Source organism: Cyanistes caeruleus, chromosome 16 (genome assembly GCF_971803275.1).
Source record: "Cyanistes caeruleus chromosome 16, bCyaCae1.hap1.1, whole genome shotgun sequence".
In the NCBI taxonomy this organism is placed as follows: Eukaryota; Metazoa; Chordata; class Aves; order Passeriformes; family Paridae; genus Cyanistes; species Cyanistes caeruleus.
The window spans coordinates 11164185-11235801 of NC_141716.1; the positions used below are offsets into that span (position 1 = coordinate 11164185).

Below are 71617 nucleotides of genomic sequence, written 5' to 3' on the forward strand. Positions count from 1 at the left end.
ATAAAAGTTTAAAAGGAGGGGGAGGCAAGGGGAGATATATCCATTGGTGCTAAATGGAATAAAGAATTACACACAAAGAGCGCAAGCCTGCAGCAGCTGCAGTCAAGAAAACAAATCAACCATTTATTACTTCTCCTTCAGTGTTTTTAAATATTTATGGAATGCCATCCATAACCAAGTTAATTGTGAATGGCTGATGGTGTATTTGCAGAGCCTTCTTTCACCTGCGAGCAGCAGAGCTGCCGTGAAAGGGACTTTTCATCAACCACAATAATTATATGGCCCCTTAACAGCTCTCATAATCCAGTGCAGCTACTCCCACTGGGTTCTGCAGGGCATTGTTGGTGAGTGGAGCCAAGGAATACCAAGGGAATGGGAAGAGCACAGTTCTGTGTGTCTGTGCATGCAGGCTGAGTGTCCTCTAGGAGAAAGAAACCAGCCCCATTTTGCCAGGCAGAGGCTCGTGAGCATCCACAGCTGAGAAAATAAAACAGCTCTGTGGTCCCTGCTGTTTACAAGGTGGGAATTAATCCAGAGTGACCTCATTACTGCTGGTAGCACCTTGCTTAACTCAGTATTTAAATAAAAATAAACAAAGAACAAAACCCAACCTGCTGCATGTGCGGTGACCTGGTGTCAGAAATGAAGAATTCGTCTCCACATGGATTTAATCATATCAGAAAGATGGATGCCAGGATTCATTACTGTGACAAAATGTTTATTGTTTAATCACATTATCTGCCAGCCTCAGGGAGGCTGAGGCAGGTTTATGTGACACAGACCTGCCACGGGGATCACAGGAGCTGCCTCCTGGCTCTGGGATGCTCCTGCTGGCCTCAGGTGAGGCTCAGCACCTGAAAGTGGCACCACACCTCCCTTTACTGCTAATCTGGCTGCTGTGTTTTACCTGTTCCCTTCCTTTCACCGTGTCTGCCCACCCAGGTGCATGGAAACAGGGCAGCAGCAAACAGGTACCACATTCAAAGAGGGATTCTGATTCCTTTCCACGTTTTTATGTGAAATCTTGTTGCTTCCTGGAGATGAAATCCAAAGTTTTTATTTTTGCCAATTCACAACTTTTCCAGGCTAGCCCCCATCAAGGTTTGCCAGACTTCCTTCAGTCAAAATAAGCATTAAAAAAATCAATCAATCAATCAATCTGCTTAAGGTATTTCTGAAGCATTTTCCATTTTGGTGACATTCAACAGATTTTTGTGTTTTGCTCAGCTCAGCTGAGAAATAAAGTGAGCAAAGCAAGCTCATGCTTTGGTCAGCTGGTTTCACTGTGGGTAACACAGAAGGGTTTGGTTGGAAGGGACCTTAAAGCTCATCCAGTGCCACCCCTGCCATGGCAGGGACACCTTCCACTGTCCCAGGCTGCTCCAAGCCCTGTCCAGCCTGGCCTTGGATACTTCCAGGGATCCAGGGGCAGCCACAGCTGCTCTGGGCACCCTGTGCCACGGCCTCACACCCTCACAGGGAACAATTCCATCCTGAGAATCTTCCAGAGGACAGGTAAAAGGTTGTGTCCTGCTCCCAGCTGGCAGGAGAGCTGTGTCCCAGCAGGAATTCCTGCAGCTGGGCTGCAGAACGGGGATAACTCCCCTACAAACCCTGCTCAACAAACTGTAAATACACAAACATGTTCCCACAGCCCCAAGCTTCCAGCTCCTGTTGGCACCACACATCTTTCACAAAGGCATTCAGCCTCCAGCCAAGGGCTTCAAGTGATGGAGAATCCACCTTGCTGCTGGCTAATTTATTTCAGTGGTTAATTACTCTCTGCTAAAAACGTGCACCATATTTCTAGTCTGCATTTCTGCAGTAACTGCTTTAAAGCAAGTTTTTAAATGAGTTCAAATACATGCTGGAACAGGACTTAGGGAGTTAATTAATACTGTTTGGATAGCCAGACAGTGGAGACATGTTCAATAAAGCTGACATTTATGTATCACTATCAATTCACAAAGATGAAACACTGAATTCACTTGCAAAGCAACAGGCTTCTGAATTTTTAGACATCTTAGTCGAATTTCAATAAAGCCATACAGAATAATCTACTTAATTTCCACCAAACCCTCTCTCTCTATCGTGTAAGGGTAGAACAATTTTATTTCTCATAATTTAGGGAAAAATATTCACTCTGCAGTCCCTTGCAAGCCTGAGCTGAAAAATACTTATCTTACTATAATTTTTTTTCCCATGATTTATACATGCTGCTGTCTTTCCCCAGAGATGGGCATTGAGGCTCAGATTCCTGACATTTATTGATTCAAGGGGGAAAAGTTTGTACATTTGATCTGACAAGATGAGCACATGCAATCCTTGGACAGATGTACCAGGGTGAAAAGTCATATTTTTATCTTGAACAGGGCTCTGGTCAGACGTTATCTGAGTCCAGATCCTGTAAGGAATTATTGTGAATATATGAAGAGAAAAAACCTGCTGGGAGAAAAAGTCTTCCCAAGTCCTGCACAAACTGAATAGCTCTGGACAACTCATTTATGACAACTCTCCTTGAGATTCACACCTTGCCTAAAGTGAATGGACAGAACTTTTCCACGGTTTCCAAATCGGTCAGACCAACAAATCTGGGCCATTTCCTGCAAAATGTCAAGACATGCAAACATTTCTGCTATCCCTGCAAAGACAAATCTCTTCTTCCTCCCCACCCCCAACCTGCAGCCAGGAGAAAAAGCAAGATTTAAAAAGAGTTCCCACTTCCATAAAAAATAATCCACAAATGAGTCCTGTGAGCTGCCAAGTTGAGTTGACCACTAAGAAAGGCCAAGAACTGATTTTTTTCTGTCCCACAAAGAATGATGTGAGATATCAGCATTAAAATCTATATAAAACTTCTAATTCACATCAGTTTTGAAAGCTCAAGATTTTTGCCTTTTGTGGGTTGGGTATCTTTAAATATTTCAGTTCAATTTAATTTGAATCAGCTCAGTTCACTCCATTCCTCTGGTTTGTTTGGCTTTTTTTACCATATTATTATTAAGTTTAAGGATAAATGAATAAAAACAAGATATTTTATCATGGAAAATGAAGAAATGAAAAAGCCTAGAAATTTACACTTGGATTGTTAAAAAAAAAAAGAAATCAGTAACAATTTTTCCTGTGAATATCTTTGTTCACTTTTCATGAACTCAGACATTCCAAATGAAATGGAATTTTGTTAAAAAAAAATTTAAAGCACCAGCAAATGCATCTTTTTTTGTGTTTCTAAATCTTTCCTGCCTCCCTCTACAAGTAACTGTAGTGCTTCAATGAAGATCTCCTATCTCAGCCAATAAATTCAATATTCGTGTCTCCAGATGTGGGAAAACTGCAGCATACCAAGATGTATCCAAGTAAAAATTACTTCAGGAAGCTTTTCTCCTTTATTTTACTGAGAACAGCCTGACAAGCCTTCCAGGGAGCTGACCCTGAAGAAAAACAGATGCACAGAGCCTTGCAACACCTACATCTTCATTTTGTATGTTTTGCTTTTTAGAAGAAGTGTAGGTGTCTAATGGAGCTTGGGAAAGCCACATTTTCCTTCAACTACACACTCAAAGTAAATCAAGAGTGTCGAGTAAAGAGAAACTAATTCTATTTTTCTTGCTTACAGTAGGAAGGAGAATTGTCTCTCCTCCCCTTCTTGCCCCAAGCAAGTCTTGGCAGCAAAGAATATTTTTTCATACAGCATAATGCAGAAGCAGCTCTCATTCAGTCCAGCAAATCCTGTTTAATCCTTGGATTTGTATCGTTTGCTGACTAGACTGAGAAATTTGGCTGCAGCTAATCCTTTGGCTTCTGAAGAAAAATGGCTTATTTAAATATTTAGCTGCACTTTGTCAATAGCAGCGGGACGGGGGTGATGGATGACAGCAATTATGCTGGGTGCATCTCCATTAACGTGCCACTTTTCCCAGGTATGGAGTCTGCCTCTTGTATGGTTTGTTTAATGATCACCACTGAGGAGGAATTTTAATGACCCCTCAGCAGCCTGTGCTCACTTGAGGTTGGATATTATTCAGTGGTGTGGGAGTAGCTGGTGAGCTGGGCTGATCAGAGCAGTGGATTAGAGACATCCTCTGCAAACAAGTTGTCTCAGGCTTGGTGACACCCTGAGCTGCAGGTGGGCACAGAGGAGAGCACCACAGCTCCAGACAGGACAGGAGCAGCTCCCAAAGCTCTGCCACGTAATTTTCAGCCCCTCACGTCTTCAGAGTGTTCTACACCGCTCACCACATTTCTGTCAGCTGTATAGATCTCCATTTTTTATGGATCTGTAGGGGGGCAGAAAGAGCAGACATCCCTCCCTCACCTGTATCAGGAGATGCCTTCAGCAGGCCAGGGCTGGGCTCAGCAGTGGTGTGCTGGTGCCCCTGGTGTCAGGAGGGGCTTGCTGGGTTGCAGAAGGACTTTCCAGCAGGTCCCCAAGCACGCCCCTCTCTCCTGGATTCCCAGGGGGAATTCCTGGATTCCCAGAGGGAGAAGGAAGGGCCCTTCTGCTCCAGAGTGGAGCTGCACACGTGGCCCACGGCTCACACCTGAGCTGGGCACTGAGGATGAGTGCAAACACTCTCAGCTCCTCTGGCTGCCAGAAAAAGTGAGTCAGGAATAAACCTGAGGCCATTCCACTGCTGCTCAGCCTTGGCATCACCATCTGAAAGGGAGTGGATCCAGCTGTACCCCACAGGCCATTGTGAGGGCAGAGACAAAGAGCCTGTAAATCAATGGGAACAGGGGCCAGAGCTACCACAGAAATCTGAGTTTAACCTCCAGTTCTTTTCCTCTCTTTTCTCCTTCTGTCTGGGCCAGGGGTGCAGTTCCTCCTGTATTATTCATATGGTTGATTCGTGAAAAATGAATTTATTAGACTGCTGTTTTTAATTCTCTTCTTTTTCTTTTCCTATGTACCTGTGCACACACAGGCCTCACATGAACCATTTCCTCCTTGTCAGAGCAGTACATGTGAAAGAAATGTTCTGGATGGACTCTTGCATGTTAATATTGCTGTAAAAGACCTGAGGTAAAATGTGACAATCTAGAAAATCCCAGATATTTTGTGCTTCACGTGTCTGTGGTGCAAATCTTGGAAAGTCAACTGGATGCCCACAGGACAGATAAAAACAATGCAATCTTTGAATGTAATTTCATTCTCAGATAACAGACACTCTTTAAAAATATAACATGCACTATAAACTATATTATTAAACTGAAGAATTGAGGGCAATCCTGACCACTAACAGGCAGTAACAAACAATATCAGCATTTTCTGTCCATCTTTGGTGCACATAGGATTTGGAGTCACAAAAGGCAGCTCAGTGTTCCTGATACATTTGGAAGTAGAAAAAAAAAATCCCTTTGAAATCTGCCTCCTCACAAATACAGTCTGGACATAATTTTCCTATCTGTTTCTCCTGCTACAAGGTATTATTTGCATTGGAAAGACCCCTGTACAGAAGATGTGATGGGCAGGTTTAATCAGTCAGTCCACAGGCCTGACCACCATCCTCCACCCCAGCTTTCACTGCAAAGAAATATGCAGAGGCCATCTTAAAACATAATTAAAGGCAGACCACACAAGGGATCCAAACAGCTCTGCCATCTATTAATGGAAATGATGGATGCCCTGTATTAACCTTGCTGCTGTTGCAGCCCTCCATACAGAGGGAAGCAGCCGTGTGAGCGATTCAGTGAGGTTACCTCCTGCAAATTGTATTAATAATTCACTTGTCTGTGTGAGCAAATCCCTCCTTCCCAGGCCAAAGGGTTGGACTAATTTAATGGTGCAAGGTTCAGATATCCATATGCTTCTAAAGGCAGAGATGAAGCAGAAAACCTGGAGGTTGACAGCCAGGCTTTCCTGGGCTTTGTGCAACAGCCAGAGGCTGCCCAACCTTTCCTGTGGGATGTAGTGCCAGGACAAGGGGGAATGCTTTCAAACTGCCAGAGGGCAGGGCTAGATGGGATATTGGGAAGAAATTCTTCCTTGTGAGGTGGTGAGGCCCTGGCACAGGGTTCCAGAGCAGCTGTGGCTGCCCCTGGATCCCTGGAAGTGTCCAAGGGATCACTGGATCAGGCTGGACATGGCTTGGAGCAGCTGGGACAGTGGAAGGTGTCCCTGCCATGGCAGGGGGTGGAACTGGATGAGCTTCAAGGTTCCTCCCCACCCAACCATTCTGTGGTTCTATGATGGCAGAAAACAAAGCTGGGGATCTGCAGTCTGGCCTTACTGCTGCAATAGGATCCCATACCCATCCCTGGGAAAGACCCGGCAGTCCCATGGCTATGGGCATTTTCTGATGGAAGTGACAGGTCTTCTGCAATTCAGCAGAGATCCCATGTGCTGCAAACATACCTAAAGTTTGTCCAAAATGATTTACAAGAAAATCAAAGTACCATCTATATTCTTAAAAAATTACTTTATGTTAGCTTGCACCCCATTTCTTAACTGGCAATGCTGACTGCTTCATGTGAGAGAGGGGAAAGGAAAGCAGAGGGGACAGAAGATGAGGAAGCAATCATAGATTATCCTGAGCTGGGAGGGACCCCCAGGATCCCCCAGCCCAGCCCTGGCCCTGCCCAGACCCCCCAACAACCCCACCCTGGGCATCCCTGGCAGCGCTGTCCAAACGCTCCTGGAGCTCTGGCAGCCTCGGGGCCGTGCCCATTCCCTGGGGAGCCTGGGCAGTGCCAGCACCTCTGGGGAAGAACCTTGCCATGACATCCAGCCTAAACAACCAACAACCTTTGAGAAATGCCCCAAATCTGGACGGGAGGAAGAGCAATGGTTTTCAAGATTGCCATACTTTTTAAGTGCTTGTACTCCCTTGTTGAACGCCACCAATCTTTCATCATGGCAATCGGTGAAGTGTTTCATTTCCTTGCCTTTTGCCTACCTACACAGTCTAATTTGGAGTTACCTGCTAACAGTCATTTAATCCACTACAGAGATTTTGTGCTATTTTCACTTCTGGAGCAGTCGTTTGACGACATGTCAAGTGGGAGCAGTGCACAGCCGAGGCTGAGAAATCCGGCTGTCCACGGAAAATGTGGGTGGCAGAAGCAGAGAACCTGGAAAGACCCAAAAGAAGATTGTAATTGCCCAGGAGCAGAGATAATTGAAGCAGACAAGCCTGACATGAACCCATGCAATTCCATTTTCTTGCCATCCACAGTGCAGCTGCCCCACTCTGTGAGAGAGACTCAGGGGCATGTGGTGACTTTAAAGCCCAGATCTGGGGGTTTAACTCTGAAGATAAAAACATTGTGGCTTTTACTGGGAAGGGTTTAACATGGCTGGAAACTGTAAATGTTATGTCTTCCCAGCAGTACTGCAACCATCACTGTGAACACATGGCTGTGATGCCAGCTGTGAGTGCCTGTGCTGGATGTAATTGCTTTTTTTCCTCCTAGTGTTCTTCATCAACCACCCAACCAACATATGAAGCAGAGGAATTCGCCATATGAGAGAGGAAATCTTGCACAAGATTTGCTCCAGTTTCTCTCAGTGTTGAGCTGATACAAACAGAAATAGCAACAAGAGATTACAGGATGTAGAAGCAAGAAAGGATTGTTTGCCTAAAATCCTGGTTGAATCCAAAGTCACTGGGAAAAAACTGTGTGAGCCATTTGCCATTTTTCCTAAGGAGCCCTGAGTCTGAGCTCTCTGAGGAGTGCTACCACAAGTTTGGAAATACAGAGCCAGTGTCTGGATGTGACTCCAAAGCCGTGGTGACAGCTGGGTTTTCAGCTGCTGGCTGCCCGTGCCTGGTGCTGCCTCTTATATCTCTGGCCCTTCATTTCCTGCTTGAGCTGCGTTGTAGCTTCCCAAAGACCCCCCAGATCTGCTGTCTTCCACTTCCACCCTCCCTGATTTGTACATTCTTGTCCATGGTACATCTTTGGTACATCTTTGTGCTCTTCCCTCTACCCAATCTCCACCAGGATTCAGCTCCATCTCTGCTCACAAAGCTGTGACATGGAGTTCACACTCCCCACATGACACAAGTAGGAACCAAACCCAGTAAAATCCATCCCCCTTCTGCAGTACATAGAGCAGGCAGTGGCAGACCACAGAATCACAGAATGTCCTGAGCTGGGAGGGACCCACAAGGATGACTGAGTCCAATCCCAGCCCTGCCCAGACCCCCCAACAACCCCACCCTGGGCATCCCTGGCAGCGCTGTCCAAACGCTCCTGGAGCTCTGGCAGCCTCGGGGCCGTGCCCATTCCCTGGGGAGCCTGGGCAGTGCCAGCACCTCTGGGGAAGAACCTTGCCCTGAAATCCAGCCTGAGCCTCCCCAGCAGATGACTTTTTCCAGCTGTTCCTGAGTTACCCAGCATGAGGCAGAGGTTTTCCCTTCCCTCCGTGGGTTTGAATGGCACAGGGAGTGAAGACAGAAACCTGAATGTTTCTGTTTATATAGTGAGGCAAATGTCAAAGCAATGGAGGAATTTTTCAGAGCCTATAGACCCTAAGGACAGAAATGCAGAAAGAGGCTGCCAAGTGATGTGTTTCTCGTTTCCAGACACCAGCTTTTCCAGGCACTCTCTGGACCTGCCTGAGGAGTTGCTCTTCCCAGCTCCTGGATGAATCTGTGACAATTGCAGAAGAATTCTGGGATTCTTTACTTTGTTTTGCCTAATTTTTGTTTACAGATCTAATTTGTATCAAAATACAAATATTACAGGCTTGGGGAACTACTTTCTACAGCTGATTATTTGATGGAAATGATACTTTCTTTCACTTCAGTTCAAATGAAAGGTTTTTTTTTTCAAGGGGGGAAAGTGCATTGACATCCATTCCAGATTTATTCAGCAAACAAACCAGTTCAGGGTGGCAGCTTCCCAGTTGATTTGCAATATAGACAGTGAGATGCTGTTATCCTGCTACCATTTACTGTGCACAGTTTCATTGTGGAGAGCTCCTGACCTTACTGGTTACCATTCCTCAATTGGCTCAAGAGTTACCATAGGAAAGAAAAGATAAGGCAGTGCCTTAAAAGGGAACTTGAAAATGGCCAGTTTGTTATTAATTTGTTTAAATGAAAAGACTAATGATTGTTTTTCCCAGAAACCCTGATGGTTACTTATACATTTAAGAGAGAGAGGTGTTAAAACCAGAAGAACTTATTACCTCGTTGGCACTCGTAGGGAAATAACAACAAGTAAAAATGCCTGAAGCTCCTCAGCCCAAGCACTTTGAGAAACAAGCATTGACATTGCAAACACTGCATGGGGACAGAAGGATCTCACAGATATGATATTCATAATTTCAATTGTGGTATGAGCACTGTTTATGAAGACTTCAACAGAAACATGCCAGAGATCTTATTTGGACCTTTCATTTTCATGTGGAAATAATAATAAAAAAAATTTGTTTGTTCTCTCTCTGGCTGTTCCCAGGTATCTTTCAAGTCAGTCAGCTATTTTTAACAAGCAAACAGCACTTTTTGTAACAAGAACTTCTGAATGAAGCCCTGTTCAGAATGACAAATCAATGTGAGCATCATCTTCTGAGATAATTAGCAGGAAACTTCAGCAACAACTCTGATTCCTAGAATTTTAATGGCAAGAGTAACCTTTGCAGCACAGGGTTGAATTCCTGGAGGCGGCATAGGGTTGAATTCCTCTTCAATTTAGAGCTACTCATAAATAGGAACAAACACCAGAGTCAGAAATGATGAGCCTCCATCCCCCTGATTTTGCAATGAAACCCTCGTCCACCATCGCTGCTTTAACCCTCCCCAAGTACTGGTGAAGGTGAAGCTCTGTCCTGCACTGCCAGCTCCATTTCCCTCTGCCCTCTGGGATATGATGGTGCCTTTCCCAACTCCAGGAGAACATCAGAGCATGGAGCTGTAAGGAGAACAAGCCTTGGAACTGCCCCAAAAGGCCAAGGCTGGATGGAGTTCTGAGCAACCTGGTCTAGTGGAAGGTGTCCCTTCCAGGAAGGGACTGAGGAAGGCATGGAGGGCTGGAACAAGAGGGTCTTTAAAGTCCTTTCTAACTCAAACCAGCCTTTGATTCTATGAAAAGCAGAGGAAGAACCAAGAAAGAAAAAGGCTACTAGTGACATTCATCATGGGGAACAGCCCTGAGGGACTGGGGACACAGCCCTTGGGGAGGAACTGTTTAGGGCCTGATTGCTACAGAAAGACACTCTTGAGAAAAAATAATAATTTGGGTTTATATCACACCTTTCAGACCTGGGTCATGGCAAAATAACTTGAGAGGTGAGCTGCAGTGTAATTTATGGCTGGAGCAGCGAGGCAGGCTTGACATGCACAGCAGTACCTTGCAGCCTGCCTTTGCCAGCAGAAGTGTTCTGCTGGGCTGGAGGACTCTGGATCTAAAGGCAGGAGAGAGGCAATTTGTTCTGCTGCCTCTGCCAAGGATGCTCCTGACAGTCTGTCCTGCTCTCCCACATCACTGAAGCAGGAGCAGCAGTGACAAGGACATGTGCCAGTCCCAGCCCAGGGCCAGCACAGCCAAAGGGCAGCAATAATCCATGTGCCCATCCTTGTGTCCTGTCCAAGGCCCAGGTGTCCCCCTGGGCAAACATTTAACCCCTGAGGGTGCCCAGCAGAGCCCAGGGGAGCTCTGGGAGCTGCTGTTGTGTTTGGGTGTCCCTTCCTGGAGGGCCAGTGCCACTGGAATCCTTTCCAGCACTGCTCCTGCCGGCGGGGACGGCTGCAGGCAGAACCACTTGTCTGCAGTTGTAAGGACAAGCTGCACATTCCCACTGGGAATGTTTTCCTGGGTTGCCTTCCCCAGCAGCAGACCTGCCCGACCTCCAGCTAACCTGCAATCCAAACAATCCTGCTGGAAGGGAATCTGTCCACAAACTCAGCCCGAGCTGCAGGAAGCAGAGATACACATGAATAAAACAAAGCCAATTTATTATCTTGGATTAAAGCCTTGGTCACTTCAGCAGAGCTTGACTTGATAAGGGGGTTTCATCAGCCCCAAAGTTCAGGGCAAACAAGGCAGAAATGTGTGAAGGGAAGCCTGCAAGTCAGGATGATTGGCTCTGTCTTGGATGAGGAGAAATACACAGCCTGTGCTCTGCAGAGGAATGGATGTAAATTACTGTAAGCAAAACCTAGCAGCTTGTTTACAGTGTGTGTTACCTAAATTATATCAATATTTCTCTCATTTTTTTTTTGTCAAGCCCTCCTTCACATGCAAACAAATCCCTCTCCCACCCCTCAGCTTTCAAAAAAAATCAAGCCACCACATATCCTCTTCAAGTGCCAGTCAATCATAGGTTTCAAGTGTAAGGAGAAGAAGAAAATATCTCTTTTTTTTTTTTTTTGCTTTGGAAATGAACACAAAAAGAAAAAAACAACCCTGTAACATCAGACCATCATTAGTGAATGTTTAATCAGAAACAACAGATTGGCCTTCAATCATCACTAATGACAACTTCTCTGCTGTGAAGTCTGACTCTGCAGGCAAGCACAGGGGAGCTCTCAGAGCCTAACACACAGGGGTTTAATAATATTGTTTGTGACCTGTGATTCCATTTGTCCTGTAGAATCACTGTACCTGGCATGGCCAGGGCCATTTCTTATGTCCCCTCCTGAAAGGGAGCAAAATTACAATGGATATCCTCTCATGCTTCACTGAGGTAAAGGCAGTAATGAAGGGAGCTGGATTTTGCTACACAATCAGGAGGAGCAGCAATAATTCTTCCCAGCAGCCAGAAAGTTCTGGAGGTATATTGTTTTCTCCAGCTATCTGGAATAAATCCCAGGGGGTAATTACAGAACGGAGAAATAACACATAAATCTTGTTTAATTGACAACACCGAGAAAAAAAGAAACACAACAGAGTTTCATCCTTCCTCCTGTACTCCCCATGTTGCTCCTAATGTCTCTGGGACATCTGGAAACCAGGGAGGGTCAGAGCCAGAAGTCTCAACATGGATGGGGAATGTGCCTTAATGTAAAGCTCTTATGGGAAAGCATCCATCTCAATCCCAGGTAATGGGTTACAAGGAAACCCAACAGAGCAGAAAACTGGTATCAGCCTAGATTACCTCACTCCAGGACTTGTGACCCCGCAGGAAAGGATTCACACATGAGTGCAGAGCTGCAGCTTCCACAGCACAGGCACTGAGCAGGGTGTGCTGGTGCCTCACGCTGTCAGGCAGAGAAGGGAGAGCTGGAATTCTCATTCCTGCACTCACCTGCTGTGCTTCCCTGACCGCAGCACCACGGCCCAGGCTCACGGGTTTTCCAGCTGTGTCCTCCAGGCAGCAAAGGGCCTGAAAGGAAATGCAAGGATCTGTGTGGTTCTGCTGTCCTGGAATCAGCATTGGAAGGCAAACTCCTTGGCAAAAGCTGTGTGCAGTTTCTCTTCACCCAGCAGTTTGTAGGCAATCCAGGGCTGGAAGGGGCAGCACATCCTGGGAGCTGATGCACAATTTACTCTTGCTTTTGTCACTGACCTCTACGTCATCACCTTTAGGGAAAACAAAAAAGGAGAATGAAAGGGACTGGAAATGCTCCCTGAGCTGTCTGAGGTGTGGTGGTGGGCTCAGTGTCCTAGAGCAGCCACAGTACCTGTTCCTGGCACTGACACCTGCAGGGCAGCTCCTGCTGCTCACTGGCTGCTCCTGGGACAGACCCCGAGCAGAGGGAGGCACCTGGCAGAGGGCAGAACACCAGTCCAGAGCCCCACTGCCACAGGACAGCCCCTGCAGCAGGGCTGGGGTGATGGAGAGCGACTTCTTACAGGAGCAAGTAGTGGCAGGACAAGGGGGAATGGCTTCAGACTGAGAGCAGGTTGGGAGGAGACATCAGGAAAAGAGTTCTGTGCTGTGCCACAGGTGAGGCCCTGGCAGAGGTTACCCATGGAAGCTGTGGCTGCCCCTGGATCCCTGGAAGTGTCCAAGGCCTGTCCATGTATCCATCATGATCTAAGGCTGATCCTTTTGCTTCCTGCTCCAGCTCAGGGATATCTCTGCAAGCTGCTGTGATAGCAAACTGTCCTGCCTCGTCCTGCTGCCTGTGGACAGAGCAAGGCCAGGGTGAGGAGCAAACAAGTGTTCCCCACCCCCAGCTCTGCCTCTTCCTTCCTTATCCTAAGAAGATGAGTAAGACACCAGACAGGAACACACATTTCCAATATTCTCATGCAGATGGCTTTTACAGACATACAAAGCCAAAAATGTCCTTAAAATACATCACCATGGAAGCTGAGAGACAGCACAAAAATCTGCTGATCCCAATATTGAACTTTAACCACAGGGACCCTGTAGAGTTCTCTGCTCAGCTTGCAGAGCCCCATGGAAATCACCCAGGTCCAGATGACAGTGTCATTGTCCCCAGCCTCCCACCAAAGAGTTTCATACCAGCCTGGTCCCACAGACAGTTTATTACAGAAGAAACTTGACAATGTCATTTACATTCCCCGAATGCCAGGGATCCAGCAGCATGTGCTGCAATCCAACCTTTTTTGTGGCTTTGGAGGAGAATGTCACCCCCACCACGATGCCACACAGCTTGTGATTGTCTCTCCATGTCCCAGCTGGCAGAGACAGCCCTTTCCCTCACTGAGATGTAACCCGAGTATCAGTAAATCAGGATGTCACCACTGATACCCTCCAGACCTGTGAGCAGACTGCTCCCTCCAGGGCTGTGCAGAGAGGTGTTGGCAGCAGCTGTCACTCGGCTTTGTTACTTCACTGTAGAAGATTAACTCGTGGTGCTTAGAAAGAGCAGAAACCAAATGGCAGGGTGAAGGAAACATCTGGAGCAGGAGTCACTGTGCCTCCCTCCTTTCTCTTTCACACACTTCTTCTTCTTCACACTTTTTTTTTTTTTTTTTTTTTTTTTAATTTGATCACTGGATTTGAAACTACAAAGTAAAAGTGAAATTTTGCATCATTTTCACCAAAGTCAGTGGGATGATGCACAGGTTTTAGAGCTTCATGGAACAGGAAAAGAACTTCAGCAAGGCCTTAGGGTGAGCAGGGCTCCTCTCTCAGTTTCTCCTGTACACAGGGGTACTGTGAGACACGGATATTGCTGATTTCCAGGGAGGATGCCAGGGCTCTCCTGCCATCCCTATGAAAATCCCAGTGCACTTACTGTTTAGTGGATTCATTCTGGATTTCTGGTAGGCAGAGATGGAGGGGGTCATGATTATATTTTTTCCCATTTTACATTCCAGACTTGGCATTAAAGATTAAAAAGGAAGTCAGGTTGCCAGTGCAGCTACAGTTCATTGTGCAGCAGGCCAGGGACAGACCTTTCTGCCAGGGAACACTGGGGATTCCTGTCCATCTCACTCAGGTTCAGATTTGGAACAGGAGGGGCCTCAGGATTTTGATTCCAAACCACTATCAGCTTAAATCCATTCCCTGATATACTAATTTTTCTTTGAATATATAAATATTGCTGCATCTAGGCTGCACCAGTGTAGTTCTTCTTTTGTGACCAAACACAAGGTCAGTCTTCGGCTGATTTTTGTAGCACCCTCTTCCCCTCTTGCTTTGCTCTCTCCTCCTCTTCCTCTTCCTCTTCATCTCTTCTTTATTCCCATTTTTATTCCTTTTTCACTGTTCTTACCTCTAGTTTATGCACTGAATGCACCTTCCTTGGTGAGTGTCTGGGTCTGAAAGTTCTGAAAGCCAACTCCTGGATTCTGGGAAGTTGCATTACCCTGGATTCTCTTGGTAATGCCAATGCTCTCAAAGAGGCAGCTTCCCTTTCATTAAAGCCACTTGCATTGTATTATTGTATTATCCACATTTGCATTCAAACACACTCAGATCGATCCTAAAGCACAGGTGTACTTGTTGTACTTGTACAACAGTGAGTTTGTAAGTAGTTTAAAATACAGCAGTCATAAAAATCCCAGCAGTTTTGGGAAATAGTCCTGCTGGGTTTCTCTGCTCTACTCAGTTGTGTGCACAGGGAGTCCCAGATTGTTTGGGATAATGGCCCCAGCCTTGTAAAAGAGCTGTCACAGTGGTGGATCATATGGTTTCCAGTGAATTAAGCAGAGTCACTTAAATTTGATTATCCCTCTTTCGATTAGTGCATCTAAAAGAGTTGGGGAAAAAATTATCCAGCATCCAAATCCTTCCATGAAACTATTCTGTGAATCCAGCTTTCAAACGTGGTGGACAAACTGAAAGCTTTTATTGCTGTTCCTATGCACCCTTCCCTCATCCCTGGGGAAGCATCCAGACTGGAGCTTACAATGCCCATCACCTCTTTTAGGTGTTCATGTGTCACAACCCAAAGAGTTTGAAAAGAACAGCAGCAGCAATGAAGTATAGCAAGGCAAATTTTCTTGATATTATCATTCCCCTGATTTTGTGCAAGCAAAAAGAGACAATTACATCTCAATTTTAACCTAAACTCAGCACCCCAGTCCAACTGCAATTCTTTTTGAGCATCCTCTGAAAGTGCATCTCGAAGTCCTGGACACGTAAATTTGTCTAACAACCTCCCTTTCCACACTGATGTGAGACATGTCTGCTGTGAACAGACACAAATCCACCCTGGAAAGTGCTACAGGACCAGAGAAGCCTAAAAGAGAAAAAGCAAAAGCAGAAAGTTGGAGAACAACCAATTTCAAAGCGAGATGGATGGTGCTCTCTGCTCGCTCAAGACGCAAGGAAAAAATCTGAGAGATTAATTTGTGAAGGCCCAGCAGGAACTGTGCATGCTGGGGATTGTGGAGGAAATAAAATATATAAAAATACAGCTTTACTGTGCAGTGAGAAAGCCAATAAATCAAAGCACATTAGCAAATATCAGCTGTATGAATAAATTGGCAGAGCCATTATGTTGTATCAGTTTCGTGTATCTGAATGCAGATGGAGCCAGCTCCATTTCTGCAAGGGAAATGCTGGTCACAAAGTTTAACTCACACAGGTTTTCCTGAGGGGGAAAAAGCCCCAAAACAGCCTTCATGACTTATCCAGCTGTTTGACTAAAATATGATTATTTATATGAAACTATACAAACCAAAAGAATAAATCCTTGTCCAGGGCCACTTTTGCTTTTGAGTTCAGTGCATGAAAATAGCCCCAGTATTTTGGTTTGGCCTTTTCCCCATTGCCTTCAGGAGAGCACAGAGCCACCCAAGTGTTTTTGTGAGCTTTGGGGATACAGCAAGAGGTGAGCATGAGAAGCTGATGGCAGGCAGAGAGGAAAGGTCAGGATCCAGGGAGCTTCTTCTTCTTCTGGTCCTTCTTCCCCAGAACAAGAGGGGAAAGAGAAATCCTTTCCCAGACTGCCCAGGGAAGTGCAGGAATTGCCATCCCTGGAAGTGTCCAAAAAACATGGATCTGTGGCCCTTAGGGACATGGTTTGACGTGGGTCTGGCAGTGTCAGGTCAAAGGTTGGACTCCAGGATCTTAGAGGTCTTTTTTAGCCCTCAATATTTTACAATTCCTTAGGACAGTGCAGATGTGATGCTCTTATCCATTGCTGAATGAGACAAAACTATGTTTTGTCCCATTTTCTGTTGAATGCTCAACTATTGAAGCATAGTTTTGTGGCATTTAGGTGGAGAAGGGTGACTTTACAGAATCTGTTCTTTGTGAATCCTACAGAAATACTACAGAGTCAACACAAATGAAAGCACTCAGAAGCCTCTCTCCTGCCCTTTCGTATTATTGCTTGCATGAGGTTGATAATTTTTTCCCAAGACTGCTGACTTTCTCCTGGGAATTCTTTTAATTATGCTCATAATATTATTTCAGTAGGAGCATTATCATTCCTATACTACAAAATTACTTGATCAAAAATATTTGTTTTATATCTCCATAGACTGCAGCAAACACAAGGAGATGTTCCAAGCACACCCTCTCCAGCCCAGGCACCAGAGAGAGGGAGTGAAAAAACATGTGAACTCCCCAGCTGGGCTTTTGATAATGATTTTAACTAGGATAATGAACAGGAACCTGTGGAAAATGGAATATTTTGTCCTTTGGGGGGAGGAGAAAGATTTAGGTTTGCTACTTCTCAGATTTGTTCTGTGAACTCCAAGGATCAAAAAGTGGTAGTCACTTGTGAAAATCCTCACTCTGAGTTCCAGCTAAAGCACTTCCAAGGGGAGCACTCTGCAAGCAGAAGGAGAAGAATTGTGAAGTGTCACAAGTTTATTAGGAGCCCTGCAGTGATGTCCCAAAATGCTGCAGGAGGGAGGCTCAGTGCTTGGGGAACTCAGGCTCACCGTGCCTCAGTTTCCCTTTGCAGAGGATCCCAAGGATAACTAAATTAATGAGCTGTTAAGTGAAATATGGATAAAGACCAGCTAAGAAGTGAATCAGAAGCATCCCCACAGCTCTGTGCTGGTGTAATTGCAGAACACCAACGTATCTCTAAATTAGAAAAAGGAAAAAACACAAGTTTTGTTCTTCTTAGAGCATCACTTGTGGGTATTTCTGGACTTTCTCCTACAACATTAACTAGCACCTAGAGACAGACTGAGTGGGTAAGTTCAGCTCTGGAGGCAATGTTCCATAACATCCCATTTGCTAAAGCAACACCAGGATTTCAACCCACGGTTGTAGGGATAATGAGGAACTGGGTTTTCAGCAATGCAGATTGCTGTCAGCAAAAAGCAGCTGTGAACACATCATTCTGGATGTTGTCTTTATTGTCTGAGGGTCTGGCCAAAAGCCTGCCAAGGTCATCCAGAGCTCCCCAGGGCACAAAGTCACCTCACATAACATTTGCCACTTAAACAGTGTGCTTTAGTCTGCCAGGCTCCTTCAGGAACTCGTGGAGGACCAGACCTCCCTGGACATGCCCACACCCTGTGAGCAGCAGAGAACTGGCCTGAAGCAGGTGCCACACCTGGGGTTTGAATGCTTTGCTCATTGCAGGCTCTGGACACCGAGTCCTCATTCCATTATGGCTCATTCCTGCAACCAAAAACACCCACAAAAAAGTAAGAGCTCAGAGCAAGAATATACCAAATTTACCTTTCCCCCCTCTGTGAAATACATGAGAGCCTGAATTGCCTGAAGCAAACCAGTTTGGTTTGATACCACAGGCACATTCAGGAAAAGCAACAATTCCATATATTTATGTCTGACATTTTTTTTTAAATGTTGGCATTCAGCACAGCAAGAGATCAAACTCTTTATTGTGCCTTTTTTGAAAAAAAAAAAAAAAGGCAGAATTTACATGTAAATTCCCTCTGAGAGAACGTATTGTATTAACCACTACCTCAAAACTGAATCTGTTTCCAAGGTGCTGCTGCAGTCCCTTGTAAGAGCCCACCTGGGAGCACTGCAGAGACATCTGACACAAAGCAGTGCACAGGTTCAGGAGTTACTCAGCCTCTAATTTGTGAAGAACCATCACATCTCAGGTGTGAACTACTCATTAAAACCTCTTTCTTCTGCTCATGTTTGCTGTTTGCCCTGTGCCATTAATGAGCTGGCAGTGAGAAATGACCCTTCCTCCCCTCCATGGAGCCTTCTCCCCGGGGATCAATAAATAGCAAGGGAGGAGACACAGACTTGGACACAGACCCTGCCAGATCCAAGGCAAATCCTCTCCCCAGAGGGCTGAATGCAGTCAGACCTCATCCAGAAGCTTGAATCCAACCATCCCAAGGCCACTTTTATTCCAAAAGCTGGTAGCACCGAGCCATAAGGAGTCTGTCACACGTCAGTAGGGCCTGTAAATGCTCCTTTGGGAAGGCAGCTTGCACACAGCCCTGCTTTATTACTCCTTCCTCATCCTGCTTTTATTTCTCTCCAAAGCACCACTTCATCCTTTAGAACAAACAAGTATATTTTTTAAATAGCCAGAGCCCTTTGCCCTCTCCCAGTGGCTCTCAGGTGTTTTGCTGTGAACTTTGAGATCGTTCCTCATTTCCTCAGGGAAGATGCAACCTCCCCTCTCAAACCTTTTCTGTTTCTCCATGGACTTGTGGCTTCCTGGACAAAACTGCTTCAGAATCTGGGGCCTCACAGTAGAAGGGGATGTGCAGAGTCAGGGAAGCTGTGCAGGTACAAACCCAGCAGGATCCCTGCGTTTCCCTGGGTGGAGCAGGTGACCTTGCCATGGGATCCAGCCCGTGCTTGGCTCCCTGCAGTTGGAGGAGATGTGTCAGATGCTCACGGTTCCTCCTCCTGTCACCACCACAGGCACCTGTGGCCTATTCCACGCTTTGTGTCTGCAGTTTGAACTTTAGTTTCTGCCAGCCCACCTTGACCTGAGTGAACCCCCACACCTGGGCACCAGGGGCTTGGTCTGGGGTCATCTCCTGGTGCTTGGGAGGGCACCAGCACTGCCAAAGCTGCTGGAGCTTCTGGCTGGAGTCACTGCTCTCCCCATGGGATGCACAAGGGGAGCTCATCACAGCCCAGCTCAGGAGCTGTTCTTCATACAGTGACTGGAAAACAGCCCTGGTGGCCCTGGAAGCATTAATATCCTTAATCTAACTGCAAAAAAATGGATTTATTCAGTCGTGCTCATGTGCTAACCTGAGCTTACAGCTGAATGCAACTCAAATATTGCTCCAAACAAAGACTGCACAGGAGAGGGAATGCGGGATTTTCCCATGGGAATGTTGTTACCCCCATTTCCCTGAGCAGCTCTGTCCATTACCAACGATTTTTGTCGTCCATCAGCCATCTTTGCCACACTGTCTACATTTCCATCTTTAGGGAACCAAACCACCACGTGGCAGAGCTGAGATAATAAGGAGACCAGCTGGAATCCTTGGAAATAAAAAGTGTTTCTAATCAAAATAAAAATATTCCATTTTTAGGAAGCCTGAAAATTCAAACAATATGAAGGAGCAATTAGATTTCCTCCCATGTCCTGGTTTTGGTTGAATTCTATTTGTACTACACCACTTCAAATATCAAGTGGGTCAAAAAAAGTCACTTTAAGGGAAAGTTCAAAATAGTAAAACATTTTTAAACATCATAGTAGTCTGATTTCTCTTCTAATGAATAATTCTTTGTGGATTGAATGGTTTGGCAAAGATTTTTAAAGCATCAGCTTTTGCAAAAATGGAAATCTGCTCTTTTAAAGCATCCTGATAATAAAACTTTCCTTTGCCAGCCAAGGACACTGCTCTCAGAAATTCAATTTGTACTGTCCTCCTTATAGGACATTGATCTCTGCTACTCCTATTAGAACATTCACACTTCACAGGTTAATGAAAACAATGTAATATTGGTTTCAAATCCTGTTTCCCAGGGAATTGCCTTTTGATGGGAAGGCATTTGATACATTCCCAGCCCCACAGGGAGGGACCATTGCAGGAAACCCCATGAACAGGAGGTGGCTGAGCAGCCATAGGCACCAAACTGATATTCCAGGGCTGTCCCAAAAGTGCCCTCTCTCCATCAGATATTAACTCAAGGATGGCCACTGATGATAAAAGGTGCTTTGGACAAAATCATTCTGAGCCTCACCTCCCAACCAAATTCCAGGCATGGCTTAGAACATTTTGCTTTTCTACAGCATTTTCTTTCCTGTTAAATCAAAATCCCTATTTTTTTTCCTCTGTCTTAAATGGCTTTTCATGTTTCTAAGTGATCTTAGGTTGCTGTGGCTCCTCTTAGCTCTGGTCCAGAGGGAAGATACCCAATGCTTGTGTATTTTTAGTGTAAATCAAGAGCAATCCCCCTAAAGTCAAGAGTGCATAAAAGCAAAGTGAGAAGACAATTAAGTCCTGCTGTTTACAAAGTGCTTTGGAATCTCCGGGAATAGAAAGGTGTTATATAAATCTAAGATATTTTTTATTAGTTTATAATAAATCCACGTGGTGTAGTAATGCACACACAAACTCTAAATACAGACAGAGGTCAGTAGGTCATGTGTCTCTTTTCCCTCTCTCTGGAGAGCAGTGCCCTGTAAAACAAGAAATGAGTAGCAAAATTAAAAAAAAAAAAGTGTAAGGGCCAATAAAAACAAGCTGCTTTTTAGCCCTTATAACTGCACATTGTGTTTCAATGGCATCTTCACTTAATACTTCAATTTTTTTCTCACTTTGCAAGTCCACAGAATAATGACAGCCTATAACAGAGAGCTTCAGTGCTAATTTCAGAATGCCTGAGTCAGCCACTTATCTTCATTTATCCTCTTCTGCTGTAATCTTGTTTAAAAAAAATCCCCAAACCAAGTGCAATTTCATAATCCTAAAATAAATGGACACACACTCTCCCTCTCCTTATGCTTTGCTGAAAATTAACTTTCCTGTGCTGTTCTCCTGCAATTTCTTGTTACTGCCTTTATTCCCAGCTACATTTAGTGCCAGCAGTCAGATTGATCTTAATGTTAAAGCTGTAAGGTTCCTATTCATTGACTAGACCACGCTTTATTTAAAGATTACGGAATGTCAGGCCCAGCAGACCTTTCCCTTCGCAGCAGTTTGCAGCTTGTTGCCTGTCCCTGTGCTGTCAAGTCTTGTTTCCAGTGGGGAGATCTTCATATCAATTGTGTTTTCATGCAGAATATCACTAATCCAGCCCGGGATTCCCTAAATGGCTCTTTAATTAGCAGAAACCCTGGGTGTGTCTGTGTCTGCAACCCTGTCATGGTGGTGATTAGAAGGACAGCACAAGTTTGAGGATGGTCTTCCAATAAATTGCATAAATTGCAGAATCAGAGACTCTTCTAGGTTGGAAAAGGCCCCCAAATCCTTGAGAGCACCCACTGATGGACCCCTGCCCAGCCCAGCACTCACCCCTGCCCCAGCGCTGCATCCACGCGCGGCCTGAGCGCTTCCAGGGATGGAGCACGCCAGGGTGGGTGGAGCAGCCACCAAGCCTAAGAGAAGGAGCTTTTAAAACAGGAGCCAGACCTGGCCTGGCCTCAGTCACTGCCTGGGGATGGTGAGTCCAGCTGGAACCACGGTTTGAGGAATTTGTAGCTGCGGCACGAGATGGGTGCTGAGGGTTCTGCGTGCAGTGGTGGCTGTCACCTCCTCCTGGGAGCACGGCTGGCACTGTCAGGGCACTGCTGGCTCCTCTGCCACCTGGGGACCGAGGGGTCACTTGGCACAGAGCCTCCAATCTCCCCTCTACAGATGCTTTACACATCTGCCAGGTGATGTGGGAAAAGCAGTGCTGGAAACGGATATTTTAAGGTGGTTCTGTGCTTGGCTGACAGGAGTGTGTTGGGTTAGGATGAGAAAATAATCCTTCCTTGTATGAAACAGGTTGCCAGCAGAAGCCAGCAGCTTTTCTTGTCTGGGTGCATTTTGTTCAGGACAGTGGGGTGGCAAAAATTCAGCCCCTGCCATACGCTGCTTTTCCACCAACAGCTGGGCTGGAAGGGACCCAGCTCAAAGCAGGTCAAATCAGAACATGCTGCTCACTGAATTGTTGGGATGTGATGATCTCCAGAGATGAGGACTTCAAAACTTCCTGACTACCCTGGAGCCCTTTGCAGGACCCACATAACTGCATCAGTGCTGTTCCCACACTGGAGAAAACAGAGGATGATTTACACAAATGATCTCTGTCATTCAGACAGCCACAAATGGCCTCGGGAGAGCCAGAGACTGATGCACGGACACAGCAGTGCAGGTTGCCCAGCTTTGCAGGAGATGTGGGCACTAAACCAGGCAAATGTAGAAGGAACACTGACAAATGAAGGCTGCAAGACAGACAAACTACTCACTTGGTACAACTGAAGGTTCAGAATTTGCCTCTGTGTTGGGAGCAGTGTGAACTTGATGAATATTTGAGCTGCCACACTATATTCAGGAGAGTCAAATAACTGCTGGGATATGTTTTATTCCGTGCCCTGCACTTCTGCATGTGTTAATATTTGCTGTGCTTTCTGGAAATTGCTTCCATCCTGCATTCTGTTCAGATAACAGCAGAGCAGAGGAGACATATGCTGTGCTGACAGCAAAGAGATTGTTGGAGGTTTCTTAAAGCTGGCAAAGAACATAACAGCAGCAGGAGACAAATATCTTCCCCTACGAGGAGCTGGTCCCCTCAGAGCACCACCAGCTATGTACCAGCCTGGGCTGTGATTTGATCCTCATTTTAACCCAAGCACGGGGCTCACAGCCCTGCCCATCACAGTATTTGCACATTCCCTGTCCCCCTGTGCAGGAGCAGCTTTCCCAGCAGTGTCTCCAGTTCCTCTTTCCCACTGGGATCTGTGCAGGCTGAGGCAGAGCTGGATGCTTTGTGGGTGAATTAAAAGCCTCTCCATGTCTACCTCATTTCTGACCTCTCCTGTGAGATGAAAGTAATTTTCTGAAGAATGATTTTATTCCTTCTGTGCTCCCAAAAACATGTTATCTATTACTGCTTCGAGTTCTGCTCAAAAACAGCAGCTGAAATCTCTGTCACTTTGGCCTAAATGATGGTCAAGTTTTAGTTTAAACCAAGGCTTAAATACAACACTGGCAAATGGCTGTTGTAGCCTTTCTAGCAGGAGCTGTGTGCACCAGATGTTGTGTAAGAGGAACCTGGAAACAGGACAAAGTATTGATCACACAAGTCTCCATAGTTTGAGATGATGGATATTGAATGGAAGAGAATCACACTGTCATTAACAGAAATTAGTTCAGAGGGGCTTGAATCAGGCTGAAGTATTTTCAGCTTTGAAGGTGACCTCTCAAAGTTCCTTCTTGTTTTGTGTTTGTTTTTATCAGAGCACAAATGTTCCTGGATTTCAAAAAGCCTCTGCACCAAATCTGGCTGGCAAGGAGGAAAAAGGGAGTTGGAAATTTGAACTGTTTTAAGCATCACCTTTTATGATATATGGTCTCCAACAACATGCATTTCTGTAGACTCTTCTGTGTGTGGTCCTTAAATCCCTTTTCATAAATAAAACCATCTGTCTCCTTTGAACTATAGCAGCTCTAATTTAAAAAGTCAGTATTTGCCAATGCCTACAACTCATTAGCTCTGAAGCTGTGAAAAACTTCCCTATCTGGCTCTTCATTCAGCAGGCTTTGGCAATCACTGTGTTTTAAAAATATGCCTGTTAGTTGTAAACATCCATTTTTATGAAAGATGTGTTTTGCTTTGGATATCAGGTGAACTGAAAGGTAAAAGTGAGATTAGGAGCAAAAACTGAGCTCTCAGCCTCCAATCTGAAAGGAAAATCTCGCTTGGGGATCCACCTGGACATCAGTGCTGGGACAGATAAACTCTTCTTTTCCAGCTGTGGTGAAAGTGCAGCTGAGCACAGCCCTGTCCACACCAGAGCCCTGCAGGCTCCTGCTGGAGCTGGGGAATGTCACCTGGAGAATTTCCTTGCTGCTGCAGCATGGTTATGGATGTTGACTGCTGGGATTGCAGCTTGCAGGAGCGCTTAAAAGCAAAGTGCAGGAAAGGAAAGCAAGCAAACATCCAAGAGAGCCACAGAAACACTGTCAGAGTGAGACCTCAAAGAAGCCAAGAGCATTAGCTGCTGCAGCATTAGCTCTGTTACCTGTCAGGTGCAATTGTGATCAGTGTGATCATTACAAATAAAAGAACAAGGCTCAGCTTGTTACACACTAACAGTCTCCAAGTTAAAAAAGAGGGAACCTAGTTTGTACAAAATGAATTTTTATTTCCCTAGATTTGGTAAAGTCTTTCACCTGGCACTGCTTTTAGCAAGGGGAAAGATGAGGTGTGGGTGAGCCCACAAGAGGACACATCAGTGAAGTACAGCTCGTTCATCAATAAAGCTCAGCAAGGAGTGGCAGGAACACAGCCGTGCTGTACCTCTTCCCTCTGAGCAGGGATTTTTATCTCTAGGGCTGCTAATACAGCACCTTTTAAAGACAGTGAATTCTCTTTAGAAATAGGGAGGTAATGAGGCCATTTCCACTCAACACCGCATTTAGATAGAAAAACAAAACAAATAATGCTGTCAAGATTTATAGCAAATACATTATAAAGGGCAACAGAACATTTGTATAAAGAACTGCAATGGACCTGCAGTAGAAAACACACTTTACTTTTATGACTTTAACTTCAGGGCATGGGAGGCACCTCATTAATGATTAGAGGGATACAGATGAGCCATAACAGTCTATATATCCTTATAAATGATATACAGGGAGAGCTAAAAGACATCAAAATGCAGGCTCCACTGCTGTGCTTTTTCCTCTTCACCTCTTCATTTCTCAGTCTTCCAGCTGAAAGAAGGAATTCAAATTTATATTGACCAACTGTGTATTAACGTAATCAAATAACTAATCACTTCTGGTGGGTGGCACAGATAGCTGGTCTGGACTGGAACATCTGGAAATGCAGTAGCCTCTTGTAGACAGCATAAACTCTGTTTTTAAACCACTGAGCTGTGTTTCCTGGCAGGAGCCAGCTCAGAGCTCACCTCTATCAGGTCTTGCTGACAGGCAGGTGACGTAATTAACTCATTAAGTCACAGCAGCTCGGTCTCTTTGGATCACTTGACCTTATGCTAAAAGACAACCCATTCATCAAAGGCTTGTCCTCAGCGTGCACAGGCGAGGAAGGGAAGGAAGGAAAGAAGGAAGAGGGAAGGAACAATGAGCAAAAGGAAAATTAAGTGACTTACTGAAGGGCACGAGGAGTCTGCAGGACCAGCACGGCTGAGCTCGGCGTTGAACGCCAGCACCGGGACCTTGTGCCAAGAAAATGCCTTCTCTAATAAACAGGAAAATGTATGTTTGACATCAGGAGGTGGAACACTGTTTCCCCTTCAAGACAGAGAATAGGGCAGTGGTGGCTACTGGCCTTGGCTGCACTGAGAGCTCAGAGTTTGACCAACCTCCCCAGAACAGGGCTAGCAGAAAAGTCCTTTTCTTTGTGGTGAAAACACTGAAAGAGAAAGGTTTGGCAGTACAGGGGCCCTCTCTGTGGTGGAGACACAAGCAATTCCTGCTGCAGAGTTGACAAATCACGGCAAGAAAGGGTGGATAAGTCTAGGAGTATTATCCAGAAAGAAAGAGGAGAGTGACTCTCCAACTGTGGCATCACTGCACAGCTGAGAGGGAAAACACAGAGCTGTTCCATCCCTCCACTGTGCATCAGTCTCCAGCTGTGGGGTTTGGGTGGTCCAGATGTGACTGTTAAGGAGGTTAATGGAGTCCTGAGGCTGCTCTAAGGTAGACAGAGACATTCTGGGCAGCCTGAGCCTTGCAGTTCCCCCTGCTGTTCCCTTGGCCTCCAGCAGACAGACAGACACACAGACACACAGACTGAGGTCGGTGCATCCCCAGGGCTTCTTGAAAGCTGCTCTTGTGGAGGCACCTTGTGATTCCAGAGCTGACTTCTCCACTCCCTTGCCATGTAATTCTCTCTTTATGGAGCTCTTACCTTGGGGGAAATGGGTTTATTGCAAAGTCAAAAGGTAATTTTTTACATAGACTCTATTACCTGTTTATAATTAAAACCATAAAATCCCTTTGTAACAGGCTTAATAACTTCCCCCACACCAGAAGAGGTTTTCATAAAAAGAGTCATTAAAAGTACTCACAGCTAATGCTGGAAAATCAAGAGAAACATAGAAAATTATTGAGACTTATTTCAGCATTTAACAATGGGCACTTTCCCCCATTTATTTTAATAGTTCAAAATGACAAGAAATGGCAGATCAATCTCAGCCTTTCATCTCCTCTACTTTTTCCTTCTTCCAGGAGCCCTCCTGCCCAGCAGATCCTGGGATTTCCCAAGGCTGGGAGCGTGAGTGGTGATTAGCAGCTGGGATTTCTGACCTTGAGAATGCACTGGGAAGTTCAGCTCCAGCAGTTCCTCCACGTCCTGTTTGCTTTCCTTGACCTCCCACCATTCCTGATGTGTGGATAATGCAAGCAGTGAGCTTAAATTCCTCCAGTTCTCTGTCCTTTAGGACCACTGAGGCTGAAAGATGTTTTTTGGCTTCTGAAGCTAGTGAGATATATATAGTAGAAACACTATAAACAGGAAAATGTGACCTTTAAAACAAATGGATGTAAAATTACATGTTTTACTTTGCAGTAACAACTGGCTGAACTGGACCTAGGGCAGTCAGGGGCTTGGGGCAGCTGTGCTGGTCCTTTCCCAGTGTTTGAGAACCAAAACAAACAAGGGAAAATGCAACAACAAAACAACAAAAACAAACACTCCCCCCCCCCAACCCAAAACCTATATGACAAAAATAAATCCTTAACAAATCACTAGCAATGTTTTTAAAAGCAGGCCATAGGTATCACCCAGGCAGTTTGACCTCCATGGATTTATGACCTACAGGCATCTCAACCAGAGACCAAAGCAGCTCTGCCCTACAACCATCCCCATCCTGTGTTTTGTTGTCAAACAACCTTATCTTCAGCTCAGATTTCCAGCCTGTGTTTATGCTTTTTTTTCTTTCCTTCGGCCAAATAACGTCCTCATCATCAGGAGTGCTCGATAATGTCACCTTGGCAGAAAATTATGGGTGCAAATGAGCTAAAGTTGGCTAACTGAGGTGGCAGCACAGTGGAGCTGAGTCCCTGCTCACGCCAAGTTCATGGGTTAATGGGCAAGTGTCAGCATTCCACACTTCTGCAAAGGAGGTGGATCTGTGGGAGTCTGGAAAAGATCAGCCCCTTCAGAGCCTGGCTGAAAACAGATCTTGGCTTTAACAGAGGCAGAATGAGCAGAGATTGTCCTTGAAGTCAGGCAGTTCCCCTAATTTGGGGAACACTGCCACACTCACAGCCTCACAACCTGTTAAAGTACAGGTTTAATAAATGTATTAAATAAATTAATTTAAATACCTTTAGTAGCATCTTGTTTCATCCCCCCTCACTAAGCACTGTTTTCCTTAAATTTACATTCTCCACTTGCAATCACATCTCAAACATCTCTTGGGTTTTTCTGTAAATCATTTCCAGCCCAAAATGCTGACTCATGGGGGAACTGAGGTTAAAGAAACTTTATTTATGTCAGAGGAATTGATCACTTGTAATTTAAAGCCTTCCTGCACCATTATTTATCTTCTGCCTCTTGCTTCACGCCTTTGTCCCACATCTGGGCCGTGGCAGGTGCAGAGCCATGTATCTGTCAGAACAGTAGAGCTGCCTCATTGCTCATTTTTGGCCTCCTTGACCTTGCCTGCTTACCTTACTTTATTAGTACAGTTCTTCAAAACTTCTGAAAAAGCAAAATATTCCCCCTTGATGCCCTTCCCCATTTAATATAGTAGCACTTCTAATGGTTCTTTCAAGCTGTAGCAGCCTCTCAACTCCCTCACCTCTGCCACCTTCTCCCTTCTTTCTTCTTTATCCCTTTTTTTTTCCTCCCAGCTGACACAGAGTCCACTTCTCTCTTGAGCTGCTGGCCTTTAGCTTCACCCTTGTGTCACTGTGGCATGCAAATAGCCATCACCACGATGATCCCATCTGACTGCTTCCTTCACTTGGGGGCTGGGTGACTTCAAACCTCCTTCTAACACATCTTCATCCCTGCAGGAGTGTGGCCAACAGGGCTTGTTCAATCACTCAGCCCCCTTTGTGCAGTGTCTCCTACCATGACTGAGGGATTCTTGATTTTGTGCTGCTCTCTGCGGCCTCGAGGACCTTCTGCTCCTGGGGTAGAAACCCTTGTGCCACCTTTCACAGCAATGCCATCCCCTCAGACTCCAAGGGGCAGCCAGATAACAGCTGCTGGCTGTTTAGCACCGTCCATCCTCCCCCTTGGCTCAGGGGTGGGGAGCAGAGAGCCCATTAAAGGGGCTGTACCTCTGTCTCCAAAAACAACAAACCTCTCCTGTGTGCTAAGGGATTCACTGAGCTGCTCCAACAGCAGCCTGGAGACATTGCAGTGATAGCTGGGGGAAAAAAAAATTACAAAGCAGGTTTCTCTCTCTTTTATCTACCCCTGGTACATGAAGGTGCCTCGTGATGTTGGTTTGTAGCTGGCTGCTTTTTCTGGTATTATTTGTAACTCACTCTTCTAGAAACTTCACAGTAATTGGCCTCAGTGGGTTTCCCATCAGTTTGTCTTCTCCTGCACCTGAAGTCTCGTGGGGATTCAGCCTGTAGGGACCCTGGCAGAGGTGGCAGTGCCCTCCTGTCACGGGCACAGGGCACCCACAGCAGCTGTACCCGTGTCCAGGTGAGGCTCGTGGGGAGTGGTGAGCAAGGATCATGAAAAGCCCTCTCACAGCTGCACCTCGGGTCTCACACTTTCCTCAGAAGGATTCTGAAGAATTCACAGAGAAATCTGTGATATATTGCATTGGAAGAATGGAATTTATCAGCTCTACACAACACAAAACCAATCACTGTAGGAAAAAGACAAAAATTACACTGGATTAACGAGGCTGGTGGTGGGGAAAGAGTCATTCACAGGCAGATTAAGCAAACCAATCATGTTACAACATTGTTTTGCTGTGTATTACTTGGAGTTAATGGATTTACTCTTGCTCTGAAAGAAACAGGACATTTAACTTCATAGAAGCCAGCAAAAACTAGGGAAAAATCAGAAGCCACTTGAAACGCAGCACACTGTTATTATGGAAGGGAGAAATTCAGCTTGGTGGGGGTTTTTCTGAGCCTTTTATTTACCATCCTGACTTTAGCAATCTGCCTCCCACATGGAGGGAGCAGGGGAGGCTCAGGCCTGGCACGGGCCCAGCTCAGCTCACGGAATGCAGGAGGGAGCTCCACATTCAGTAGGGCTGATAGATCATTTACAGGGTGCTGGGAGATGGAATATGCAGTAATCACACCAGAGCACAGCAAAACAGACACAAGACAGGTGTGAAAAATTGCAGGCTGATTAGTAATTTGTCACAGGCTTGCAAGGGGTCTGCCAAAGTTGGAGGCAGTGGAACAACATTCCTGTGTCTTCAAACCAACTCAGGCGCCGAGTTCTCCGTTCCAATTTCAGGAAATAAATAGCAGTGATAATTGATGAACAGCTCTGAGGTGTCTTCCCAAGCCTTTTCAGATCCTGATTTTATCATCCTGGTAGGAGAAAATTTCCCCAACAAACAGTTTATTGATTGTCCATTACACATTTTCCCTCAGTAGTTCTCAGAATGCCGTCCAGGTGTCAGACACATGATAGCAAAGGAGAAATTCAGCCAGGGAACAAAGATATCCTTAGGTCCAGCACTGAATCTGACATTCAGGAATCCAGACCCCATGTTTACCCCTAGATCTTTATTAATCCTTGCTGTACCTCCCCATTCATAATGGAAAACCAAACCCATTTCTAGTCCCAAACTTTCATGGCCTTTCGTATTTATTATGAGTGCACTGAGAAGATGGCTGTGCTCATGGGGTGGTTTGGACAGTGCCTAACAGAAAAGAGCTCCAATTTTGGGAGTGCAGAACTAAGAATCATAGAATAACCAGTTGGAAGGGAGCCACAACTATCAAGTCCAAATCCTACACAAATCTGTGTGGTTTGGGGGATTTTTTTCTGTTTTTTTTTCCAAGATGAAGCACATCCTGTAACATCCTGTAAATCTTAAATGCAGTAGATTATAATACTTTTAAAAGTAGAAATAAATAATGCTGGCTAGTAAATTTTCTTAAAGGTGCAAGTGCCTTCTAAATAAGTTTTGGTGATCAGATCTGTCAAGGCACCTCATGCCTGTCCCTCCTTGGAGCACAGGGAGGGCAATTCCAGCCAAATTAACCATTACCCCCTGTAATCAGCAGGAGTAGGCTGAGATAATTGGGGTTGTTCAACCTGGAAAAGAGAAGGCTTTGAGGTGACCTAATTGCAGCCTCTCTGTCCCTGAAGGGATCCTGCAGGAAAGATGGAGAGGCTTTTTGTAAGGACATGCAATGTTAGGACAGAGGGAATGGATTTAAACTGACAGAGAGTGGGTTTAGATTGGGTGTTAGGAGGAAATTCTTCCCTGTGAGGGTGCTGAGGCCTTGGCATATGTTGTCCAGACAAGCTGTGGCCACCCCACCCCTGGGTGTTTTGGATGGATTTGGAACAACCTGGTCTAGTGGAAGGTGTCTCTGCCCACGGCAGGGGTTTGAACAAGATGAGCTTTAAGGTCCTGCCCAACCATTCCATGATTCTATTTTCTGTCATTCAAATGATATGATAGATAGATTCAATGATATCATTCCATGATTCTATGAATCAAGAACAGAGCCAAAATGTTCATCTCAACCTGCACCCAGTGCCCTAAAGACCGGGCCACTCTCACCAAGGCAGCACCTCAGCACACCTGCTCTTTGAAAAGCACACACACAAAGAAATGAGTGGGAAACATCTCATTTTTCCACACAAAGGAGAAAGACAGCCCAGAATAAACAGCTTCCTACAGGAATCACAGCTGCTTTGGCGTGCAAAGGCCGATGTGCATACAAATGGTGCCTAATTAACTGCTTAAGGAGAGATTAGCTGCCATATGTTGCAGGAGTGATGGGTGTGCTTCCAGTGTGCAATTAATGGATTACAAATACGCCATCTCATGCAATACAGTGCCAGAAAGATGGGCTGCCTGCACCCTGGGGAGAGCAGGGGCAGGAGCTGGGTGTGGTGCTGGTGTCCCTGTGCTCAGCTAGCTGGGACAAGGTGAGCAGGGCTGCAGGAACACATGGCACAGCCACAGCTTCTCTGGGCAGCCTGTGCCAGGCCTCACCACCCTCTCAGGGATGAGTTTCATCCCAATATCCAATCTCAACCTGTTATGAGTGCTCGTGCCTCACGTTGAAGGAGCCACGTGGGTTTGGGGTGCCACAACATAGGGGAAAGGGCCTGCTCCACCACTGTAGATATCATTTGCCTGTGGACAAAACAGCATCTGAAGGAACATGTCAGGACACCATCAAATGAAGCCTTTGCATGACACTACACATCCCAACAGCCCAAGATGGAGAAAGAGCTGGGTCTCAGAATTCAGGATGAACTGCCTATTTCTTCACTCAAGCCAGGTGCTTTCCATAAAGTAATTCTGTCTGAACTTTGGGAATGGCAGGGGATAGGGGAAGACCTCCAGGTCTTGATCTTCAAAGCTGTAGGTGCGTCTGGAAAAATTGTTTATGACCTCGTGGTCATCCCCTGGCCAGGCACCTGCTCACTCCCATTCAACCTCAGCTCACCCTGCAGCCCTTGGCTCACCAAGGAAGAATAATTGTGTTCCTCAGCTCAGAAAGCTCAATGGTCTTGCTTAGCAGGGCTGTGGGATCACCAGAAGGAGAAATAGGGTGGGGAAGGATGACACCTTTGAGCAGAACAGAGCTCAGCAGCAGCAGCAGCAGCTCAGCTGCCTTTCTCAGCAGTGCTTTACCCTGCATGCATCAATCAGGAGAAATCATTTAATCCTTCTCACCTCTGTTTCTGCAAAATGGGTTATTGGTATCTCCCAGCCTTTCCCAGCTTTGCATGGATAAATCCATAACCAGCATTTTATTACCACAGCCGTGGGACTCTGTGAATGGGCATGTGCGAGGAAAGAACTCAAAATGTAATTCCTACCTATCCCCCACCTTCTGAAATCACAGACTTCAAAGGCCTGAAGCAAAGTCCCTGGAAAGCACTGAAAAGCTCCACTGGAGTGCAGATTAGCCTGTTAAAGTCTGAGCTTCAGAATTTCCCCAGAGATTTCCCCTCGCCTGCCAAGACTGACAGGCCTGAAAGCAAGTAGGGCACTGCCCCGAATGTTGGAGCAGCAGATTATACTAAAGGCTTCACCCCCCTGAAAATGGTATTGAAATGAAGAGTAGATGACACAGCAGCCACTGTGAGCCTCAGAAAGGTCAAGTGATCCTGGGCTTTCTTAGGAGCAATTTATGCAGTGCTTCAGTGACATCTGAAATGGAATCATCTCGAGAAGGCATTGAGAGCTCTCCCTCTGCTGTTTCCTGGACCTCAGGAGGAGATGGAAAACCAGGGGGATTTGTTAGATGTTGCACAGAGGCAAAAGAAATAATTCTGCTTTCTCAGAGTCTTTTTAAATTCTGTCGTCATGGGTTTAAATACTTGCCTCACACTCAGCCTCAGCCTCTGTTGCACACACAAAAGTGATACAGCAATATTCATATAAACACTTGTTTGCCTCCTAGTGCCATTTAGCACTTGCAAAATAAGAAGGAACAACAACTCTGAATGATGCAAAAAGACAAGATACTGTCAGATAAAACACCTGATGTTGAAAATGAGATGTGAGCCACTGAGATCTGGGGCTTTGGTCTGACTCTGGAAGTCTGAACTCCCAGAGCCTAAGGGGCTGAGAGCTGGGAATTGCTGGGCTATCAGAAAAATCCACTCCAGTGCAGAAAATGTTAAAGCAACTTTTAAACCACAGCCAGGAGGCACCTAAATATTGCATTAGAATGGGCCATTGAGCTTTGCAACAGCACCAAAGGAAGGGGAAGTTATCCAGAGCAGAGAGGAAAATTGAAAGGTGAAGGGAAAATAGGGGAAAAGTATGAAAAAAATTGAAAGGTAGGAGCCTCCCTGCAGCAACAGGCTCAGCACATCCTACACTCACAGAATGCCCCTTTAACAGAAAGTGATGGGGTTTGGCTTTAAATTCAGGCCTTGAACCCCCTTGTGGTGCAGAGAGGCTGAGCTGTGTGGAGCAGGTTGGAGCCAGCCCTACAGTGCAGTTTCACCTCCCAGTGCTGCCAGCTTGGCATCACATTGTGCATTTAAACAGAAGCACTGATAAACTGAACCCCTCAATTAACACAGAGCCCTCAAATGCCTTCAAAATGATTGGAGCCAGGCAAAAGATGAGCTCCAGAAGGCAGGGGAAAAATAAAAGGTATTCAAAAACCAGCAAAATCCCACAAAACTCACCACTTTCTACTCAAGTGCAACTCCCTGGAGAAGCTGCACCCCCGGCAGGCTGGGCCATGTACAGCCCTGCAAAGAGAAGGAACAAACACAGGTTTCAGAAAATAAGGCTTTTCTGTCTCCTTTATTATCATTACACAAATTATTCTGGGATATTCATACCTTTTGTGTTCAAGATTGATGGAAAATTCAGAAGGAAAATGCAGTTCAGTCTCCTCCCTCTCCATTTGTCTCCCTCACCCCATGCTTTTTGAGGAAATTGGTAAAGGCCCTCTCTTAGGAGTCTAAAAGGAAGATATTAAATACCTAAGACACGTAAGAAATTGTCAATTATATGCAGTGTTTTTACAAAATCCAGTAATTTATAGAAAAGCAAAGTTCTTCAAAATGACCTTTTAGGTACTAGACAATTATTTTGAAGTGGGAGAAAGAGAAAAAGAAAACCCAAGAGGACTTTCTCATGATAGTATGAAGTGCACTTAGTAAGAGAAAGCTGTTAAAAACACTTAAACTCTGTTTTAGGTCTTTCTGCTGTTGCCCATCACCATGGTATCAGAACATCAGAAATGTAAAGCAGATTAGCAAAATCTGATTCTCTGTGGGCTCCTGGTTCTTTGGCATTTTTTGTGTATGCAGAATCCCATGGGGAGTGAGTCCTTGTGTGCTGATTTCCAGGGGGGCTGAGAGCAAATTCCATTTTCCTCCAGTGCTGCCTAAGGGGATGGAGCTGCAGCAATTCCCTGAGTCACTCAGAATTTGGCCTTGTCCATTTTCTTCTGGAAGTTTATTTCATAATCAGGCCCCTTTCTGGACAAGAAACCTATAGTTCAGGATTTGGAACTGATATTTTGGATTCTCTGAGGCCTAGATAGGTGTCTTGAGGTATCAAATGTGTGCCATGCTTCAAACACCTCTTTTCTAGGTCTGAACGAGTTAATTTTCTCACTGGCAATTTTGTGAAATTACTCAAATGGATGTGAATTCCTGCACACGGTTTTTTATAGCTTTTTCTTCCACCAGAATAAAACCCCAGTCCCTGTCACAATGCTGCCTCTCTCCTGACACAACAGCCAGGGCCATCACTGTCACAAGTTCCGTGATGGAGCTGTTATTACAGAGAACATTACATCTCAAATGATGGGATTTGCTGGTCAGCTGGTTGTTCTGTGCAAAATTATGTTTGAACAGAGCTAACAATGAAACATTTAGAACCATCACATAAAACATAAAAGGATGGAAGAACAAAATAATGAAGGGGGAAAAAAAAAAAAAAAAAAGCACTTGGGGACATTCTCTAGTACAGTTTGTACCATCACACAAGAGTTATTGTTTTTCCTACAGCTCATGGTTAGGAGCACTCCCAAAGTCCAGGAGCTCCATTTGACCATGCCCAGCCTCTAGACCACCTAATCTGGGGTCCCAGAGGTGGGGTCTGCTCTTCTGATGATGCTGAATATCCAAGGCAATAACCACAGGATGCTTTGCAGGCAGAGCTCTGGTCCTGGGTTATATAATCTGATCTGGCTGCACAGTCCTGAAAACCAAAGTTATGTAAATAAATTATCCCAGTGGCTGCAGGGACTGACACAATTGGCTGTGTGCTCTGAATGCAAATGTGCTGCTCTGAGGAGTCAAAGCAGCTCAACACCTGCCCAGCAAATCTGCCCTGACAGGAGCACCTCTGCCTGCTCCCCTTCCCAGCCTGATGCCTGCAGGTCCAAGCGACTCTCTCAGCTGAATTACTGGATCAGTGTTGCACCCCGAAATCTGGGGGAATTAAATCAGCCAGTCTGATCTCCAGTAATCCCCATGTGCTCCTTTGGCCCCCAGTCCCACCCCGACCAGGAAAGGGAGCTCTGGGGGGCTCCTGTGGCTGTTGCCGTGTGGAAAGGTGTCGTGGTTTTAAACCACTAACTAAGAAAATTACTTACTTCTTGCTGTGAGATATGGATTAGAATAAGAGCAAAACAGGCATACAACTTAAAAGGGGAAAAAAAAAGAAAGTTTATTGACAAACCACAGTAATAAGAACACCAGAATAAACTTCCAGAAAAACCTTTCCATCCCCTATCTACCCACTATTCCCTTGTACACATGACAACAGAGACAAAAACTCTGGAACTCTGATGGTTAAAACAGTCCTAATTCTTGCTAGTCTTTTTACCAATCTTTATAGAGAAACAGAAGTTTCTTCTTGTTAATTTATGGAGTTTCTCACAAGAAAACTATTTTTGTTATAGTTTTCTATTGCTCTAATGTTAGCTGTCCAGAGATGCTATTATTAGAGTTCACTCCTCCCATTCTCACATCACTCTGAGGTGTGTATGGGCTATGCGTCTAGAGATAGCATTTTTAAGGATAAGTTATTCAAAGGCAAAAAAAAGAAAAAAAAGTCTTTTTCATCTGTTTCTGTGAGCTTCACCAGAAAACAGTTTTCTCATGGCCTCTCAGGGCTTCAAATCTCTCAACAGTTTTCTCATGGCCTCTCAAGGCTTTTAATCTCTCAGTACTTCACTATACTATAATTACTCTTTACTCAAATTTACACTTTGAACACTATTCCTCTCTAGATCTTATATCATGAATTAAAGGAGTTCTTTTCAGGACTTCATTGTCCATCTCCATAGTTTTAACAGTGAGATATTTCAGCTTAATTAAAGCATCTTCTTAATTCTCTACCTTTCCTGAAGCTTCTTTTCTTTCTTGTCACTGGTAGTTTATAAAGTCTCTTTTCATGTTGATCTTTCTTTCTCTCTCTCTCTGGATAAAAAGATTAATCCGCAAGTCTCATCTGGGTAATGAAAGAGTTAAAATCTTGCCCAGGCTTTTGTAGATGGTTCGGGGATCTCTGCCGAACAGGAGCTGGAGCCGTCTGCGATGGGAAGTTCCTCATGGCTGCTCTGGAGCGTGTGGTCGCTGTTCCAACCTGCTGCAAGTCCAAGGCTTCCCTCTTCCTTCACTGGGCAGTTTCTAGTGAATGTAGTTACAGCAAAACCTGCAGCCGAGCCAGAGATCGGCTCGGCCCGGCCCGGGCCCGAGGAAAACCTTCCCCAGGCCCCCCCATCTCCCGGGCAGGAGACGCGGCAGGCCCGGCCCCATCCCCGCCCGGCCGCATGGCCTGGGCAGGGACGGGAGGCCTGGAGCTCCGGACCCTCCACAGCCAGAAAACAAAGAGAACCCAGAGAGCTCTGCTTTTACATTTTAAGGTAGGGTTCACAAGTTGATCCCACTTTTCAATGGCCTAAACTGCTGTCAATTCCCAGCAATGACCGATAATTGGTCAGGAGAAAAGACTCCAAGCACTTCCCAGCAACTCCAACTCCCTTAAAGGTAAAGTAACTCCATGACAAAAGGTTAGGAATGGCTCCAAGGATCAATCAACTATTTTAGTTTATGCATCCAGGGAAACTGGATTAACAAAGCAGGATTTCAAAAAACCTTCTGAGGGTGCAGGGAAAGTTATCATTAGAAGAGTTTAGCCTAAGGTTTTTACCTTTTTTTGGGCACTACATGTTAAGTGTAGTGTCTATTCAAAATAATTACAGAGCCAGGATAATTCATTCGGAATCACTACAAAATAAGGGTGAGGAGAAAGAAGTTTAAAAAATTTAAAAAGGAATGAAATCAATGCCTTGAAGATAAATGTAAGTGAAAAAACTGAAAGGCAAAATCATTACTCAAAGAAGAAAAGTGAAATTATTCCTGCTTTGATGCATATAGAAAAGCATCTTGATAACTACAAGGCAAATCTGAAGAATGTGTTATCAGAAAAGAATGGGGTCCCTGTTTTTCTGTTGCACTCTCAAACCTTGAATAGCAGTGATTTGATTGAGTTGACCTCAGAGGAGACCAACCAGACCAGGAAAACACAGGATGTGATGGGTGTACCAGTGGAGGGCTCAGCTCTGGAAGTGCTCCCAGAAGGCAGAGCCAGGGCAGCTCCACAAAACCTCTCTGGGCACCTCAGGGAACTCACAGGGATCCAGAGTCTCAGGCATACAGGTATTTTTTGCTCCTTTCCTCTTTCCTTTCCTCTTTCCTTTCCTCTTTCCTTTCCTTTTTCCTTTCCTTTTTTGTCCTTTCCTGCCCTGCCCTGCCCTTGGATTTATCACAGCTGTCTCCCTGCCCCAGCATTGCCCTTCCCATGCTGATAGAAGCCATCTGAAGGCCCTGTCTCAGTGCAGGAGGTTGGGGTGAGGTGTTTGGGTGTAGGTGTGTAGGTTTCTGGGTGTGTGCAGCACTGATTCCTCGCTCACCTGCCCCGTGACAGCCCCGAGGATGCTCTGGGTGCTGGGGAGGCTGGTCCAGCTGGAAGCTGGGCAGCAAAAGGTGCCCTGAGTGTCCTTGCAGCTGCCTCCAGCTGAGGGATGTGGTGACAGCACACAGGAGATTTCCTGACCTTCACTAAAGGGCCGAGAGGTGCTCTCACACGCTGTCACCTGCCTGCCACAGAGCTTGCTGAAGGGCTGCAGGATCTGAGCAGAGCTGGCAGCAGCAGCAGGTGCAGCCCTGAGCAGCTCCAAGGCACTTCTCACCTCCTGTGGAGCTCCTGCTGCTGGCTCCAGCTCTCCAGGTTTCCTTGAGGAAATCTGGGCAGGAACAAGGGAACATTCATTCATCTGCACAGCTTTGCTTTGGGCTTGGCTGGGACAGGACCAGAACTCCCAGTAACTCCCCAGGTTTGTTCAGTTTTTGGTTTGAACCAGACTCCAGTCTGCATAAAGACAGCGCCTTCTCTGCCTCAGCTTTCCAGGTTTATGCCACGATGCAGCAGCCTCCAGCTGGTCCAGCAGCATGTGCTGCTCCTCAGATCCTACAGAGGGATTGGGAGTAAAAGAAAAATGGCAGCAAGCCCTTCAGCTGAAGAAAGAATGAATTCCTGTGACTGCAGGAAGTGGCTCGGGGCCACCTGAACGCAGGGACAGGATCCAGGTCTGCCACTCACCAGCTGGGATTTCTCATCCCCAGGCAGCTGAGGGATGCTGGCTGTGCCATGTGGCAGGAGGGCTCGTCCCCTCCCTGTGGCCACTGCAGGCCCAAGCCAAGCACTTTGTACCTCAGCTGCCTGCTTGGGGGTGATTTTTTTTTTCTCTGAAGCATTTTGCTCAAAAGCTGGAGGGGCAGGAGGCACTGAAACACTGCCCAGAGAGACCACATTCCTGGAGCCCAGTGCATTTCATAATATATTTGTGACTGCTCTTCAGTCCCAATAAATTTGAGATTGGAGGAAATCCAAATGAAGGGGTCTAGGGTTGTCTTCCTACCTCTTTCTTTGTGAAAGCAATTTCCTTTATTGGCATCCTCCAAGCAAAAGTAATCTTTCAGAGGGAGGTTTGGCAAAAACATGGAAGGGTTTTATAGTGACAGGGCCAAAGGTTGATAAAAGCCCATTGAAGCCATTGCAGTCCAAGGTAATAGGCAGCTCTAGACTTTCAGGAGAGTTAATAGAAGGAAAACGGACTGGGTTTTCAGTAAAGGGAGAAACAGAAAACTGATTTTTACCAGTATTTTTCCTTTCCAGTGCACACACATCAACTCCACCAAACACCAGTGCTTTGAATGGGAGACTCAGTTTCAGAAATAGGCATTTCAGATTGTCTGCAGTGCTAGAAAGAAATGAATTGTGCTGAAAAATCATTCTTACTTGCCCACCTATCCCATATAATTGAGTTCCCAACATTATTATCTGGATATAGAGTGTGTTTAACATGACAGCCCAACGGGATATTCTCCCCCAGAACCCTCTTGTATTCAGGACAGAGTCAGAGCAATGGAGGACAAAAGAAAACCAAGTTTGTGCAGAGCCTTAACAGTGCTAAAGCAGGCAGAGTAAATTAATATCAGGAGAAAATGAACGACAGCCTTACACAAGACTCAGCAGAATTCTTCTTGTGAGGACGTGGGACCTCACATTCCCTGGCAGAATCAGTTCTTCCCCTGATCATTTGTGCTGGAAGTCAGGCTGAGCTGTCATCCAGACAGTTTTAAAGCCAATGAATGTCCCCATCTCCAACTGCTTTGGGAATGTATTCAGAAGGAGACACAGGCAGACAATTGCAGAAGGATTACATTTTTTGGGGCATAAGTGCTGTGAGGATCACGATGCTGGGACAGTAGCTGAACACCACTTGGCAACTGCATTTTGTAGAGGGAGCCAAAAGACTCATTCCTTCTGGACAGAGGGAAATGGCTGCATTTGTAAAATGTTATTGTTTATGTTCTTTAAAATTAAATTTAAAATAATTAATTTAATTTAAAAATAAATTAAATAAAAATATATAATTTTCTGCTTTGGTCATAGTTTAATCAGTATACTGAGCTGAAAGAGATGAAAACTGAAGCTGGCAAAGCTTGGCTTGGAGGCAGAAGTTTTGTTTTTGTTAACAGTGCTCATTAATTCAGTTTTAGCACCTCTTCTGCTGATACCCGAGTCCTGTGACAACAGCAGCCACTGGCATCTTCTTCCCCTTTGCTGAGCTCAAGGATTCCCCCTCAAAACCAGAGGAACAAGGTCACCCCTTGTGACACGGATGGGTTTGGTGACAGAGCCCACAGAGCATCACTGGTGACCAAGCACCAAGGGTGGACTGAGAGACTGGAACACCAGAGTGGCCTCTTTGTCACCTCCTGCCTAATTAGACATTGAATATTTATGCTTTAAATCATCCACAGATGATTAAAATAAAATAAAATAAAATAAAATAAAATAAAATAAAATAAAATAAAATAAAATAAAATAAAATAAAATAAAATAAAATAAAATAAAATAAAATAAAATAAAATAAAATAAATATCCCTGCTCCTCTCTGGTGTCAGCTGCCTGCAGGGATGCCCCAGCCTTGCAGCATCACTGTGAGCTCTCACACACAGAACCTCTGGCCAGGGGAGCTTCCCTTGGTCCCTTTTTGAAGAAGCAGGTCTAAGGGAACAGCTTTGTTTGCTCCCCTGAATGACATCAGGGAGTTATCTTTACAATCTAGCTGGTACAACATGTGTGGCCCACGTTTTTAAAGAAATTGCTCAGAGTTCTTCATTCTTTTCCTCTGATTCTGTCCATTTTGCAGCATTTCCCTGCTCTCTCCACCTTCATACTTCTCAGCATTTTGCTTTGAAAACACAACCACGGAATAATGCACTTGACCTTACACACACAGTGTTTTTCCTGTTCCTTTCAAGTGGTTTTTGTAACATCAAACCAGAAAATTCCAACTTGTAAATTTCTAAAGCAGCATGGCTACACCAGAGTTTCACATTAAATTAGTACCTCTGCAATCAAAAACGACATTAATACATTTCTTTTTCTTACCTGCAGCACTGCTATAACATGAGCCAGACCGTGGCACAGATTTTAGAGGCAGAACATCAAACACAACCCAGAGCTTTGCAATTAGTCTGTCTCAGGGAGGACAGGGAAGGAGGGGATGAGGCAGATGCAGAGTGGCTTTTGCTGGGAGGTGTTTTGCTGAGTGACACCCAACACATCCTTACAAGGCAGCAATGTTTGCTCTGTGTGTGTTTTAGGCTTGAATTTTAAAATATGTCGATGTTCTCTGGGTGGAAATCAGAGTCCCCAAAGTTTTTAAGGCTACAAAATGGTTGTGGAGGCAAAGGAAACAAACTCTTTGTCCTGGAGGGTGGCAGGACCAGTGCCTGTTGTCACCTGTGTGAACCAATCCAAACAAGTCACTTATTAAAAAAAAAATAAACAACCCACTTGCTTCCCTCTTATTGTACATTTTTATCACCAAGATAAAAGTAAAAGTCAGTTTAGGCACAGATTTTAGGTTAATCCTTCCCAGAAGGAAGAATTCCATCAGAGAAGAGTTTCTCTGGGTTTTTTCCTTCCTCATTCAAACAACACTAACATGTGTAATATCCTGAGACTAAAACATATTTGAGGTAAAATAGTGATGACATTTTGAGGCAAGCAGATTAATTAGATCAGACTTCTTGTGTTTGCTCAGATTCCTCAGCTCCTTTCCAACCCTTGATTTTTTTCTTGTTTGTAGCTGAAAACACACAACACAAATCATCCTTTCAAATTTGCTCCTACCTTGATTAAAAAAAAAAAAAAAAAAAAAGCAGGAGGGAAATAGGTGTTTTACAATTCTAATTCTGTAACTGCTGTGCTTATGCCAGAAGTTTGTTCTGACTGTGTCAGCTCATACAACAGCTTGGCCTTATCTGCAAAGTGCAGAGATTTGAACAGGTTTAGGAGAGCTTTCAGAAATTTAAATTCTCTGTTTACCACCTGGTAGCCTCCTCTGCTGCTCAGCACACAGTTCCTACCATGCTGATGTACAAAACCCCTCCTAAAACACAGATATTCCTCCAAAAGGAGGGGTGTAAATTAAAGTCTCAATGTTCAGCTTAAGGGAAATGTTTGGGCACTGGGAATAGCAGGAAGGGAAAAGGGGTCTAAGCCTCTGTGATGTTCCACACTCAGCTGAGATGTGGGGTTGTAACAAAAACTCAGTCACTGCCACCTCACCAGCCACAGCCCTGGCACACCTGGGTTAACCCTTTCACATGATACTGAACTATTTAAATACATCTGGGAGTTGGAGCCCTGTTTTAATGCTTATTTTTAACACTATAGAGGTGTCCAGGACACTTCAGACTTTGTGTATTGCAAGATTTTGGCACATAATGATTCAGCCTTGTGGGTCAGGAGTGTGGATGTTCCCACAGGAAAGACATAGAATAAACAGACAAGTTTGGGAGGCTTTGGGAGGAAATTCCCAGCACATCACAATGTGGCTTTTGTTATGATGAAGAACCCCCACACACCCCTTTTTCCAGCAGGTATCACTCCAGTGAGCATCCTGCCTGGATAACACCTTTCCAGGATAACACCCAGCTTGCTGGATACCCCCTCAGGAGGCAGCACATCATTATTTCATATACACATACACACATATATATGTGCAAATAGAGTTTACAAGTTGTATACAGATACATATGGCATGCTAAATAACAAGTTGCAGGTTTATGCTAAGCTACAAGTAGCACAAAATCTATTTACACACACGTCTATACACACATTTAAGCAGTGTTTTTAAGTTTGATGTGTTCTATATACATATGTACACATAAAGATGCACATCCTGACACAAGCCACTATTTACACAACTTGTAAGTAAAAGATTAGCCTGAATTGCCCCAAAGTGAAGGTGCAAAAGGCCAGCAAGATCAAAGTGATATTTAATCCAATTGCCCAGGAATCTCCCAGGCTGCTGGAGCATCCAATGCTGGGCCACCACCTGGGCAAGTGGGCAACTTCCCACGAGGACATAACGACCACAGAAAATTGCTTTCCAGGGAGGACCACCAAACCAGGGAAGGGAAAAGCACCAGAAAGTGATTTCAGCACTTAGGTTGTTTCAAATTGGATGGAACATGTTAGGAAAACATTTCATTTCCATCTTTCCACTGCATTTGCCAAAGAGGTTAAATCCATCTGCAATACCTTTTTTTTTTTTCAGGTTGCCCCTCAGGTTCAAAGGGTGCAGCGTGTTCTTATCAATCCCTCAGAGCTGGCTTTGGGGCTGATAACTTCTAAGCCTCTCCTTTTTTCATAAGTCTGTGAAAGAGCAGGAAAATTGCAAATAATTACATCCTGAAGTGATGGAGTTATCTCCCAAAAAATCCAGTACAATTCCCAGGAATAAAAGTTCCTCTCTGATCTCCTCATGGACCCTGCTTTCCAATGCTTGCCACCACCCCCTCACTTTCACACAGGGACCACAGCAGCAAAATTACTTTAAAAGCTGCAGACAAAAAAGAAAACATAGAAAGAGGATTGTTTTCCACATCCTGATGCAGATAAAACTGTGACATTATTCAATATCCTCTCATTCCCAAAATTGTTAAAAGAACAGGTACTGATGGAGATCTGTTCTCTTCCAACAAGGTGCTGTCTGCTTTATATTTCTGCAGTGTGAGTCTGTCTTTTTAGCCTGGTCCTATGGTTTTCCAGCTGCAATTTGCACAAATTAAATCTCCAGACTTGCAAAGTTGATTCATGTAATCAGCAGCAGCAGCAGCAGGAGTTTGTCAAAGAGAATTATTTGCATGTTTACAGCCCAAATTGAGTTTTGACTTAATACTTGTCCATGGCACAATGAAAGTTTCTGCAGCTGTTCTGTCCCAAAAAGGGGTGGGAGGATGGGGGAAGGTGACAATTTACCTTGGACCCTGCCCACAGTTGAGGGTGGGAGGATGGTGGGAGGCTACAGATTCCCTGAGAGGTGTGGAGGGAGCTGATGTGGGCACAGCCCTCCTCCCCAGGCCTCCTCCCTTCTCATTTCCCATCCCTGAGCTTGGGCCAAGCCCCAGATTCACACTGCAGTCCTGACCCAGCTGCAGGATGATAGGAATTCTAGAGGTAAGGGTTTTTTTGCAACAGCTGGTAGGAAAATGGCATTTTTAGATGGTGAAGCCTGGATTGAGCCATATTCAAACAAAAGGATCACATACCAGTAACACACTGAACACACATAGAGGGTCTCATTCGTTATAAAACACTTTCAGGCTCTAGACTTTGGTGTAAAAATGTCACTAAATCAGAATAGTGGCACTTGACTCTTTTTCCAGGAACACAAGAGGAAGCAGCAGCTCTCAGTGTTGTGCACAAGATGGGTTACAGAGTGTGTGGATAACTGGTGTGCCTGGAAAAAATAAATTCCTCCCCAAACATCAAACCTACCTTTCTCCTGTACCACACAAATTCTTCACCAAAGTTCCTGTCTGCAGCAATGGAGACAGTGCTACAACTGGTATGGAATGAGCAAAACACAAATCCATAAAAATCAACACAGTTTCTACACACAACTTCTGAAGAAAAAAGCAATTTCCTTGGGATCCAGATCAGACACAAAGCAAACCAAGTACTTATTTGGGATTTTGATATTAATTTTGACTCAGGCCACACCTAATCCTTCACATCCCAAGTGACTGAGGAGCCAGTGTCACATGTTGTGATGTTCTCCAGTTACAGGCTGAGCTGGGAACTGGCTGCTTACAAATGGTGAATGTGCACATTCAGCGGCGTGGTGCAATTATAATTCAACTGCCTGTACACACAGGCACAGAGAACTGGGCTTGCTCATTACCTCCTTTGTCAGAGCCTAGTTTTCTTTGCAAGATTGTTCCTCTAGCACCAGAATAAACAATAATTTTGGATCTTTGCACATCCACCAGCATTTTCCTAGACAGCCCATTCTTCCATTGTGAGCACATTGTCAGGCTGTGCAGTCTCTGCCGATAGAGCTTTGTGATCCCACCGGGTTTAGATGCTCAGCTTTTGGGAAGAGGTAACAGAACCATAGAACAGCTTGGGTTGGAAGTGACATTTAAAGGCCACCTAATCCAATGTCCCTGCAAAAAGCAGGGTCCACTTGGCCAGGTTGGTCAGAAGACAGAGGTGAGAGCACTCACACAGAGTCACACACACAATCACTGCCCTGCTCAAACAGCTTCCTCTCCAAGACTGATGCACAGAGCTGGGCTGTGTCAATCCTGAACGGAGATTCTTTCTGTCTGTGCTCCTGGCATGCTCAGCTGGGGGGTTACAAGTGCTACAAGGACTGGATGGATGGAAAAAGTCTGAGCCAAGTTCAAATTCAGCTCATTACTTGGCAGAAAAATCCGTCCAGGTATCACCTCATGGTTGTGGTATCCCATGCTCAGGGAGGACCAGGATAGGACATTGTAAACTCATCATTTTGTGTGCCACCCACACAACTTTCTCAACAACCAATGGTAAATCCTGAGAGCTGAACTCAGTGTTTCCAGACTCAGAAATAACTGCTGGCTTCTCCCACCTCATGATACCTAAGGGGAAGGATGACCTCAGGAGCACCTCTGGAAATTTCAAATAAAAGGATATTTAGTACAAGCTCTTCAGTCTCTTGATCCTACACAGACCAAGGCTCACATTCATCCTGCTAAGATTATTGCTGGAAGCTTCTGGGTTTGCCCATTTCAAGAATCAGGTTCTGTATGTTTCACTGACTTTTCTGTGCAAGCCAGGCTGTCTCTCACAGTTGTTTTAGAGACAACCATTTATATATGCAATAAAAAGGCTATTTCACCACGTTGCTGAAAATTCCATCAGGTTATAGTTTATCTTAACAGTCTATCATTTACAATGTACTAATAAAGGGGTACTAAATATTATATTGGTTTTGGCATAAAGACTACATTATCGGTGTTTATAAACACATCAGTAAATGTTACAGACTTTTAAGTAAAACCATTGACCTGTAACATAAAAGCCCTGTAGCTACTGATTCACTATATATATATATTTATAAGCACTTTATGGATAAACCTTTACAAGCCATTTATAAAAACACTCTTAGTGAGAAATATGACACACTCCCAAAGAGACACAGAAATAACTCACAGGGAAATAAGGTCGTTACGAGAAAGACTAAAAGTCTTTTTATTTGGTTCAGCTTCTGCAAATTAAAGTTCTACCTCAGTGTACAGTAGTAAAATTTATACAGAGTAGAATTTAAATTGATATAGCAAAAGAAATATAAAATAATATAAATAAAGAGATTTTTTTCAATTGTTTTTTTCAAATATGTGACAACAAAAGAAGAGAACCTGAAATGGTCAAGATAGATCAGAAGTATTTCCAGGCACAAATAAGAAGCATTAAATCTGTTCTTTCTGTCTTTATGCCACTTCACTTATGACACAGATCATTTTCCTGCAGGTATCTACTGATGAGGGAGCACCTCACATCTCACTGCAACCATCTCAGAATCAAGTGTTTGGTGTTTGTCCCTGAGCTAACTCAAACAGGCCCATCCAAGGGACAGTCCAACCCCTGTGCCTCAGGCTGCTGTGCCCAAGACCGACTCACCCTCTGGAGAGACCTTTTTCTCACCACCAAGGTCATTTTTTATGTTCCTTCTCTAGAGCTGGACACCTTGGTGTCTTCTCCTGTGTAACAAGAGGAAATGGCCTTCATGTTGTGCCAGGCGAGGTTTAGATTGGAAATTAGGAAAAATTGCTCCAGGAAAAGGGTTGTCAAATCCTGTAAGAGGCTGCCCAGAGCAGTGGTGGTCACCATCCCTGGGGGATCTAAAAGCTGTGTGGATGTGGCACTTGGGGACACGGGTTAGTGGTGGCCTTGGCAGTGCTGTGGGAATGGTTGGACTTGAGGCTCTTAAAGGTCTTTTCCAATCTAAACAATTTCTATCTATTTCCAATTTCTATCTATTTTCCAATCTAAATTTTCCAATCTAAACAATTTCTAACTATCATGTAAGCAACCAAGCCTGAGTAAGTCCCAGCTCTGGAGCCTGCTGGAAAACAACAGCTGCATGCTCAGCTCAGTGTGGGAGCTGATATTTAAAGGTTCATCTTGCCAGACAAAGATCTGCAGCTCAGGCAGAGAGGGTTTGTCAAACCTGCCAGACCTTGCAGCAGGAGCAGGACGAGGATCCTGGCTGCGAGGGGATGGATGGAAAAGCAGCTGCAGTGATGACCTGGATGAAATACCTGTGGATTCACACCTTGGCACATGCCAGCCACGGCAACAGGAGCAGGGTGTGAAACACTTTGAACCCCACTGGGCTTCAGGCTTTTCCATCTGTGTTCCCCAGCAGCTTCATCCCATTGTTATCCTTGTGCTGGGCAGATGAGAGGACAGAAAGGTGAATTTGGGGCTGTGCTGGTGCTTCAGCAGATCTTTCTAAGACCATCTGGAATATGGCAGAGCTGTCTCTGCTGTTTACCTTCCCTAAATGCAACCTGTTGTTAATAACAAGTGTCAGCAAAATATTTTGGATAAATCTGGATAAAGTGCCAAGCTGAACTGCAATTAATCACTATGAGCACACATGTCTCTGTTACACAGTTGGGACTCTCAGTTAAACTTCCCCTCAATCTGACAGTTCAGTGATGAGCTTTTTTTTTTTGGTATCAACTTCTTCTAACATTCTCCCTGGTATAACAACAACTCTGAGCTCATACAGTCTGACCTCATTATAATGAACTCTTCAAACAAACAGTTGGATCTGAATGTTCACCACAATTAAGATGGGGGATTTGCTTCATTAGGCCAATAAAAAAAGCAAAACATTCATATCTAAGTCAAACATCCAGAGCAGAATCAGCTTTTTTCATAGCAATGAAGAATTAAAATGAAGCATTTTCAAAAGAAAATAATGATACAGAAAGGAGTATTAAATTACACTTCCAAGGTACATGTACAGTGCTTTAATCATAGATAATCCTGATTTGGAAGGGACCTACAAGGATCATTAACTCCAGCTCCTCTGACAAAAACAGGAGATATGTATTCTTGTTAGTAATACTTACTTTAAATTTATTTTTTTTTTCATTGGGGCTAATGGACAATGCCTAAAAGAGCAGTTCTTACCACAGCTGGGCTGTACAGGTGTAGCATGGCTAGGTTCTTCTGTTTTGACACCCTAAGCTGTGAATCTCGATGCACTTCTGCTTGTGTTCTTGGAATAAAATGGTGTCCAGAGCAGGGCAGCCTCGTCTACTCCCTTTCCTACAATCTTCTGCTTTGCACTGACTGAAGGGACCAAGCATTGCCTTGGGTATCGTTGATGAGCTCGTGTGGAAGACCAGAAGATGGGAAATGTGTGAAAACACTCACTGCTGACACCCACATCCACTGTTTGGGTCTGGCAGCACCAAACACCTGCACAAAATCCCTTCCCTGTCTGTGTCCCTTGGTTTGTTCAGTCTGCAGAGGAGGAGATGAGGGGAAACCTCACTGAGGGCTTCAACATCCACACAAGGAGCAGTGGAAGGACAGCTCCAAGCTCTTCAGTCTTGTCACCAGTGGCAGGACTCAGGAAAATGGAATGGAACTGTTTGGAGGAGCTTTAGGCTGGATCTCAGGGCAAGGTTCTTCCCCAGAGGTGCTGGCACTGCCCAGGCTCCCCAGGGAATGGGCACGGCCCCGAGGCTGCCAGAGCTCCAGGAGCGTTTGGACAGCGCTGCCAGGGATGCCCAGGGTGGGGTTGTTGGGGGGTCTGGGCAGGGCTGGGATTGGACTCAGTGATCCTTGTGGGTCCCTCCCAGCTCAGGATATTCCATGATTTCCATGGCTCTGTGTCATGGTTTAGCCCCAGCAACAGCCAAACCCCACATGGGGCTCACGCACCCCCCTCCAGCTGGATCAGGGAGGGAATGGGAAGGATAAAAGCCAGAAAACCTGTGGGTCAGGATAAAGCAGGGAAATCAAAAGCTGTGCAAACAGGGAGAAAGCAAAACAAGGAGAAAGCAAAACAAGGAGTACATTCCTCTCTTCCCATGGCCAGGCAGGTCCAGCCATCCTCAGGAGAGCAGGGCCCCATCACACAAATTGGTTACCTGGGAAGAAAAGCACCATCCCTCCAAATGTTCCCCTTTTCTATCTTCCTCCCCCACTTCATGCATGATGTCACATGCTCTGGGACTTGTTTTGGTCAGTTTGGGTCACCTCTCCTGGCTGTGCCTCCTCCCAGCCTCCCACACACCCCAGCCCCTCCCCAGCAGGGCTGTATGAGGAAAGCCCTTGGCTCTGTGCAATCCCTGCTCAGCAATAACAAAAACATCTCCATTATCAACCCTGTGTTCAGCACAAACCCAAACCCCAGCCCCAAACCAACCACTGGGAAGGGACTTTACCTCAGCTGAACCAGCACAGCCCATCTAGAGAAACCACCAGAAAAATCTCAGGAACCTATCAGCAATTGTCATTCAGCACTGAGTACCAAGGAAACAATACAGTAATACCTGCTAGAGAGAAAAAGTTGTAAAAATATGCTTTGCTCTAACCCATGCTGCTAAGACTGTAATTTTCAAAACTACTTAGCTCACATCCACAGGATTTCTGAGAGGACTGACACAAAATGTGCAGCTAGGCTGAAGTGCCTGCTGAATTCTCTTTGCTGCTCTTCATCTCCTTAATGACAACCATGATGCAAAGCCCATCACTGTGACAAGATGCTGGTCTTATTTTTTGTCATGCAATCACCCCATCATTTCCAGCAGTGCTGCTCACAATGCCCTGTCTTCTCTAAGAGCAAAGAAAAGGCACAAGTACAAGAGTCTCTTAGTAAAACATTAATCTCAGATCACAGATTTATTTTATGGATTTGCAACACAGCCCATATTACAAACATTGTCTGGGAACATTTACAAGAATAAATAAGATGGACTCGCAGTTGTAAAAAAAAGATTACACTTCACTGTAATGTACAGTCAAAAAATATATCTGATATTCATTGACTTGACATTATTTACCTTCCTTCTTTTAAGCTAGAAAGAAAAGACACTGAATGCACAGTGTTGAGAGTTTTGTATTTATATTTTTTTCCTTTTTTTTTTTTTTCATACGTGCTTTATCTATCAAACATCCAAACTGTACAAGTGAGTTTCACCAGTAATCCATAAAGGCCGAGGGGGAGGAGAGGGGGCGGCATGGCAACAGCAGAGACTGGCTCTCATGCAGCACTCCTCCCTGCCCAAAACACATCCAGGGAGCTGGAATGGCAGGCTGCTCAGCCAGGGGCAGCCACAGCATCGCCCTGGGAAGTGGTGACAAGTCTGGCAAGAAGTGATGCTGGCACATTTGGGTTCCCACAGGGTCGGTGCGGGGAGGGAGGAGATGAAATCAGTGTGGGAGTGAATTTTGTCACTGTGGTTAGTCGGGGTGGGTTAAGGGATGTGTTAAGGATGCAGCTCAAACTTTTGGCATAGAAGTACAGTGTTTAAATGCTGGCAATGCAAGAAAGGGCTAGAGGGGCAATGAGGGGGTAATTCCAGTCCTGCTCCAGGAACAGGGAAGTCCAGCACATGGAGTTTGGTTTGACTGTCAGCAAAAAACTGAGCTGTGCTTGTCCTGGGGGGTCTCAGAGTACCTAAATTCATAAAAGTTTGTAAAGTGCTGGCCCCACTTCCTCTTCCATCCCCCAAAACACAGTCCTTTCTGTTATTTCACACAAAGATTTCCTGGAGGTCCCCACTGAAAGATGATGTACTCACACAAGGAAATCCAGCTCCACAGTGAAACACTTGAGGTGTCTCACAGGGTGTCCCAAGGAGTGGCATTTCAGGGTAACACATCTCCACTGTAACATTTCTGTGACAATTGCCTCCACTAAAGGAGCCACCACACTCTTGGGTACCTATATATGAAATATCAGGATTGGACCCTAAGGGACATCAGCAGCATCTTCACCCTGTACCCCCCCAGCAGCATGGACTGGCTCATGTTTACACTGCTCAGAAACAGCTCATTGAATTGAATTCCAAGAAAAAAACATTTTAGCTTGTTCTTTTCCCTTATTTCCCCCCCACCCTGCCAGGAAACACTATGGGAACACCAGCATCTGGCATTCAGTCTGCTGCATTAGTTTGTCTTTTAAGGCTCAGGTTGAAAACAGAATAGTGGTGGAAAATCTGCTGCATGAACTGGGAAAAGGATGGAAAGACTAATTTAGATCTCTCATGTTTTTACAGACTGGAAAAGCTGCCAGGTTTTAACATTCTGCTAGTCCCAATTAAACTGGAGGATATTCTGAGCATAGTTTACTTTTTTTTTTTTCACAAGAGAAACTTTTAAAATATTTTAACACAGCAAATGAAGGTTATAGACTAGAGGTCACTGGAAATCAGCAAGTTTTTGTCTCTCTTTTTTTTTTTTTTCTTTCCATCACACTCTATACCACCAGGATTTGGTCTTAGTATATGAAAATGTATGATTCTGCTTGACAGTTTGAGAAAATTGTACATTCTTCAAGTATGCATATGAGGGAGATGATTGATACCTTTTCCAAGTCAATGAACAGATAATACATGATGGATTTTCCTTGTGGTCCTTGCCAAAACTGCAGAAACTGGGCTTTGCTCGCTATGCTGTTGGCTCACCCTCGAGGAAAAAGAGCTGTAGGTATTTTTGGGAACAGGGAAAGAAAGAGCACTTGCATTGAAGTTGTATATTATGTATGTATGGCTATAGAAGACTGCAATCTAAATAAGCAGGAGCACAGGAGGGTTAAGAGAATCCTCATTACTCACATCTGTCTCTGACTTGGCTGGCTCCTCCCGTTCCCCTGTCTGGGCAGGGCAGATGCAAAGCTTGGTTCTGCCCTCACACAGCAGGAAAATGGAATTTTTGACCCAATGGCAGTGCTTATGGTGAACAGATGTTATCACCTTTGCCACATGGCCGCCTTTATTTTCCTAAAAAAAAATGGGGTTGCCTGTCTTTTGTACACTTAAGACAAATTAAAGATTCTCAAATGAAAATGCAGCAGTTTGAGACCAAGGTGTTGAGATGCCCCTTGCAATGGCTGGAGAGATCACAAAGCTTAACTGTGCTGCCAACATCATGGAGCTGATTGTTCACATTTATTACAGGACAATGAAGTTTTCCAGGGGGAACTTTTCCACCACATTGCCCATCCCAGGCCCATGCCAGGACTGTGCACTGCTCTGACGACTTCACTAAAAATTCTGTGAGTGTGACAGATAGAAGCACCTCATATTTGAAGATTCCTCTCTTGAGCAAATCTTCTTTTATCTTTGTCCCTCAGGATTTATTCCCTCTGTCACACTCCGAGTGCTCCATCTCCACAGCATGGAATGTGACATTACCTGTTTTTTATGATCTTGGCAGGAACTCAGAAGAGTGAGAGAGGGATGAGAGCAGCTGTGCAAGAATGAGAGAGCAAGGTGCAAATTTCCTACCTGTTTCAGGGTACATTCCATCTGCCTTCTCCTCCAGTGTTTTGTTTCTCCCAAAGGAGATTTCCTCTCCTTTCTTTCTTTTTCAGATGGAAACTGGTTTAACTGCCTCCTGAACCACCTGCTGCAGGAGCCTCTCTCCTTCCTCCTGCTCTACAGCACACCAAGAGCAGTGACCAGAAATCCCTGGCTTGAGATTCCCAAGAGAAATCCCACAAACTACTGCTAAAAGTGGAAAGTGGAAAAGCCAGTTCAATATCCACAGGCTTAAATCTACTACTGTGGGGTCTAAGTGGCTACTGGACTTTTTTGTTTTTGTTTTTGTTTTTCCAGAGAGTTTACAGCTCCAGAATAAAAGGCTAGAAACTACTGATAACCAGTGGAATTCATTGCTGCAGTTACATCCATTAATAATTTAAGATGCTGGTTATGCCCTATATGAGATAGTGACCCTGAACCACCTGTTTCTACTTCCTTGTATTGCAGACCAAACTTTACACCAACTCTGTGCTATCACACACAGTCCCCCCTCAGCCCTGAAGGATGTCTCCAAGGGAGTAAGTTCATCTTCATTATGTCCATTCAAATATTTTCAATATGGTATTTTTTCCAGCCTAAAATTCAATCATTGAGGAATTCACCTTTTTTTTACTGCATATTATCACTTTCCATCCACAGCAGGGGATGCTTAGGCTGAAAAGCTCACACTGACTATTAATCCTTCCAGGAGTGAGAAAACCTCCTTTATCTCTTCTCATAATTTCTTTCTTTCCCCATGAAAACAAACCCATCACCCATAATCTTGCTTCAAACACATTACCTACTTCACTATGAGCTGTTCTCTAGGGTTTAAACAACCTCAAGGTAATAAAGTGATTTAAAGTGAGCTTTTCCACACAATTCCCTTCATCATTAATTCACCCTTGGCATATATGCACTGTGCAGGGAGGAACAGCATGAAGATCCCTGAGCCAACAGTGTCTGGAGCTGGGTCAGTCCCCCAAAAGCACCATAACTGCAGGAATTTATAACACTTTGGCAACACAATCTGCAGTGTCTGCTGAGCATCTTTCCATATGGGTTGTAGGCTGGACATTAGGAACTTCAGACACATGGCTGAGTGGCCACATAATAAGCTGTGACTAACAGTTGGGCTGTGGTAACCAACATTTGCATTGAACTCCTATAAAATGTAAAATTTAGCTTAAATGTCTTTCCCTGCATTTTGTGCCAACATCACTTGGCGTTTGCAGAGGGCTGAGCACACAGTGAGTTGCTGTGAGCCAGCTGACACAGGTACCTGACCCTTTAGTACCTCCAGACCCTAAACCTCTGCAGTGCCAGTGCTGTTCTGCTCTGCTCATCCCACACCTCCTTCCCCTCACTCACACACCCCTCCTGTGTGCTTAACTCTGGCATTTCAATCCACTTTCTTTTAAGCTGAGCCTAAATTGCCTCCTACACTTCACACCTCAGTGATACTGGCATTTCTTTACCTCTCTGTTCCCTTATCCCAGCTGTCACCTTCAGTGCTGGCTTCACTCCCCTAAATCACGAGGGAGACCTGTCACTGTCCCACTTTCCATGTAAAATTAACAGAATTCTAAATACTAATTAATATTTCCATTCTATCCACAGGGAGTGTTTCCCTTTGGCTTTCTGGAGTCAGCAGCGTCAAAACCACTTTGTTGACTTGTAGCTCCTTCATACCTGGGCAGTTGTTGAAAAATCCCATCCTGGGATTAGAATTCCCTCTTCCCTTTTCTCTCCCAGCTCCTGACCTACACTGTCACATCCAGCCATCTGTAATCAAAACACCAGTATTGTACTTCTCTCACTTTTATCTCATAGTTTCACTTTGCCTTCTAGTTATTTTTCCTGCTGAATTGTGTTGTTTAGATGCATAAAATAAAAAACCCAATTCAGACCAGCCTGTCCCTTGAGATGCCAGACACCCAGCAGCAGCCCCAGCTGGAACTAAAGTTAATTTCATGATTCTTTTGCAGGCAACAGAAAGGACCAGCCAGAAACAGCACAGAGGCTCCTGTGAGGTGGTTCACAATCAGTTAAGACCTTCATGATGTTAAAGCCAAGAATCCAAAGCTCCTTAGAGAAACCCCAGGTGGTTCAGCATCCTTTGCTTATCAGGAGGGGTATTAATGAAACTCCAAGCATCCTTCCCTGGGCTGGTGCAGGTGCTGGTGGATGACAATGGTTTTGTTGGGTCCTGGTGTGTCTGAGTCAAGAGCTGCTGTAGCCAGATTTCACTTCCATCCCTCCTGGTCAAGGTGAGTGTGTGACTACTGAAGAAAGAGTGACCAGAAAACAGAGGTGCCTTTTGAATTCACAGAGTTAGCAAAGCATTTTGAACCTCTGGCATGCTCTGTGCCAGGCATGGGCAGGACACAGCTCCCAGCAGCCTCTGAATGTTTATCTGAGGGTGGAAAACTACAGGGTGATAAGAAAATTGGAGTTTCCTTAGTCTTACCTTCAGTCTATCTTTTAGCAAGTCTGAATTTGAAGAAATTGCACCCAAGAATCTAATTTACACACAGAGAGCAACCTCATATCCCACACCCTCAAGATAAAGAAATGGCTAAATTGAAATACTAATTATTGTAAAGTCTTGTTCATTCCTTTTTTTTTTTTTCCCAAGATTACCCTGCAGACCTTAGTGATTAACTACTTAAACATACTTTTTCAGAAAAGCAATTTCTTAGCTGCTAAGAAGGCAGAATGGGGTCCAGAACCGTGGCAAAACACATCTGGTGTTTGTTTCAGAGAAGGAAACTTGCACAGGCATTTTTGCAGAAGAAAACAAAAGCTGTTTTGCTTAAGAAGAGAAGTTGCTGTGCTAGGCTAACACTTCTCTTTCCAGGTGTCAGAACAGGTTTCTGTGTATGTACATCACCTTTCCTTCAGCTCCACTGGGTTACAAGTTTGAACTTTGTAGGGCCTGGAAATAGTGAGGAAATCTTGCCCATACCAAATTTTAAGAACTTTCAGACTTTAAACTCTTGAGCAGGAACTTTTCTTTGCTGTCTGCTTGCACAGTGCCTAGTTCAGCAGGGTCCTGGCATGACTAGGGGTCCTAAGTTCTACAGCAATACAAATAATAAATAAAAAATAGTCATACATCATATATGAGCAATAATACCTACTTCATACCCTGTTTGTCAAAGACACACTGCCCCCAGTACTTGGGAAATGTGGTAAGCACGTCCCCGAATTTGTGAGACAAATGCCATTTGTTTGATACAAATATTGAACCTTCAGGTTCAAGTGGCTGGGAAACCTCAACAGCTTCACCAGCAGCGAAAGGACACGGACCAGAGGGATGGAACTGGGTCATGCACAGCCCTGGAAGTCAAGCAGAAACTGGGAGGAAATATTGGTGTGGAGGCAGTGAATCCATGAACAGCTTCTCATCTCCACCATCTATTTTCATGCTTAAAGGGACTACATTTGGGAAGAGAATTCCAGTGTAGTCTTTTTTTGTTTCTTTTTTTTTTGTTTCTTTTTTTGTGTGTGTTGGCCTTTTCATTTGGAAAAACAAATAAAAGGAAACAGATAAGGTAGACAAATTGTAATGAAACATTTCATGTATCCCCTATGGCTATCTCATTTTTCCCAAATGACTGCTGCATGAAATTAAAAAATTAAAAGGCTGGGATTTGAGAACAAAATTATAAATTAAAAAGGAGACATTTAAAAGAGAATTTCCTAAGGGTTTCATTCCTTCCCCACTCTGCAGCAAGCAGAACAAAAACACAATCCAAAAGAGAAGTCAGAGGGGATTAGAAAGTCCAGTCTTTCAGCCTGTCTCCCATTTTGCTAATTTTTACAGTAAGTTATTTAAGAAGCAGTAGATGTTCCGATAGAAAGCAGGCAGCAGCACACACAGGCATCGTCTCCTCCTTCCAGCGAGGTCTCTGCAACCTCAGTCTCTTGCTGAGAAGGAAGGAGAAGTTTTCCTTCCCACACTTGTTACTGCCTTCCAGTGCGGGGCAGGGGAGAAGCATCCGCCAGAGTTTGGGGTCTGGCACATCGTGGGGTCCCCTCCCTTCGCCGGGCTAAAAGGAACTCAAGTATTCCAGTGCAACCTCGTATACAAATTTATACTGTTCCTGGAAGAGAGGACACAAAGGAATGGCATTAGGAAATAGGAAAATTCCTCAGACCTTTCACAAGAAAAAATACCTCCTCCCTCTTTCTTACACCCTTTGTCAGGAGCAGGCAAACACTGGTTGTGTTTCTGGGTGATCCTGAGCAGGTGTGGCTGGGAGATGGTGTCGTCAGGGGAGGAGGAAAGCACTCAAAGAGACAGTCCCAGTCTGGAGGATTCATCATTTGCCTCCAGCCCTCACTGCACGTGCTGATTTTGAGGCACGACCTCAATGTGATGGATGGAGATGGCTGAATTGGACAGTTTAATCTCCTGGGCTGCAGGGAGCCAGGCCTGGGGGCTGGACTGTTCTCCCTTCCTGCTTTCAAGACGTGTCACAGCATCCTGCACAGGGCTGGACAGGAGGACAAATCCCTGCATGGACAGGAGGACAAATACCACTCTTCCCACAGCCATGTTGACAACTCTGTGAGGTTTGACCTGCTGAGGCATGGGACACAAGGTCCATCACTTTGCCAGGGCATCCCCTCTTCTCAGCAGGAGAAGCAGGAGGATTCACTGAACATGCTAAAACAGGACCAGTCTGGATTAATTCTGCTGTCTTCAACTTCCCATTCACTTTGATTCATCCTGAACGAAGCCATTTTGACATTTTCTGACCTATCCTGAAGTCCCTTGCACACACTGGGTGGGGAATGAGCAGGAAAAAGCCTTACCAGTGACTCCACCATGTTGGATTTGTTATTCCGTAGTGTTTTCACTATGTGGAACACGTCGATGATGTTTTGCTGTTGGATCATTTCACACACGCTGCAGATGGCACAGAAGGTGCCGCTGCGTCCTCCACCATTCCTGAGAGCAGGAGAAAAGGGGTGAGGCTGAGGGAAGGAGAGCACACACAGCTCACACCTCGTGGTCTCTAATGGAAGGGCTGGTCATAGATGTTCAAGGGTTTGTGTGCCTAAAGGGGCTCCAGGAGAGCTGGAGGGGGGATTTGGACAAGGGCATGGAGTGACAGGACACAGGGAATGGCTTCCCACTGCCAGAGGGCAGGGATGGATGGGATATTGGAAGGAAATTCCTCCCTTTGAGGATGGTGAGCCTCTGGCACAGGTGCCCAGAGCAGCTGTGGCTGTTCCTGGATCCCTGGCAGTGTCCAAGGCCAGGCTGGACAGGGCTTGGAGCAGCCTGGGATAGTGGGAGGTGTCCATTAGAGCTGAGTGGAGTTTGGGATCCCTTCCAAACCAAACCATTCTGTGAGTCTGTGAAAGCAGAGATCTGTAGAACAGGGGCAGGGATGGATAGGGATAAGGGATTCCTGGAGTGGGGGACAGGGAAGCTCAGGGGGTGCAGTGCTGCAGATCCCTGCTCTGGGCTCTCAGCAGCTCTGTGCCCAGAGCTGGTACATGGCAGGGCTGCCTCGGCTCCAGTCACGAGACCTACACTGGACCGGGGCTCTTGGAGCTGCTTCTCACTGCCTGCACTGGGCCAGGATACTGTAATGCAGTACAATATTCAACTTGAAATGAATTATTTAACTCCATTTTCCCCATCTGAAGCCTGGCAAGGCACTGGATTCCCAGACCCAGTTGTCTTCACACAGCTCCGCGTGAGGCCGCAGACGCTCCCCAGCCCTACTTACAGGCAGTGGACCACAGTGCGCCCGTCTCTGCCATCGTACTGCTCCTGCCACTTCTCCAGCCTCCTGACCACCTTCAGCAGGGAGCGTTTGGAGGGAGGGGTGTCCCTGTAGGCCGGCCAGCCGATGTACTGCAGGTGCTGCACGATGCGGTACCCGTCCTGCGGCTGCAACACAGAGCTGCTGAGCGGGGCAGGGGACGGGGCAGGGCTGGCAGCACTGCTCACACAGCATCCTCCCCTCTGCACCTGCACTGCCTGCCTGACAAGGGCTTTGCTCTCAGCTGGATAACGATTATGACAGAGCCAAGCACATGGGAGCCTTGTTTGGTCTCCAGGATAAAGTTTCATCAAACCACACAAACAGATCAAAAGTCTTTTTTCTGCTTGACTGAGCTGTGCCATAGGAAGTAGAGGCAGCCCTCAAGAATTCCCTTGGGGTTGTGGAGGGAAAGGATCCTCACAAGTCTGCTGGCAGTGGCTGTGGTGTTGGACAGGGATGAGTGCAGAGAGCTGTGAGCACACAGCACCCACCCTGCCAGCCCCACACCATCGGCCAGCTCCATCTGAAGGGCACAGAACCTTGTCCTGAGCAGTTTTGTCACCCCTGAGACACAGCAAGGTGTCTAATATCCAGACAGTGTATCAATTTATCAATTGGCTGGACCCCCAGGTTCCCTCTGCAGTGCCACACCTGACCATGCAGACACTGATGTGTTAAACTGCATGGAAATATAATTTGCTTCCATTTCTGACTAGAAAAAAATGAAAGAGGAACAACAAAGGAAACATCATCAATCTGGGAAAAAAACTAATGAGAGAAAAATCCTCTGCTGAAGCCCTTTCCTGCAGCCCTGAAGTCGAATTGCCAGGGCTCAGTGTGCAGATAAACTTTGTTTCTATCATTTCAGCTGTCCTGGGGCTGAGGGACACAGACAAAGAGTTGCTTACAGAAATGGCAGTTGCTTATTTATAGGGAAAGCAGTGGCAATTGGGAATCCCAGTCTAGCCAGTAAACATTGCATCTGTCTTCAGAGATGCTGCCTGGGAGCTGACAGATGGAGAGCTGCTGACACCATCCCAGTTTATTTCCTGCAATACTGATGGCTTTATATTGGCTACTAAGTGATGAATTGTTCTCAGATATACACAGAAAAATGCTCACCATTTAAATACAGATTTTCAGCTCATATCATGCACTTGCTGCCTTCAGCCAAGAGTCCTTTAGCAATGCAGGCTGATTAAATGTTAATTAAAGGAAGTAGCTGCAGTGGAATTTCATTCCTAGGTGAGAGATTCTGCATCTCTAAACCACAAGTCTTGGCTCTGCCTCTTCCTCGAGCCAAAATGTGTTTTTGAGAATACCTAGGGATCGTGGTAGTTCTCCTCTCTTACCCTGGCCATGTTGCAAATCCGGAATATCCGGTTGATGATATCTTCATCAATGTCTGCTGAAACAAACTCCACTTGGATTGGGCCATAACAACAGGACGTCTTCTCCGGCCAGTACTGCATGCAGAGCTAGAAAAAAACCACAAAAACAAGCAGACTTCTTAATTATTAACATATCCAGTCATTGCTTTTGGATCTATAACCAGCTCAAAACCCATCACCACTCTTGTATATTGTGGCTTTGTTCAGAGAAGATCTCTTTCTAGCTCAGTAGAGCATTTTATATCCTGAATATGAAGCAAAAAAGAAATGTATTTTTAGGACTTTTCTTCCTCTTTATTTTTGTATGAACACAATTTGGAACTGATTGAATTCTGGTTCTAGAGGTGCAGAGAAAGTGTCTGACAAATGAAGCTTCTGTAAGGGCTGAGATTTAACAGGAGCATTAAAAGATTAGTGTCTGTAGATAAATTTAATAGGAACCATAGAGATTTGGTAAAAATGAGGAAACGGTACAGGCACCAAGAAAATTAATCTTAATTCAAAGAAACTGGAATTATTTTTTTTCTGTAAAACGAATTTTTTATTTTTCTGGCTCTACCAGTGAGCAGGGGATAGAGATTGAGTTTGCTCTGAGAGCAACAAGAGCAAGTCTGGTTTCAGGGTGAACCACAACTGCACCTCTGAAGTTTGTGAAGCAGGCTGGGAGTCTTTTTCTTGTGCTGATATAACTGAGTTGAAAGGACAAAAAAACACCCTATGCACACAAATTACAATCTAAGGATTTTAAATCCAGCTGGAAATACATCATGGCACAAAAATGTTTTGCATGAGATCTCATTAGCAGTTTCTGCTAAGATTGTATTTCTTTGTGGGCTTTTTTTTTCTGCCTAGTTTCAAGTGTAATTTTGTACAAGTTTTGAAACCCCCAAGATGCTCATCTGAACTCGATCTCGAGCTTTTCAAGTTCAATCACTGCCAGCAACAGCGTCGAGTGTGTGCATGAGACTGCATTAATTCTGCACTCCTGTTCTTCCTTTGATCATATAGGATTGAAATTGGGTGGGATAGTCACACAATCTTATGCATCTTTGCCCTTGTTAGTTTTTCAAGATTAAGCAAGCCAGCCAAGACCACACAAGCAAGTCCTTTGAAGGGTTTCTTTACTCTTCATTCAGACTTTCAAGCTGCCTAGTGATCTGCTCTCAAAGCACCTGTCCCACAGGCAGGGAGATGTGAGCAGAGCAGGAGCTTTGGCAAACAACCTCCAGGTGCACTGGGAAGCAGAAAAGGATTAAACCTTTCCTCAGCATGGAAAATCTGCTTCTCCCAGAGCAGATCTGTGAACAGCCACCTCTCCAAACCCACGGGTGTACACAGTGCTGCCAGCTGCCTGTTGTGTGCCCTGACCTGCACAGGGGTTATACACAGACAGGTAATGACAGCACTGCCATGCAAGGACAGTGCAGGCACAGTGCCAAGTTCTCTTCCAGAAAACTCATCTCCACAGCGGCTCTGATGATCTGCTGGAGGGTAGGAAGGACCTGCAGAGAGATCTGGATTGATGGGCTTGAGGCCACTCAATCACACAGTGGCTGTGTGTGGTCTGGAGGGCAGCAGAGCTGGGGAAGGGTCTGGAGCCCCCAGAAGCAACTGAGGGAGCTGGGAAAGGGGCTCAGCCTGGAGCAAATGAAGCTCAGGGGGGAAATCCTCTCCCTCTGCACAGCTCTCTGAGGGTGCAGCCAGGTGGGGAGCAAGCTCTGCTCCCAAGGAACAAGGGACAGGATGAGAGGAAACAGCTTCAAGCTGTGCCAGGGGAAGTTTAGACTCGATATGAGGGAAAATTTCTTCACTGAAAGAGTGGTCAGGCACAGCTGAGCAGCTGCCCAGAGCAGTGGTGGAGTCACCATCCCTGGAGGGATTTAAAAGGTGTGTTGATGTGGCACCTGGGGACATGGGTTAGTGGTGGCCTTGGTAGTGCTGAGATAACAGCTGGGCTCAATGGTCTTAGAGGTCTGTCCCACCCCAAATTATTCTATGGTATCAAAATCTCTCACTGTGTCCTGGTGGCTCATAAAATACAAACTTTAAAACCCTCCTTAACTTCCAGTGACACCTGGGTGTTTTGGCATTGGCTGCACTCTCGAGGGAGGTGGCACTGTGCTACAGAAACTGTCACAGTGACTTCATGCCCTGCCAAATCCCCTTTTTGGTGCCTACAGACCACATCATAACAGCAAAGAAACCAGAAACTGTTTTTCCTTTGCTAGGAAAAAAACTAAGCTTTGTGCAGAAAGATAGTCACAAGAATAACACTGGGGCTGAAAGGTTTGTGTTTTCCCAGAACCAAGAGTGAGAAAGTGTGTCATTTCCAGAAAAAGCTGGGTTTTGCTTTGAAGTGTCAGGAAAAAAAAGGTGAAATTTGTCTCTGGATTCAATTCCAAGACGCAGAATCAAGGAGGGTGGGTGGGAGAGGAAAACAGAAGATACAGAGGATCTCTGGTTCCTCACAGAGTGGTGGGACTCTGCAGGGCACCAGGAGAGCCCAGTGCTGAACAGAGCTGGCACTGGGGCTGGATGGGGGTCCCACCACATTCCCCCTGATGGGACATCCCCTGAAGGATTGACTTCTCCATCACCATCCAAAAAAGACCAGCAGCTCACTGCCTTCAGTGTGCTAAGACAGGGAAGAGACAAATGAAAAACGAATCCATGAAGTGCCAACCACTGAGAGTTCCTCTCCTCTCATTGAACAAGGGCTGTAATGGGTGAATTAAGCATGCCAAATGTACTCTCCACACAAATTGCATGATTATGCCTTTTTGAAAGCTGTTATCCTCTGCCACTCATCAGCAAGGTGGCTGGAGACACCAGGGCAGGAGGAATGGCAAAAGCTCCCCCCTGGAAAACTCAAATCCTGAAAATAATGCTGTGTCCAACAGCCAAAACCCAACTTAGACATGGAATTAAAAAGAAATAAAAAAAGATTAAAAAGAAATATTATCCTTAAACTGTGCAAAGCACATTTCTCAGTATTACAGAATCATACTGGAAATCTCAGGGGAACGATCCTTCAAATTATTTCAGCTCTCTTGGTTTTATTCTTCTGGAAATGCCATTGAAAAAGATAAGTGTGAAACACCAGGGGCTGTGGTAGGGAGCATTTTCCTTAACCAGACACAGACAAAAATATGAAAGGGGAGAAAGTGGGTTTGGGAGGGAAATTTTGGCCTGCAAACATGAATTCTGTAGCATATATAGTATGTATATAAAACATTTTTACAGTTTTAAATATATCTATTTTACATGATTTCATATCAAAGTATTTGTATAATAAATGTTGAGACTTTATAGCAACTTTCCAGTACATAAAAGGGGCCTACAGGAAGGCTGGAGAGGGAATTTTCAGAAGGAAATGGGGTGATAGGAAAAAGGGGAATAGCATTAAGCTGAAAGAGGGCAGATTAGATGGGATATCAGGAAGAAATTCCTCCTTGTGAGGGTGGGCAGGCCCTGGCACAGGTGCCCAGAGCAGCTGGGGCTGCCCCTGGATCCCTGGGAATGTCCAAGGCCAGGCTGGATGGGGTTTGGAGCAGCTTGGGACAGTGGAAGGTGTCCCTGCCATGGCAGGGGGCTGAAGTAAGACAGTATTTAAGGTCCCTTCCCATCCAAACCCTTCCATGATCCCTGTTAATTACAATAAAAATTACCTTACAAAGAGCCAGGCATGTGGACTTACTCTCCATTAAAACCCCAAAACATCACCTATCACTTTCCAGCTCCCCCTCTTTTATCTGTTGGGGTGGGAGAGAACCAGAAAAGGGCAGCAGGGACCCTCTGCAAACCCCTGGATTTGAGGAGGGAGTGACATGGCAGGAATGAAGAGCCACTGACCTGTGCTGCATCCATCTCGTTGAGCATCACCACGGAGGAGCAGTTGTAATCAAACACCAGCCTCCAGAAGTCTGCGATGGTGTTGGGCAAGGGGTGCTGGGTGACAATGAAGGCAGCAGGTTGCTTGTGGCTCTAACAAAAGAATAAGATTAGTTAAAAAAAAAAAAATAAAAAAAATTCAATCAACTTTTATTCAAAGGAATATTACACCCAGGAGGCTGTGGGGAGGCAATCTGAGCCATTTAACCAGATTATACAAATCACATCTCCTGCTCCTTGTTATCGCTCCGCAATGAATGAACGCCTCCTAATGGGATTCTTTTGCTCCCAATAAAGACATTTCATTAAAGAAGTGTCACAAGAGCAGAGATTACCCAAATCAATTATTTATATTTTGAGACTCAGCAAATAATGCTAATTCTACTATTACTACTACTACGACTATCAGTAATGTTAATAATTGGAAGGAAAACAGCTGGAAGCAAATGCTCTCCTTTGTGCTGCTGTGGCCTCCAGGAGCTCCAGAGGGGATTAGCCCCGGCTGCTGTGGCTGCCTGGGGGTGCAGGGTGACAGAGGTGGCACATTTGGATCCCAGCCATCCTTTGTGAGCTCGTGGGGCAGCATTCAGAGCCTGTGACATTGGCATTTAATTTCTGATGTTGTTCTTTCACCTCCAAAAGGCCCCCTGACCTCAGTCTCCCTAAGCAGGGAGGGGTGGAGCTGTGCTCCCAACCTCTGGGGGCTCAGTTAATGAGAGTTTGGGAGGCTCTCAGGGATGAAAGGCAACAAGCTGAAAACTTTATCGCTTCCCAACCACGGCAGGCAAGGCTTAAATGAGCCTGGAAACTGCACAGTCCTTTGTGCTGTACATCTGTGAAGCAGACTTGAATCAAAAGGCACACTAATTCTGGGGTAAAGAAGACAAAAAAGCACAAAAAAACCCTCCAGCGGAATAAAATTTTGGATTTAAATGAAGAAATAAATAAAATTGTGAAGTATTAAGCTGGCCATCATGGGGGTTTGCCTTTTCTTCTCTGCGTGAGGCAGATGTGGGTGGAAGTGCTGGGCAGGCAGTGCTGGGAAAAAGGGGGTCCTGAGTGAGGAGGGTGATGGGACATGATGGAAACAAAATGATTTCTTGGGAAATTTTAGTCTGAAACAGACTTTTGTCTTTTTCCCCACTCTGCATTCCACATCTAGAAACACCAGAATGGGTCAAAAGTTGTGAAGTACCAGACCAGTGGTGGCAACAGAATGGCAAATAAAATACTGAGGTTTATCTCTTAACTAAACAGCAGAATGTTCCTGCCATGGTTTTTTTCATGGTGTGCCAGTAGCAAACCTGGCTGAACTCTTGGCTGAAGGTCACACTGTGGGGTTTGCCATTGGGGGAAAAAGAAACCCTCCCCAGCTCTTTGCTACAGGCAGGAACCAAGTTCACTGTCCTGTTTCAAAGGGACGGTGACACAGAGGTGTGAATTACTCATGCAAGAGAACATGTGTGGGAATATGGGGGAATGATGACACATAAATTCCTATTTTTCTCCAAACCCCATGGATTAAACACAAATCTATCATCACTTCTTCATGGCTTGACTCATGATGTGACTCAAGTCTCATTTTTTAAGGATTAAGTTCCATTGTTTTGGGGGAAGCTGAGGGACAATTTTGCTCCTTTCAAGGCCATATGGGATGGATGGAGGGTGCCCTCTAAGAGTCCCTGCTCAGTGCAAGACTTCACACACAGATCTGTCCTCAGCAAGAGCAGCTATGAAAATGTAGGATTCTGAATGTTCCACTGTGATTATTTTTGTCCCCAAAAGTTCCTGAATCCTTTATGGAAAGATAAAGGAGAGTCAGAGAACATCACAGTGGCTGAATTTCAATGGCAGGTGAAAAATTGCTCTGTACTTAAAAAAATTAATCCACTGGAATTTTGTGGGGAAGGATCCAAATATTTGCAAAGTGATTTGAGGTAATGAGGGCTGAAATGTACAAATATTCCCAATCCCTAAGAAACCAAAAACTGAATTGTGCTTCTGCAGATGTGCAACAGCACTGAACACACTTTAAAAAACAAATTTCCTTAGGCATGTTTGCAATACACAATCTTGCTGAAAAAATCTAAGTTCTGTGACCATTTGACTGAATATCTTGAATGCAGCAGTATCACTGCTTCCCAGACTGAAGAACAGGAAAAATTAAAAAATAGAGACCCTGCTGCTGCCAGGGAAAAAATGATGCCATTTCACCCTGGATCATATTTACACATACTCCAACTGCAATAATTAGTGGCTTTAAAGACATCTGTGTCCAAAGGCAGTGCAGCAAAAAGAAGCCATCAACATAATTCATCCTCCACAAATGACCCGTGCTGTGGGATTCCAGGCTATAAACAAAGCGAGGGAAAACGCCCTGGGACAGAGTCACATCAACTCAACTCACATCCTTTAGCCTGAAAATATTTTGTACATCTGATCCCTGCACCCCCACATTCTTAACTGCATAAGATCAAATCAGTCACTCACTCCACACTGCAAATTATCTTTTCCAAAGAGCTGGTAAACATTTCTCTTCCCAATGGATACAAAAACCAATGTATGGGAAGAGCTTCCCCCCGCTTTTTGTGTGTCCACCTTTCTGTGATCCAGCCCCAGTCTGCACACTGAGGGATGCCTTTACCAAACATTTTCTGTCAGTGTGGTGCAGAATTAGGGTGTGTGATCACAGAATAACAGAATGTATCAGAATGTGCTGAGTTGGACAGGACCCTAAAGAACCAGGGAGTCCAACTCCTGGCCCTGCCCAGCACCATCCCCCAGAGTGCCCAAAAATATTGTCTGAAAGCTTCTTGAACTCTGTCAGGCCAGTGCTGTGACACTTCCCTGGGATAATCATAGTCTAGAGGACATATTTTGGTGGCAAAGAGAAAATTCATGTGCTTTGCCCCGTTTGGAGATATCAGACTCAGCAACTTCAGTAAATTTTTTCTTTAACCCCATTCTCCCAGGAAAGCATCCCGAGCGGGGATAAACCGGTGGTGGGCCGCTCTGGGTGTGCCAGGGCAGTGCTTACATCCATGAGTGCAGCATTGATGTAGTTGCTGGACTCGCCATCCACGGAGATGAGGAAGGGCAGGCAGCGGTCCAGCGGCAGCACGTCCATGCAGCGGTTCTTGTCGTGGTTGCGGGGCAGCAGCCCGATGCTGCAGTCCTCCGGCCGCACCCGCGGCGTCACGATGTTCAGGGTCTGTGTGGGGCAGGGAGCAGGGAAACAAGGACACAAACAGCCTGAGTGCCTCGCAGTTCGCTTCCAAGGAGGATGCCATATGCACGGTATGTTTGTTTTAAAGGGACTCAGGGCAGCAGAGCTTTGGCGGTTGGGTAAAGGTGAAAAAAAAATACTAAATAATTATAAAATAAAGGTGTTGTTACCCTTGTAAAACCATGGCTCAGGCCAGCTATTTCAGCTAAGCAGAGGACGACTCTGGGAAAGTGACTCAGCTGAACTGGAGGTAGAAAAATAAGTTATAGAACCATCATGGGCTCACATCGTGGTTCATGGTGGTTGGTTGAATTTAATTTGTTGTGCTTAAATGGGAAGTAACTGCTTAAAGAGGCCTGGGTTTTGCAATAAAGGGCCCTCCTTTGTACCTGCCTGGGGACTCTGCCTTACTGGGCTTTGTAGCATTTGGCATCCCAGAGATAAAGAGGAAGAAGCAGTAAGGAGCTTGTTGCTGTTATAACACATTGCACTTTGCAGATTGGCTCGAGGGACTCTTCCAAACATTGTTAGCCCCAGCTAAAATTCAAGCACTGAGCACCTCCCAAACACTTCCAGCTCTAAGCCCACAGAGAAGCTAGACAGCATTCCTGGCCTCCCCTGGAGGTTGGAAATAGGTGTCACAGGTATAAATAAGATGCAGTTTTGAGGTGGTGATGGAGTGAAACCTCCTGTTTCTACCATCCTTAGGGTGGAAGCACAGATCCTTCCCTCTCTTCAGGTGTGCAGGTGTCCCCTGAGTGATGATCACCCAGCAGGTCAGACTGTGTTCAGAGCCCCTGGTGTTCCCTCAGACTACTGACTTATCTTATAAAAACCTAGGATAAAATGTTGTTTTGAGGTTTTTTAACAGAAAAGCCTATTTGTTTCATATATTATTTAGATTGCTACATTCCTTTTGAAGTGACACGTAGGATGCTTCACTTACATAGTCATAGCTAATCTCTGGGGCCTTGATGTCAGTCTTTGACTGTTATCTGCCTTTTCCACAGCTTGACAGACTATATTTCTTTGAATCTATTTTACTGTTGTGTTCCCCATTGTGGAAGCCTCTTGACAAACCAGTCCAGGTTGGTCAGCAAGGATCAAAACTCAAGAATCAAAGTGAATGCATCTTTGCATCAGTGCTGAAGTGGTGGTAGATCAGTGGCTGTCTGATGTCATTGTATTTTCACTTTTACATCTCCCCTTCCTGAGCAAAGCCTGTGGAGTCCTACAGTGAACTCTCTGCAGCCAGAAGAATACAAAATATTTAGAGGCAAAAAAAAAAAATCTTACAAAGAGCTGGACATCTGCCACAGTGAGGTTAGGAATGAAGAATAGAGGAAGGTCAAACAATCCAAGATAAAAGAATGTGTCGAAGTATAAAACTTGAAATGATATAGTTGCTCTAAATTATTCAGGTTCTGCATTGTCTGGAGATGGAAAGCAGGGAGTCTGGCTGGAGAAACAATATGGAATCTCAGATCTCTGACAGTGCAGATAATCAGGCAGGTGACTTGCCAGTGATTTACTCCTGCCTGTTTCATGCTACTCCCCTCTCTTCCTTGTTCATGTACTGATTAAGATTACAAAAACTCTCCAGAGTGAGCTTCTGGGTGTCCAGACAACATGTAGAGCATGAGAAATACATCCAACCTTACCTCGGGGCCAGAGGGACCTAAATACCACAAAGTGCAAGCACAGATCTATAGCTATATCAACTGGTTCCTAAAGATTGCAGCAGAGATACCAGCTTTTGCATTAAATCCAGACAATCGGGGCTGAGGAACGCTCTGAGCCAAAATCCTGTAAAAATAGATTCCACGACGAGACAGACACTGAACCTCTTATGCAAAGCACACTGGAGCAGTTCCTTCCCACAGGAGCTGCCAGCCCCTGGCAGCTCAAAAGAACAAGCACAGAGGTGACAAATCCCATCTCATATCATGACAAAATACACCCAGCAAGCGCTGGCTGGTTTTTTTAATAGTGTTTTTTTTAAACAGCATTTGATGAAGTTCGGCTCTGGCTCCTTCATGCCAAGCGTTCAGAACCTGAAACACTTTGACAGACCTGCTATCACTTGATAGAACCAGATCTTTTTTTAATTGAACTGCCATCAGTTGGGATCCACGTTCTTTATCTCACTATACCAACCCTGATGATTCCCTGTAAGGCTTCAGATAAAAGACACACATTCTCCCTTCGCATAGAGAGGGAGGAAAAGAGGCCTCTGACTCAAGCTGGGGATCCCAAAATTAATTCTCTTGCTGCAAAATACACTTTCCTGGGAGAGGGGGTGGGAATTTACTACAATTAAAGCAATCTCCACCTTTTTACTCTGACTATGAGTGACCTCATACAAATAGTAGATGTCTCTCTCTTTCCTATCAAACTCACCTTGCTGCAAATTCCCCAGTCTTGTTTCTTTCCTACATCAATGTTGGCTCTAAATCATAGGTCCACAGAATGTTTTGATTTGGAAGAGATTTTCAAGCCCATCCATTCCACCACTGTCGTGGGCAGGGACACCTTCCCCTATCCCAGGTTGTTCCAAGCCTCCTCCAACCTTGGCCTTGGACACTTCCAGGGCTGGGGCAACCACAGCTGCCCTGGGCACCTTGTGCCAGTGTCTCTTCAGACTCACAGTAAAGAATTATAGATTCATGGGGAATAAGACTGGGAAACTTAGTTCAGTGTTCAGAATTCTGGGTGAACTCTTCACTTTGTGAGAGGAGCAGCTGCACATAGCTGGAGTGTCCTAAGCCATTTACCAGGATGGGATAAGCAACAAGGACCAGAAACAAAGGAGGGGACAGTATTTTATTGCTTGCCCTGGGCAAAGAACACTAATGGAGCACTTGTGAATTTTACTGTCCATCATTTTGGGTCTCATCACCAGGAACCTGGCAAAACATTTGCAGTGAACTGAGGGATTCATTGACATTTAATTGAAAATTAGCAATAGCCAAAATAACGCTCACTGAGCTCCCTCTCTCCCCTGTGTGGAAGGTTGTCAGCGAGTTGATTGTCAAAGCTTGGAAGCACCAAGCAGCATATGAACCACAAGAATGGATAATAAGGCACCTTGAGGCATAAATGTTTCTGTATAAATTATGGAAGGAAATGAACAATACAATACTCATTAGAATAAGAAGTACAGCATTATGTGTGAAAATTAATACCCTTGCTCTGCTAGAGTGATGGGGACAATTTTTTCCCTGCTGAAGGCTGAATAGCCCATGCTCAGAAACAAACCTCTACCTGACCCAGTAGTACAGCAACAAAAATCAACTGAAATCAGACCTTGGCTCAGTGTCCCCCTTGTCTGCTCTGCTGGAAATCCCAAAATAACACACAGAAATAGATTAAACACCTTCAATACACCAACTGCAGTGACTGAGACATATGAAATTACCTGAAACTCATCTTTTATCTGGCTGGAATTGGTCTGTGGATCCAGCCTGCTGATGTTGTAATATATGGATCTGAACTCACAGACTGGAATGGCTGTGTTGCCACAGAGACATGCCTCCAAAATGGCATCATGGACAAACACGTACTGCTCCTGCACAGGGGAGGAGATATTAAAATCATATTTTGAATACAGATCATGAAATATCACTCTTTTTCTTTTTTTTTTTTTTTTTCATAAGTCATGCCCAATATGCATATTTGGCTCTGTTTCATGTGGAGACAAATTACACAGTGTGCTGTGTGACAGATTTGTGAGCATATTTCATCCATCATCTCACGTGTTCACTTCAGATTTACAAGGAAAATGGGGACTCTCAGCAGTGTTGGGACAAAATGGGGGTGGGCTGAGGAGGACATCAGGGTGCAAAGCCTCTCTGCCCACAAGGCAGTGGCCAGGGATGGACCAGAGAATCACAGAATTGCTTAGGTTGGAAAAGACCTCTAAGATCACTGAGTCCAACCCAGCACTGCCAAATTCACCACTGAACTTGTCCCCAACTGCATGTCTGTCAGATCCTTGCTGGGAGGGTGACTCCACCACTGCCCTGGGCAGCCTGTGCCAGGGCTGGATAACCCTTTAATTGAAGAAATTTTCCCAGTATTCAATTCAACCTTCCCTGGCATAACTGTACAGAACTAACAGGTTTCTTCAGAAGCCTGGGATCTGGGTATTTTGGGTAAAACTCTTCCCCTAAAGTAAATATGGGAAGCCCAACAAAGTTAACAGCCCTCCCCTGGTCCAGGCTATTGTCCTGTCCCTCAGGAGGGGAAGGGGTTAAGGGACACACATAAAACCTGTGCAACAGGCTAGCACAGTTCCACAGGAGTTTGTGCATCTGCCAGACACTGTGTGATGGAGCACCTTGCTCAACCAGCACCCAAAGCTTGAATCAAAGATGTTTTGTTTGCTTAGCTTGTAATTGATATACACCAGGTACTACTGGAGCCTGCAGTGCTCCTATGAATGAGTCATGAGAGGCTTCAGGAGCTCTTTTTTCCTACTATGAGAATAAAATTAATCAGCAATGCACAGACCTAAACTTCAAGGTTTGCCCTGCTGTCTTAGAGGCCTCGAGTAGCTGCCAGTGAATTGATTCGGTGCAAATCCGGGCATGTTTAGCCACGGAAAGTCCTGCATAATCAAGGCACAGAGCAAGCCAGTGTTGACTTAATAAATTGCTGGGCAGAGAAGCTGACAGGAAAGCAGCACCTCGTGCAGGGGGAGCTGCTGGCACCCACCTCTGTCTGCACCAAATTGACCCTCTGGGAGCGCAGCTCTCGCACGCAGTTGAATATATCCACCACGCCCTCGTTCTCTGCCATGTCCAGCATGATGTCGATGGCAATAAAGCACCCTGTCCTCCCGGCCCCAGCACTGCAAAAGAAAAAGCCAGGGGGGTCTGTGTGACCAAGGGGTGGT

At 45.2% G+C, this 71617-nt stretch overlaps 1 protein-coding gene and 1 long non-coding RNA gene across 13 annotated transcripts in view; both read right to left on the reverse strand.

Moving 5' to 3' along the window:
* Positions 1-28189: 28189 nt before the first annotated feature.
* Positions 28190-41081, reverse strand: LOC111938274 (uncharacterized). The gene is made up of 5 exons (XR_015276883.1): positions 40983-41081; positions 39179-39282; positions 33839-33960; positions 33680-33745; positions 28190-31661 (listed from the first exon to the last, which is right to left on the reverse strand). It is a non-coding gene; the product is annotated as an uncharacterized LOC111938274 (long non-coding RNA).
* A 14895-nt stretch (positions 41082-55976) lies between these two features.
* PTPRT (protein tyrosine phosphatase receptor type T) overlaps positions 55977-71617 on the reverse strand; it is a 432610-nt gene continuing 416969 nt past the window's right edge. For all 12 annotated transcript variants that reach the window (XM_086852378.1, XM_086852376.1, XM_086852367.1 and 9 more), the window contains 8 exons: positions 71437-71572; positions 70139-70288; positions 66532-66705; positions 63456-63587; positions 59565-59690; positions 58174-58337; positions 57248-57383; positions 55977-56532 (listed from right to left, as the gene is read on the reverse strand). In XM_086852378.1, the coding sequence (XP_086708504.1) occupies positions 56479-56532; positions 57248-57383; positions 58174-58337; positions 59565-59690; positions 63456-63587; positions 66532-66705; positions 70139-70288; positions 71437-71572 (1072 nt within the window). In that variant the 3' untranslated portion in view covers positions 55977-56478. The remainder of the gene's footprint in view (positions 56533-57247; positions 57384-58173; positions 58338-59564; positions 59691-63455; positions 63588-66531; positions 66706-70138; positions 70289-71436; positions 71573-71617) is intronic.